The 60,948-nt window shown below is 43.9% G+C and overlaps 1 protein-coding gene across 1 annotated transcript; it reads left to right on the plus strand.

Moving 5' to 3' along the window:
- The first annotated feature begins 35,644 nt into the window (after positions 1-35,644).
- LOC133619823 (alpha-1A adrenergic receptor-like) lies at positions 35,645-54,275 on the plus strand. Its single transcript, XM_061981087.2, has 2 exons — positions 35,645-36,542; positions 53,869-54,275. The coding sequence occupies exons 1-2, from the start codon at positions 35,645-35,647 to the stop codon at positions 54,273-54,275; spliced, it is 1,305 nt and encodes a 434-aa protein (XP_061837071.2).
- The last annotated feature ends 6,673 nt before the right edge of the window (positions 54,276-60,948 follow it).

Consider the following 60,948-nt stretch of genomic DNA (forward strand, 5'->3'; position numbering starts at 1 on the left):
ATATGTATATATGTATGTATGTGTGTATATATGTATATATGTGTATGTATATATGTTTATAATATTTATCTATGTATATGTGTATAAATGTGTATATGTACATCTATATGTTTTATCATATACATACACATACATATACATAAATACATGTATGTATGTATATGTATGTGTGTATATATGTATGTGTAAAAATGTGTATGTATGTATATATATTTATAATATGTATACATGTATACATTTACGTATATGTATATGTGTATGTACTGTATATGTATGTGTGTATGTGTTTATATGTATATACATGTGTATGTATGTATATTTATTTATAATGTGTGTATATATATATATATATATGTATATATATATATATGTATGTATATTTATTTATAATATGTGTGTATATATATATATTTTTTTATTTTATTTTTTTTTCATCAGCAGCTTTTCCATATTTTTTATGGATGATTATTGACGTTTAGATTTTATATATATATGTATATATATATATATATATATATATATATATATATATATATATATATATATATATATATATATATATATATATATATATTCCGTCACATGTGCATGCGTGTGTGTGTGTGTGTGTGTGTATATATGTGTTTATATGTATATACATGTGTATGTATGTATATTTATTTATAATATGTGTGTATATATATATATGTGTATATATATATATTTTTATTTTTATTTTATTTTTTTTAATTATTATTATTATTATTTTTATTTTTTTATTTTTTTTATTCTATTTTATTTATTTTTTTTTATTTTTTATTTTTTTCATCAGCAGCTTTTCCATATTTTTTATGGATGATTATTGACGTTTAGATTTTATATATATATATATATATATATATATATATATATATATATATATATATATATATATATATATATATATATATTCCGTCACATGTGCATGCGTGCGTGTGTGTGTGTGCGTGTGTGTGTGTGTGCGTGTGTGTGTGTGTGTGTGTGTGTGTATGTGTTTATATGTATATACATGTGTATGTATGTATATTTATTTATAATATGTGTGTATATATATATATGTGTATATATATATATATATATATATTTTTTTTTAATTATTATTATTATTATTTTTATTTTTTTATTTTTTTTATTCTATTTTATTTATTTATTTATTTATTTATTTTTTTTCATCAGCAGCTTTTCCATATTTTTTATGGATGATTATTGACGTTTAGATTTTATATATATATATATATATATATATATATTCCGTCACATGTGCATGCGTGCGTGTGTGTGTGTGTGTGTGTGTGTGTGTGTGTGTGTGTGTGTGTGTGTGTGTGTGTGTGTGTACCCTTTCTCCTCAGGCAGAAGACTAGTATATGTATATATGCATGTATGTAGATATATATATATGCATGTATGTAAATATATATATATATATATATATAATGTATATTTATAATATGTATCCATCCATCCATTTTCTACCGCTTGTCCCTTTTGGGGTCACGGGGGTGCTGGATTCAGGCGGAAGGCGGGGTACAACCTGGACATGTTAGCATGTTACATAACATATGACACATTTTCGTTTCTCATTAAAACATGTCCGAAAAGTAGTAGGTAGAAGCAAAGCTATTAATTTTACCCTATTTTCCCAGGAAATGTCCCATATTTTCAAATGCAAACGTTGACAGGTACGATATATATGCATGAACTGAGCTTCATCATTTGATACAGTTCTACCATTACATCGTACCTAATGATGATGAATTATCTGGAGATTAGGATTTTTAATAACAACTGGAAACTCTCCCAGCCAATAAGGTGGAAACGTCCCCCGAGTAGTGTGGGTAGGGGTTGAATATGATTACAGTGCAGCAAGCCACAAAGAGAAGATGGCATAAGATAAGACAACTAAATGATAAACAAGATGTTTATGCCGTGTGGTGCACAAAGAGATAAGAGCTGCACAATATCATGAGAGCCAACACAAGAGTATTATCAAGATATATAAATATTTATAATTACCCTTGTGTATCTATGCCCATATTGTAATGACATGTCATCACCCACTAATGAAACTGAGTCATATTCCAAAATATGATTTGTGAGCTTATGGTGACCTTTTCAAATGTCCTTGAGGCAGTAAAATAGGACGCGTCTTAAACTTAATTTCTCTTTTCATTGCAATGTCCATAAAAATGGCTTCTTTTCATTGACTGTTTCAATCAGGCTCACATGAATGCAGAAAGTATAAGTGACAAAAGGGGCGGTACCTCTGGATTGGCAGACCGGGGTGGTGGTTCCGCTCTTTAAAAAGGGGAACCGGAGGGTGTGTTCTAACTATCGTGGGATCACACTCCTCAGCCTTCTCGGTAAGGTCTATTCAGGTGTACTGGAGAGGAGGCTACGCCGGATAGTCGAACCTCGGATTCAGGAGGAACAGTGTGGTTTTCGTCCTACACTCTTAGAAATAAGGGTTCTAAAAGGGTTCTTCAACAAGGGCTGAGGTTCTAACTGGAACCATTTGCTTCTGAAAAACCCTTTCCCGAAGAAAGGGTTTTTCAAGGGTTCTTGGTAACGCTAATGGTTGCAGTAAGAACCATTTTGATCCAGAGAACCCTTTAAAACCCCTTTTCTGAATAATTGGTTTTAAAAGGGTTCTCACTAACACTAAGGGTTCCAGTAAGAACTATTTTGATCCAGAGAACCGTTTTTGGAAGAAAGAGTTCTTCAGGGATTGTTGAAAGCATGGGTAAGATCCTGTGTCACCAGGGACATACTTCCTGATAACATTTGCCAATAATGGTGCCTATCTTTAAATAAATGTTTTTCTCATTAAAATGTTTTGAATGTTTGTTCAATGTCAACATGATAAATGACCACAATATAATATGAACTAAACTGATCTGTAGAATACAATATGGTTCTTTATAGAACCCTCAGAAGACAAGACGGATATCGGTGAAAACCTTTGAAAAGGGATGTTTTTAGAACCCCCTGTGTCAGGTCTAGATGAAACCCTTGAAACATGAAAGAGTTCTTTGTGGAACTCCCGTGTGGGTTCTAGATGAAACCCTTGAAACATGAAAGGGTTCTTAGTGGAACTCCCTGCATGGGTTCTAGATGAAACCCTTGACAAACGAAAGGTTCTTAGTGGAACTCCCTGTGTGGGTTCTAGATGAAACCCTTGAAATACGAAAGGGTTCTTAGTGGAACTCCCTGCGTGGGTTCTAGATGAAAGTCTTGAAATACAAAAGGGTTCTTAGTGGAACTCCCTGTGTGGGTTCTAGATGAAACCCTTGAAATATGAAAGAGTTCTTAGTGGAACTCCCTGCGTGGGTTCTAGATGAAACCCTTGAAATACAAAAGGGTTCTTAGTGGAACTCCCTGTGTGGGTTCTAGATGAAACCCTTGAAACATGAAAAGGTTCTTAGTGGAACTCCCTGCATGGGTTCTAGATGAAACCCTTGACAAACGAAAGGGTTCTTAGTGGAACTCCCTGTGTGGGTTCTAGATGAAACCCTTGACAAACGAAAGGGTTCTTAGTGGAACTCCCTGCGTGGGTTCTAGATGAAAGTCTTGAAATACAAAAGGGTTCTTAGTGGAACTCCCTGTGTGGGTTCTAGATGAAACCCTTGAAATACGAAAGGGTTCTTAGTGGAACTCCCTGCGTGGGTTCTAGATGAAACCCTTGAAATACAAAAGGGTTCTTAGTGGAACTCCCTGTGTGGGTTCTAGATGAAACCCTTGAAACATGAAAGGGTTCTTAGTGGAACTCCCTGCATGGGTTCTAGATGAAACCCTTGACAAACGAAAGGGTTCTTAGTGGAACTCCCTGTGTGGGTTCTAGATGAAACCCTTGAAATACGAAAGGGTTCTTAGTGGAACTCCCTGTGTGGGTTCTAAATGAAACCCTTGAAATACGAAAGGGTTCTTAGTGGAACTCCCTGTGTGGGTTCTAGATGAAACCCTTGAAATACGAAAGGGTTCTTAGTGGAACTCCCTGCGTGGGTTCTAGATGAAAGTCTTGAAATACAAAAGGGTTCTTAGTGGAACTCCCTGTGTGGGTTCTAGATGAAACCCTTGAAATACGAAAGGGTTCTTAGTGGAACTCCCTGTGTGGGTTCTAAATGAAACCCTTGAAATACGAAAGGGTTCTTAGTGGAACTCCCTGTGTGGGTTCTAGATGAAACCCTTGAAACATGAAAAGGTTCTTAGTGGAACTCCCTGCATGGGTTCTAGATGAAACCCTTGACAAACAAAAGGGTTCTTAGTGGAACTCCCTGTGTGGGTTCTGGATGAAACCCTTGACAAACGAAAGGGTTCTTAGTGGAACTCCCTGCGTGGGTTCTAGATGAAAGTCTTGAAATACAAAAGGGTTCTTAGTGGAACTCCCTGTGTGGGTTCTAGATGAAACCCTTGAAATATGAAAGAGTTCTTAGTGGAACTCCCTGCGTGGGTTCTAGATGAAACCCTTGAAATACAAAAGGGTTCTTAGTGGAACTCCCTGTGTGGGTTCTAGATGAAACCCTTGAAACATGAAAGGGTTCTTAGTGGAACTCCCTGCGTGGGTTCTTTGTAGAACCTCTCATGGGGGGTTCTGGGTGGAACCTTACACACACAGTTCTAGGTAGAACCCTCCAAAAGGGTTCCAGGTGGAACCTTTATAAAAAGGTTCTACCTGGAGCCAAAAAGGGTTCTCCTATGAGGACGAGCCGAAGAACCTTATATGGTTCTACTTAGCACTTTTATTTCTAAGAGTGTAGTCGTGGAACTGTGGACCAGCTCTATACTCTCGGCAGGGTCCTTGAGGGTGCATGGGAGTTTGCCCAACCAGTCTACATGTGCTTTGTGGACTTGGAGAAGGCATTCGACCGTGTCCCTCGGGAAGTCCTGTGGGGAGTGCTCAGAGAGTATGGGGTTTCGGACTGTCTGATTGTGGCGGTCCGCTCCCTGTATGATCAGTGTCAGAGCTTGGTTCGCATTGCCGGCAGTAAGTCGGACACGTTTCCGGTGAGGGTTGGACTCCGCCAAGGCTGCCCTTTGTCACCGATTCTGTTCATAACTTTTATGGACAGAATTTCTAGGCGCAGTCAAGGCGTTGAGGAGATCCGGTTTGGTGGCTGCAGGATTAGGTCTCTGCTTTTTGCAGATGATGTGGTCCTGATGGCTTCATCTGGCCAGGATCTTCAGCTCTCGCTGGGTCGGTTCGCAGCTGAGTGTGAAGCGACTGGGATGAGAATCAGCACCTCCAAGTCCGAGTCCATGGTTCTCGCCCGGAAAAGGGTGGAGTGCCATCTCCGGGTTGGGGAGGAGATCTTGCCCCAAGTGGAGGAGTTCAAGTACCTCGGAGTCTTGTTCACGAGTGAGGGAAGAGTGGATCGTGAGATCGACAGTCGGATCGGTGCGGCGTCTTCAGTAATGCGGACGCTGTATCGATCCGTTGTGGTGAAGAAGGAGCTGAGCCGGAACGCAAAGCTCTCAATTTACCGTTCGATCTACGTTCCCATCCTCACCTATGGTCATGAGCTTTGGGTTATGACCGAAAGGACAAGATCACGGGTACAAGCGGCCGAAGTGAGCTTCCTCCGCCAGGTGGCGGGGCTCTCCCTTAGAGATAGGGTGAGAAGCTCTGCCATCCGGGGGGAGCTCAAAGTAAAGCCGCTGCTCCTCCACATGGAAAAGAGCCAGATGAGGTGGTTCGGGCATCTGGTCAGGATGCCACCCGAACGCCTCCCTAGGGAGGTGTTTAGGGCACGTCTGACCGGTAGGAGGCCACGGGGAAGACCCAGGACACGTTGGGAAGACTATGTCTCCCGGCTGGCCTGGGAACGCCTCGGGATCCTCCGGGAGGAGCTGGACGAAGTGGCTGGGGAGAGGGAAGTCTGGGCTTCACTGCTTAGGCTGCTGCCCCCGCGACCCGACCTCGGATAAGCGGAAGAAGATGGATGGATGGATGGATGGATGCAGTCAGACCAAATACAAAAACATAGGACGACGATACATGCTTGTGACGGTTGATTGTGTTTATTATGATACCATAGATCCAGCAAAAGTAAAAACAATTTTCAACAAAATGTGTTCATGCGGTGGAGTGCCAAGATGCTCATTTATGGATCACGGCGGCGTTCATGTTTAAGATTTAATATCATTTTGCAGTCCTCTGCCAAACTTAAAAAGCCCTAATTTGGACCAGCACCAAATTTTGCATACATAACCACGTCTTCCATATTGTACTTGAATTGTCAGGATTCATGCATTTAAGGACAATATTACACAAAAATGTTCACCTTCTTATCATAATTGTCTTAATCCTGCAAACACACAATAGTGCAAAAAAAAAAAATCTAAATTCCAATTATATGTATGGATGGAAATATATATGTACCGTATTTTTCGGACCATAGGGCGCACCGGATTAAAAGGCGCACTGCCGATGAGCGGGTCTAGTCAGGTCTATTTTCATACAAAAGGCGCACCGGATTATAAAGCGCATTAAAGGAGTCATATTATGATTTTTTTTTCGAAATGTAAACTACTTCCTTGTGGTCTACATAACATGTAATGGTGGTTATTTGGTCTAAATGTTGCATAGATGATGTTTTACACATCATCATACTCGCCAACCCTCCCGGATTTTCCGGGAGACTCCCGAAATCCAGCGCCTCTCCCGAAAACCTCCCGGCGACAAATTTTCTCCCGAAAATCTCCCGAAATTCAGGCGGAGCTGGAAGCCACGCCCCCCTCCAGCTCCATGCGGACCTGAGTGACGTCAGGTGCGCAACACCACGTAAATCGTTGGCCAACCAAAAAGTAACCCCAGTACGCTATAGCCAACATTCCCCAGGAGATGGCAACAGACAAACATAGATCACTCTATTACATTCCTCCCCTTTTAGAAATGTATAGAAGTTACTCAAAATAAATAAACAACCCAACCAAAAAAATGCAGCAGCTCAATTAAAAAACTGTATTTAAGCCACATTCTTTTCTTTTTTTTTTAGTACTGAACTCTTAAACCTCATTTGTAAAAAAAAAATAACAGGCTTATTATACAAACAGTATTTGTACACCTTTAACACAGATTTTTATACTGTCTTCAGAGATTCCGTTTTTTTGGTGGTACTCGAAACCTTTCTGGGTACCTGCTAAAGGGTGTTCAGCATGGTTAGAAAAATAGTGACAGAGAATAGAACAAGGATGGACAATTCAACCCTTAACTCAACAATGAGTAGATGAGTGTTATGCGTGTGTATATGTGTAAATAAATGAACACTGAAATTCAAGTATTTCTTTTATTTTTATATATATATATATATATATATATATATATATATATATATATATATATATATATATATATATATATATATATATATATATAATAAAATAAAAATATATATATAGCTAGAATTCACTGAAAGTCAAGTATTTCTTATATATATATATATATATATATATATATATATATATATATATATATATATATATATATATATATATATATATATATATATATATATATATATATAGCTAGAATTCACTGAAAGTCAAGTATTTCTTTTATATATATATATATATATATATATATATATATATATATGAAATACTTGACTTGGTGAATTCTAGCTGTAAATATACTCCTCCCCTCTATATATATATATATATATATATATATATATATATATATATATATATATATATATATATATATATATATATATATATATATAATAAAATAAATATATATATAGCTAGAATTCACTGAAAGTCAAGTATTTCTTATATATATATATATATATATATATATATATATATATATATATATATATATATATATATATATATATATATATATGAAATGAATTCTAGCTGTAAATATACTCCTCCCCTCTTAGCCCCCCCCCCCCAACCACGCCCCCCCCCCCACCTCCCGAAATCGGAGGTCTCAAGGTTGGCAAGTATGCACATCATCTTCAAGTCCCTTTCTGACAGTCGCTTCGTGGGCGGTCTTATTTACGTGGCTCACCTTCGACAGCGTCTTCTTCCCTGTCATCTTTGTTGTAGCGGTGTAGTGTGCAAGGACGGGAGTGGAAGAAGTGTCAAAAGATGGAGCTAACTGTTTTAATGACATTCACACTTTACTTCAATCAATAACGGAGCAGAATCTCCTCATCCGTGGCTCACTAGTGCAACAACAACGCCCGAAATGTGTCCTGTGAAAAACCGTCCGACCGGAACTCTCTAATAACTAAAGTTCCTCGGGTGAATAATGTAAACTCACTACACCGGTATGTTTTAGCGCTTTCATGGCGAGTTTACTGACAGATATAAGTAAGAACTTTACACTACTTTATATTAGAAATGACAACAGTGGAGGATGAATGTCACATAACAAGAAGATTGAGAAAAAGAAGAAGCTTATCGACTATGGCGTTGGCACGGACTACAATGGCAGACCTGTGCACATTTCCAGGACTTATACAGATCCCAAAAACAGATCAGCAGGTACCAGAAGGTAAGAAAAGTTGGTTTTGCATAATATTGCCAGATATGTCTGCTGATGGGTGCCATTTTGCAGTCCTTATACACACACCATAGTAATACTTAGGTAGCCGTAATAGGTCGACAATCCATCAAGTGGTGTGGCTTCAAAGTCACACTAAAACACTTTGACAGATTTTTGATGTTCTTTATTTTCAATGGAACATTTAAAGTTTTGGTGTTGTTTACTAGCGTCATATTGCAGTCTACACGTATCTCTTATGTGTGACTGCCATCTACTGGTCACACTTATCAAAACACCAAGTAGCAAATAAAATTGCTTCAATGTCGGTAAGCACAACCAGAATTACTCCGCACATTAGGTGCAATGGGTTATTTATAAGGCACACCGTGGATTTTTGAGAAAATGAAAGGATTTTAAGTGCGCCTTATATTGTGGGCGTGGTTGGAGGCGTGGCTAAGAGGGGAGGAGTATATTTACAGCTAGAATTCACCAAGTCAAGTATTTCATATATATATATATATATATATATATATATATATATATATATAATAAAATAAATATATAAATAGCTAGAATTCACTGAAAGTCAAGTATTTCATATATATATATATATATATATATATATATATATATATTTATATATATAAGAAATACTTGACTTTCAGTGAATTCTAGCTATATATATATTTATTTTATTATATATATATATATATATATATAATATGTATATATATATATATATATATATATATATATATATATATATATATATATATATATATATATATATATATATATATATATATATATAAATAAAAGAAATAGTTGAATTTCAGTGTTCATTTATTTACACACACATAACACTCATCTACTCATTGTTGAGTCCATCCTTGTTCTATTCTCTGTCACTATTTTTCTAACCATGCTAAACACCCTTTCGCAGGTACCCAGAAAGGTTTCGAGTACCACCAAAAAAACGGAATCTCTGAAGACAGTATAAAAATCTGTGTTAAAGGTGTACAAATACTGTTGGTATAATAAGCATGTTATTGTTTACAAATGAGGGTTAAGAGTTCAGTACTAAAAAAATAAAAAAATAAAAATGTGGCTTAAGTACAGTTTTTTAATTGAGTTGCTGCATTTTTTGGTTTGGTTGTTTATTTATTTTGAGTAACTTCTACATTTCTAAAAGGGGAGGAATGTAATAGAGTGATCTATGTTTGTCTGTTGCCATCTCCTGGTGAATGTTGGCTGTAGCGTACTGGGGTTACTTTTTGGTTGGCCAACGATTTACGTGGTGTTGCGCACCTGACGTCAAGTGTGTGAGTCTGTTCTGAAGTCTACAGTAAAGAGACGTACTTCATCACCTCGCCTGGTTATTGCCTCCAACTCAATATATTACAACAACATTGCTGTTTACGGCAGACGAACTGCTTTACGGTAGACTAAAACATGACTGCTGTTGTTGTGTGTTGTTGCCGCGCTGGGAGGACGTTAATGAAACTGCCTAACAATAAACCCACATAAGAAACCAAGAACTCGCCCTCCATCATTCTACAGTTATAACGTGTTTGGGTAGGCACGCTGTTTATATTGTGGGAAAGCGGACGTGAAAACAGGCTGTTGACACGTCACTCAGGTCCGCATGGAGCTGGAGGGGGCGTGGCTTCCAGCTGCGCCTGAATTTCGGGAGAGTTTCGGGAGAAAATTTGTCCCGGGAGGTTTTCGGGAGAGGCGCTGAATTTCGGGAGTCTCCCGGAAAATCCGGGAGGGTTGGCAAGTACGATAAATGTATACACATATACATATTATAAATATATATTATACATACATACATATACACACACATACATATACATATAGATGTATATAAACATATACACATACATATTTACATACATACATACATATATACATATACTTAGTCTTCTGCCTGAGGAGAGAGAGTACACGCACACACACACACACACATATATATATATATATATATATATATATATATATATATATATATATATATATATCAGTGACGTGCGGTGAGGTTGATGGCTGGTGAGGCACTGACTTCATCACAGTCAGATTTACAAACATATGAACCCTAAAGAGTATCTTATTCACCATTTGATTGGCAGCAGTTAACGGGTTATGTTTAAAAGCTCATACCAGCATTCTTCCCTGCTTGGCACTCAGCATCAAGGCTTGGAATTGGGGGTTAAATCGCCAAAAATGATTCCCAGGCGCGGCGCCGCTGCTGCCCACTGCTCCCCTCACCTCCCAGGGGGTGATCAAGGGGATGGGTCAAATGCAGAGGACACATTTCACCACACCTAGTGTGTGTGTGTGTGTGACAATCATTGGTACTTTAACTTAACTTTAACTTTACACATACAAACTGTAGCACACAAAAAAAGCAAATTTAATTAAAAAAACGTTATTATGGTCTTACCTTTACTTATAAGTACGGGAAGAGTGGTGTTCGTGTTGGAGGAGTTGTGAATGAATGAAATATGAAATCCGTGCTGCAGTCTGCAGGTGTACCTAATGTTGTGTCCCTGCAGTCGTTCACGGCTCCTCCAACGCGAGCATTGTTGTTTTTGCACTTTTTGGCTTCTTGTTAAGTGACTTTTTTTTGGGTGGATTCGGTCTTGCACGTGGAGGGTTTGGGTGTGGGCTTTGGTTGGTGTGGCGCTCCCGTCGGGGGTTGCATTCTGCGGCGGGGGTGCATTAACCGGCACCAGGAGGCAGGATTACTGCGAGCCTCACACAGTGCGTCTTCGCAGCAGTTTTATGATTGCTCAGCACAAGAAATACGTTACACACATACAGTTGTTGACAAAATACACTGTACATTATATACCTCAGCTAACTAAACTATGGAAATGTATAATATAGTTCGTATAGCAATACGGTCTCACTGCACAGCAGGCCAGCAGTTAGCCGAGTCATTGCACAATCCATGTTGAGGCACTGAGTGACGTGCCTCAACTGGCTGCTGATCACCGCACCGTCTCTGCTCAGTATTTGAACGGCAAATGTGAAAATTATGCGATTTTGAATAAAAATAATCTAAAACTGGTGAAGTTAAATGGAAAATAACTTTATAGTATAATCACTGGATACATTTAACAATTTAATTATTTTTATTTTTTTAACTTTTTTTTTCTTTCCATGATGGCAGGTATATATATATATATATATATATATATATATATATATATATATATATATATATATATATATGTATATATATATATATATACATATGTTAGGTTTATTTGGTGTGACAAAAACTAGTTTGAAGTGCTGATAATGGATACTATAGGAGCTTCTATTATTGTTTACAGTCACAGCAGCTATTTTTAAAAGTCAGCTCGGGAATAGTGAGGACTTCCCGAGAAGGAAATCTGAATCATGTGACATAAGAGATTTATCGCAGCCCCACTCCGCATCACCCGGTGTCACCTGCAGAGAAAACACAGCACCGCCAGGTTTTACTGGCGTGATTTAATTTGAAAGACTCCGAGCCCTTTCTACTGGAGCACTTTTTTTAAATTAATTCAGGAATAAAAGACTCCCCACCAAATATGTTTTGACACACTTTATTTCTTGAGCGAGTTCCTCCCCACACTGCTCCTCAAGCAGCACCCGGGCAACACGTCTCCTCTAACACGACAAATAATAACCATGTTTGCAAAGTTGTTCGGTGCAAAAGTACCGACAACATGACGGCGCTAGTGGTTCCACGTTTCCTACACAAAATAGAAAAACAACTCAAAGCCTCATTCAACTGTTTACAGAAGATTGTCATGTTTAATGCAAGGAGAGAGGGCACACCTGTCAACAATTGCATATTTTTCCAAGTAAAATGGGAAAATAGGATTTTTTCCATTTTCATCACAAAAACGCTCTTATATCAGTAGAAGAACCCCAAAAAAGCCACCTGGTCACACTCAAATCAGAGCTCGAACCCACACCCCGTTTAATTATTAACTATTTTAATTATGGTAGTGTTGTATACTTGATGGTCGGGACAGCGATTGTGTGATGGTTGAATAGCCAAGAAGACGCCAACGTGGAATCGTCGAATAAAAAGCTTTATTTGTTTCAGCGAGAATCAGACAGGAACTGCAGTTTCCAGGAGAAAGAGTATGGGCCTGATTACTCTTCTGCTGTCTTCTTTGACAACTGTCCTTAAAGGATAAGCGGAAGAAGATGGATAGATGGATCCAGTTACAATGAGGTAACTGTCCATCCATCTTCTTCCACTTATCCGAGGTTGGGTTGCGGGGGCAGCAGCCTAAGTAGGGAAGCCCAGACTTCCCTCTCCCCAGCCACTTTGTCCAGCTCCTCCCTGGGGAGCTCGAGGCGTTCCCAGGCCAGCCGGGAGACATAGTCTTCCCAACGTGTCCTGGGTCTTCCCCGTGGCCTCCTGCCGGTCGGACGTGCCCGAAACACCTCCCTTGGGAGGCGTTTGGGTGGCATCCTGACCAGATGCCCGAACTACCTCATCTGGCTCCTCTCCATGTGGAGGAGCAGCGGCTTTACTTTGAGCTCCCCCCGGATGACAGAGCTTCTCACCCTATCTCTAAGGGAGAGCCCTGCCACCCGGCGGAGGAAGCTCATTTGGGCCGCTAGTACCCGTGATCTTGTCCTTTCGGTCATAACCCAAAGCTCATGACCATAGGTGAGGATGGGAACGTAGATCGACCGGTAAATTGAGAGCTTTGCCTTCCGGCTCAGCTCCTTCTTCACCACAACGGATCGATACAGCGTCCGCATTACTGAAGACGCCGCACCGATCCGCCTGTCGATCTCACCATCCACTCTTCCCTCACTTATGAACAAGACTCTGAGGTACTTGAACTCCTCCACTTGGGGCAGGGTCTCCTCCCCAACCCGGAGATGGCACTCCACCCTTTTCCGGGCGAGAACCATGGACTCGGACTTGGAGGTGCTGATTCTCATCCCAGTCGCTTCACACTCGGTTGCGAACCGATCCAGTGAGAGCTGAAGATCCTGGCCAGATGAAGCCATCAGGACCACATCATCTGCAAAAAGCAGAGACCTAATCCTGCAGCCTCCAAACCGGATCCCCTCAACGCCTTGACTGCGCCTAGAAATTCTGTCCATAAAAGTTGTGAACAGAATGGGTGACAAAGGTCAGCCTTGGCGGAGTCCAACCCTCACTGGAAACGTGTCCGACTTACTGCCGGCAATGCGGACCAAGCTCTGACACTGATCATACAGGGAGCGGACCGCCACAATCAGACAGTCCGTGACTCCATACTCTCTGAGGACTTCCCGGGGTACACGGTCGAATGCCTTCTCCAAGTCCACAAAGCACATGTAGACTGGTTGGGCAAACTCCCATGCACCCTCAAGGACCCTGCCCAGAGTATAGAGCTGGTCCACAGTTCCACGACCAGGACGAAAACCACACTGTTCCTCCTGAATCCGAGGTTCGACTATCCGGCGTAGCCTCCTCTCCAGTACACCTGAATAGACCTTACTGGGAAGGCAAGTTGATGCCGTGGTACTTTTTTCATAGATTTCAAACAAAGGTGGAAAAGAGAAATTCCCTTTTTAAAGGGGAACATTATCACAATTTCAGAAGGGTTAAAACCATTAAAAATCAGTTCCCAGTGGCTTATTATATTTTTCGAAGTTTTTTTCAAAATTTTACCCATCACGCAATATCCCTAAAAAAAAGCTTCAAAGTGCCTGATTTTAACCATCGTTATAAACACCCGTACATTTTCCTGTGACGTCACATAGTGAAGCCAACACAAACAAACATGGCGGAAAGAACAGCAAGCTATAGCGACATTAGCTCGGATTCAGACTCGGATTTCAGCGGCTTAAGCGATTCAACAGATCACGCATGTATTGAAACGGATGGTTGTAGTGTGGAGGCAGGTAGCGAAAACGAAATTGAAGAAGAAACTGAAGCTATTGAGCCATATCGGTTTGAACCGTATGCGAGCGAAACCGACGAAAACGACACGACAGCCAGCGACACGGGAGAAAGCGAGGATGAATTCGGCGATCGCCTTCCAACCAACGATTGGTATGTGTTTGTTTGGCATTAAAGGAAACTAACAACTATGAACTAGGTTTACAGCATATGAAATACATTTGGCAACAACATGCGCTTTGAGAGTGCAGACAGCCCAATTTTCATCAATTAATATATTCTGTAGACATACCCTCATCCGCTCTCTTTTCCTGAAAGCTGATCTGTCCAGTTTTGGAGTTGATGTCAGCAGGCCAGGGAAGCTAGGGTCGATAGGGGGTTTAGCTCGCTCGTCTGCGGGAACAAACTGCCGCCATTGCTTGCCGTGCTACCGAGGTCCTTTGTCCCTGAATCGCTCACACACTCCGGCAGATTCAATGGGGGTCTGGCGGCAGATTTCTTTGACTTTATGGTTGGAAATGCATCTGCTTTGAGTGTCGCAGGATATCCACACATTCTTGCCATCTCTGTCGTAGCATAGCTTTCGTCGGTAAAGTGTGCGGAACAAACGTCCAATTTCTTGCCACTTTGGCATCTTTGGGCCACTGGTGCAACTTGAATCCGTCCCTGTTCGTGTTGTTACACCCTCCGACAACACACCGACGAGGCATGATGTCTCCAAGGTACGGAAAACAGTCGAAAAAAACGGAAAATAACAGAGCCGATTTGACTCGGTGTTTGAGAAAATGCTTCCCGATGAGAGCGAATATTAGAAAGGCGTTTAATTCGCCAAAATTCACCCATTTAGAGTTCGGAAATCGGTTAAAAAAATGTATGGTCTTTTTTCTGCAACATCAAGGTATATATTGACGCTTACATAGGTCTGGTGATAATGTTCCCCTTTAAAGGCTGCAAATATCCGTTTTCTGTCACGTCTACACACCGTGAAATGTCATTATTCCAAATATCCCTGAATGTAGATTCTCTGCTAAAACGATACCAAATATCTGTTCCCGCTCTCATGCTGTCACGTTCAAACACTGAGGACATCTATTAAACAAGACAAAAGGCAAGGAATCAAACAGAGACAGAATTCAATTTGGACTCAATATTGAGGAGAGACATGGCCACTGCACTTCTCTGCACAGTCCTGCACCACGCTCTGACGAAGAAGATTTTCGTCTCCTCTTTATTACAATATTCAATGTTCACGCGCCAACACATGTCTCAGCAGGAATGGGGAGTACCGTATTTTCCGCACCATAAGGCGCCCTGGGTTATAAGCCGCGCCTTCAATGAACGGCATATTTCAAAACTTTGTCCACCTATAAGCCGCCCCGTGTTATAAGCCGCATCTAACTGCGCTAAAGGGAATGTCAAAAAAACAGTCAGATAGGTCAGTCAAACTTTAATAATATATTAAAAACCAGCGTGATGTGGGCGCGCATGGAGTCGTATATCAACATGGACGGAGCTGCGTGAAAAAAGCCACCCGGCCTCTTCGCGTAAACTTCCCTTAACCACTCGCTCATCTTTTCTTCATCCATCCATCCCTTCGAGTTAGCTTTTATGATGACGCCGGCTGGAAAGGTCTCTTTTGGCAAGGTCTTCCTTTTGAATATCACCATGGGTGGAAGTTTCTGGCCATTAGCATGGCAAGCTAGAACCACAGTGAAGGATGACTTCTCATTCCCTGTGGTGCGAATATTCACCGTACGTGCTCCCGTTGTATCCACAGTGCGGTTCACAGGAATATCAAAAGTCAGTGGAACCTCGTCCATGTTGATAATGTTCTCTGGCCGGATCTTTTTTTCAGCTATCTTGTTTTTACAATATGCACGGAAAGTAGCCAGCTTTTCTTGAAAGTCTTTAGGCAGTTGCTGTGAAATAGTAGTCCGTGTGCGAATGGAGAGATTGCGTCTTTTTACCTTGAAAAAAAATTTTTACCTTGAAAAAAAAATTTTACCTTGAAAATTTTTTTGTACCTTGAAAATCATTTTTTACCTTGAAAAAAAAATTTTACCTTGAAAAAAAACATTTTACCTTGAAACTTTTTTTGTACCTTGAAAATCATTTTTTACCTTGAAAAAAAATTTTTACCTTGAAAAAAAAATTTTACCTTGAAAATTTTTTTGTACCTTGAAAATCATTTTTTACCTTGAAAAAAAAATGTTACCTTGAAAATTTTTTTGGACCTTGAAAATCATTTTTTACCTTGAAAAAAAAATTTTACCTTGAAAATTTTTTTGTACTTTGAAAATCATTTTTTACCTTGAAAAAAAAATTTTACCTTGAAAAAAAAAATTTTACCTTGAAAATTTTTTTGTACCTTGAAAATCATTTTTTACCTTGAAAAAAAAATTTTACCTTGAAAAAAAAATTTTACCTTGAAAATTTTTTTGTACCTTGAAAATAATTTTTTTACCATTTACACAACGTGACAACTTCACTGCTTTTGGGTTTGTATTTTGTAGCCAGCTATCCGCTGCAAACAGCACCTTTAAGTAATATTGTGTGGAGTTTTTTTGGCATTTTCTTCATACGATCATTTTCAAAAAATTGAATAGTAGCCAGCTTTTCTTGAAAGTCTTTAGGCAGTTGCTGTGAAATAGTAGTCCGTGTGCGGATGGAGAGATTGCGTCTTTTCATGAACCGGAAACCTGTCGCTTAGTAGGAGCCATTTTGTGGTCTTTACAGATGTAAACACACAAAGGAAATGAAACGTAATATCCGCGCGCTTCTTCTTCTTCTACGGGGGCGGGTGGTTGCTTACAGTAGAAGAAGAAGCGCTTCCTCTTCTATGGGGGCGGGTGCTTACCTTGGCGGTTGCTTGGCGTAGAAGAAGAAGCACTTCCTCTTCTACGGGGAAAAAAGATGGCGGCTGTTTACCGTAGTTGCGAGACCTAAACTTTATGAAAATGAATCTTAATATTAATCCATATATAAAGCGCACCGGGTTATAAGCCGCACTGTCAGCTTTTGAGTAAATTTGTGGTTTTTAGGTGCGGCTAATAGTGCGGAAAATACGGTGTGTAAAACAGTCATTGTTTTCGGTCGCTTCGAAGACCAAGAAGTGGGATTTCTCGGGCTTGGGCTCTTCCTGGATCCAGCTGGGGGCAGGTGTTGGAGGACAACGGATAACCCCTCCCGTCTCCTGACCACAGTTGCTTCAAAAGGGGCAGCGGGTCGTAAATAGCGTTGACTTCAAAGAGAGTTCGTTTAACACTTCAAAGAGAGTTCGTTGAGCAGATCCTGCCATCTGTCCGTGTTGAAATCACAGTGGAGTTTTACGAGCCTTCTTCCTCTTGTTAGGCCTCGAAAGACAGCATTGATAATACAACGTTTCTTTTGTGATAACTTATAAGCAATTATTCCAACACATGTCTTCTCCCACTGGCTATGAAGATTGGACATCCCAGCATGGGGTGTTTACGTGGGTGGGTTTAGTGGGACGTTCAGTGAGCACAAGCCTGTGATCCTGCACAAACATGTGGCAAGCATGACTCTACTCTTTATCGCGACCCGTCTCTCATTGGTCCTGCCTCACCGCCGTTTATCTGGCCGGGTGACATGGCAGATCTCTGGACACGTACAGGGGGAGGGGGGCGCCGAGTGGGGACTATCGGTGGGCCGAGTGTAATATACTGACCTCCTCCGAGGTTCAATTCTAAAGCTGTCATCTTCTGTGGGAGATAATGCGCCGCCTGGCAGACATAAGACTGTCAGAGCAGCAATCACACTCTGCAGCCTCGTGTCTGCTCTGGAAATAAATGATCCGGTCCTCTCATCCGTCTTTATATCGCCCGCATGGTGGGCGGGGGTCCAACTAGGCCACTTGTTGTACCCACCTGATGCATCATCTACAAAACCCAAAACCAGTGAAGTTGTCACGTTGTGTAAATGGTAAATAAAAACAGAATACAATGATTTGCAAATCCTTTTCAACTTATATTCAATTGAATAGACTGCAAAGACAAGATATTTCATGTTCCAACTAAACATAGAATTTAATGGCAGCAACACATTGCAAAAAAGGGCATGTTCACCACTGTGTTACATGGCCTTTCCTTTTAACAACACTCAGTAAACGTTTGGGAACTGAGGAGACACAGAATTCTTTCCCATTCTTGCTTGATGTACAGCTTAAGTCGTTCAACAGTCCGGGGGTCTCCGTTGTGGCTTCATAATGTGCCACACATTTTCAAATGGGAGACAGGTCTGGACTGCAGGCAGGCCAGTCTAGTACCCGCACTCTTTTACTACGAAGCCACGCTGTTGAAGTTAAAGTTAAAGTTAAAGTACCAATGATTGTCACACACACACTAGGTGTGGCGAAATTATTCTCTGCATTTGACCCATCACCCTTGATCACCCCCTGGGAGGTGAGGGGAGCAGTGGGCAGCAGCGGTGGCCGCGCCCGGGAATCATTTTTGGTGATTTAACCCTCAATTCCAACCCTTGATGCTGAGTGCCAAGCAGGGAGGTAATGGGTCCCATTTTTATAGTCTTTGGTATGACTCGGCCTGGGTTTGAACTCACAACCTACCGATCTCAGGGCGGACACTCTAACAACTAGGCCACTGAGTAGGAAACACGTGGCTTGGCATTGTCTCGCTGAAATAAGCAGGGGCGTCCATGATAACGTTGCTTGGATGGCAACATATGTTGCTCCAAAAACTTGTATGTACCTTTCAGCATTAATGGCGCCTTCACAGATGTGTAAGTTACCCATGTCTTGGGCACTAATACACCCCCATACCATCACACATGCGCCTATAACAATCCGGATGGTTCTTTTCCTCTTTGGTCCGAAGGACACCACGTCCACAGTTTCCAAAAACAATTTAAAATGTGGACTTGTCAGACCACAGAACACTTTTCCACTTTGCATCAGTCCATCTTAGATGAGCTCGGGTGTTGTTGATAAATGGCTCTCACTTTGCATAGTAGAGTTTTAACTTGCACTTCATTTTCAATGGGAGACAGGTCTGGACTGCAGGCAGGCCAGTCTACTACCCGCACTCTTTTACTACGAAGCCACACTGTTGAAACACATGGCTTGGCATTGTCTCGCTGAAATAAGCAGGGGCGTCCATGATAACGTTGCTTGGATGGCAACATATGTTGCTCCAAAAACTTGTATGTACCTTTCAGCATTAATGGTGCCTTCACAGATGTGTAAGTTACCCATGTCTTGGGCACTAATACACCCCCATACCATCACACATGCTGGCTTTTACACTTTGCGCCTAGAACAATCCGGATGGTTCTTTTCCTCTTTGGTCCGGAGGACACGACGTTCACAGTTTCCAAATGTGGACTAGTCAGACCACAGAACACTTTTCCACTTTGCATCAGTCCATCTTAGATGAGCTCGGGTGTTGTTGATAAATGGCTCTCACTTTGCATAGTAGAGTTTTAACTTGCACTTCATTTTCAATGGGAGACAGGTCTGGACTACAGGCAGGATCAGTCTAGTACCCGCACTCTTTTACTACGAAGCCACGCTGTTGAAACACGTGGCTTGGCATTGTCTCGCTGAAATAAGCAGGGGCGTCCATGATAACGTTGCTTGGATGTCAACATATGTTGCTCCAAAACCTTTCAGCATTAATGGTGCCTTCACAGATGTGTAAGTTACCCATGTCTTGGGCACTAATACACCCCCATACCATCACACATGCTGGCTTTTACACTTTGCGCCTAGAACAATCCGGATGGTTCTTTTCCTCTTTGGTCCGGAGGACACCACGTCCACAGTTTCCAAAAAAAACAATTTTGAAATGTGGACTAGTCAGACCACAGAACACTTTTCCACTTTGCATCAGTCCATCTTAGATGAGCTCGGGTGTTGTTGATAAATGGCTCTCACTTTGCATAGTAGAGTTTTAACTTGCACTTCATTTTCAATGGGAGACAGGTCTGGACTACAGGCGGGCCAGTCTAGTACCCGCACTCTTTTACTACGAAGCCACGCTGTTGAAACACGTGGCTTGGCATTTTCTTGCTGAAATAAGCAGGGGCGTCCATGATAACGTTGCTTGGATGTCAACATATGTTGCTCCAAAACCTGTATGTACCTTTCAGCATTAATGGTGCCCTCACAGATGTGTAAGTTACCCATGTCTTGGGCACTAATACACCCCCATACCATCACACATGCTGGCTTTTACACTTTGCGCCTAGAACAATCCGGATGGTTCTTTTCCTCTTTGGTCCGGAGGACACCACGTCCACAGTTTCCAAAAACAATTTTGAAATGTGGACTAGTCAGACCACAGAACACTTTTCCACTTTGCATCAGTCCATCTTAGATGAGCTCGGGTGTTGTTGATAAATGGCTCTCACTTTGCATAGTAGAGTTTTAACTTGCACTTCATTTTCAATGGGAGACAGGTCTGGACTACAGGCAGGCCAGTCTAGTGCCCGCACTCTTTTACTACGAAGCCACACTGTTGAAACACGTGGCTTGGCATTGTCTAGCTGAAATAAGCAGGGGCGTCCATGATAACGTTGCTTGGATGTCAACATATGTTGCTCCAAAACCTTTCAGCATTAATGGTGCCTTCACAGATGTGTAAGTTACCCATGTCTTGGGCACTAATACACCCCCATACCATCACACATGCTGGCTTTTACACTTTGCGCCTAGAACAATCCGGATGGTTCTTTTCCTCTTTGGTCCGGAGGACACCACGTCCACAGTTTCCAAAAACAATTTTGAAATGTGGACTAGTCAGACCACAGAACACTTTTCCACTTTGCATCAGTCCATCTTAGATGAGCTCGGGTGTTGTTGATAAATGGCTCTCACTTTGCATAGTAGAGTTTTAACTTGCACTTCATTTTCAATGGGAGACAGGTCTGGACTACAGGCAGGATCAGTCTAGTACCCGCACTCTTTTACTACGAAGCCACGCTGTTGAAACACGTGGCTTGGCATTGTCTCGCTGAAATAAGCAGGGGCGTCCATGATAACGTTGCTTGGATGTCAACATATGTTGCTCCAAAACCTTTCAGCATTAATGGTGCCTTCACAGATGTGTAAGTTACCCATGTCTTGGGCACTAATACACCCCCATACCATCACACATGCTGGCTTTTACACTTTGTGCCTATAACAATCCGGATGGTTCTTTTCCTCTTTGGTCCGAAGGACACGACGTCCACAGTTTCCAAAAACAATTTTGAAATGTGGACTAGTCAGACCACAGAACACTTTTCCACTTTCCACGAGTCCATCTTAGATGAGCTCGGGTGTTGTTGATAAATGGCTCTCACTTTGCATAGTAGAGTTTTAACTTGCACTTCATTTTCAATGGGAGACAGGTCTGGACTACAGGCAGGCCAGTCTAGTACCCGCACTCTTTTACTACGAAGCCACGCTGTTGAAACACGTGGCTTGGCATTGTCTAGCTGAAATAAGCAGGGGCGTCCATGATAACGTTGCTTGGATGTCAACATAAGTTGCTCCAAAACTTGTATGTGCCTTTCAGCATTAATGGTGCCTTCACAGATGTGTAAGTTACCCATGTCTTGGGCACTAATACACCCCCATACCATCACACATGCTGGCTTTTACACTTTGCGCCTAGAACAATCCGGATGGTTCTTTTCCTCTTTGGTCCGGAGGACACCACGTCCACAGTTTCCAAAAACAATTTTGAAATGTGGACTCGTCAGACCACAGAACACTTTTCCACTTTGCATCAGTCCATCTTAGATGAGCTCGGGTGTTGTTGATAAATGGCTCTCACTTTGCATAGTAGAGTTTTAACTTGCACTTCATTTTCAATGGGAGACAGGTCTGGACTACAGGCAGGCCAGTCTAGTACCCGCACTCTTTTACTATGAAGCCAGGCTGTTGTAACACGTGGCTTGGCATTGTCTTGCTGAAATAAGCAGGGGCGTCCATGATAACGTTGCTTGGATGTCAACATATGTTGCTCCAAAACTTGTATGTACCTTTCAGCATTAATGGCGCCTTCACAGATGTGTAAGTTACCCATGTCTTGGGCACTAATACACCCCCATACCATCACACATGCGCCTATAACAATCCGGATGGTTCTTTTCCTCTTTGGTCCGGAGGACACGACGTTCACAGTTTCCAAAAACAATTTTGAAATGTGGACTAGTCAGACCACAGAACACTTTTCCACTTTGTATCAGTCCATCTTCGATGAGCTCGGGTGTTGTTGATAAATGGCTCTCACTTTGCATAGTAGAGTTTTAACTTGCACTTCATTTTCAATGGGAGACAGGTCTGGACTACAGGCAGGCCAGTCTAGTACCCGCACTCTTTTACTACGAAGCCACGCTGTTGAAACACGTGACTTGGCATTGTCTCGCTGAAATAAGCAGGGGCGTCCATGATAACGTTGCTTGGATGTCAACATAAGTTGCTCCAAAACCTTTCAGCATTAATGGTGCCCTCACAGATGTGTAAGTTACCCATGTCTTGGGCACTAATACACCCCCATACCATCACACATGCTGCCTTTTACACTTTGCGCCTAGAACAATCCATGTGGTTCTTTTCCTCTTTGGTCCGAAGGACACCACGTCCACAGTTTCCAAAAACAATTTTGAAATGTGGACTAGTCAGACCACAGAACACTTTTCCACTTTCCACGAGTCCATCTTAGATGAGCTCGGGTGTTGTTGATAAATGGCTCTCACTTTGCATAGTAGAGTTTTAACTTGCACTTCATTTTCAATGGGAGACAGGTCTGGACTACAGGCAGGATCAGTCTAGTACCCGCACTCTTTTACTACGAAGCCACGCTGTTGAAACACGTGGCTTGGCATTGTCTCGCTGAAATAAGCAGGGGCGTCCATGATAACGTTGCTTGGATGTCAACATATGTTGCTCCAAAACATTTCAGCATTAATGGTGCCTTCACAGATGTGTAAGTTACCCATGTCTTGGGCACTAATACACCCCCATACCATCACACATGCGCCTATAACAATCCGGATGGTTCTTTTCCTCTTTGGTCCGGAGGACACCACGTCCACAGTTTCCAAAAACAATTTTGAAATGTGGACTAGTCAGACCACAGAACACTTTTCCACTTTGCATCAGTCCATCTTAGATGAGCTCGGGTGTTGTTGATAAATGGCTCTCACTTTGCATAGTAGAGTTTTAACTTGCATTTCATTTTCTTTTTTTTTTTTTTTTTTTTTTTTTTTTTTTTTTTTTTTTTTTTTATGTCCTGTCCAGCTTCTCAGGCAAATCATATAGTTGATGTAGATGCCCATGTCGGCTGTTCAGATTTACTTTACAAAAGAGAAGTGTAGGATACTTCTCTTGTTGCCTTATTTGTATTTGACTTTATTAAATGTATTTATATTATCATTTAGTGCAGCCGGGCCGGAGCAGGAGGGGATAGAAAGAGAAAAAAAAAGAAGACAGAGGGGGAAATTGTGGGGACAAGAGGGGGATTAGACAGAGAGACAAAAACAACAACAGCAAACAACAACAACAACAACAATAGAGCAACATCAGCAAATATGACATGTACAAATATGATGGTAAAAGTAATAGCAAATAAGCAGTTAGCGAAAAATAAAAAATAATACAGAAATGACAATGAGCATTATTACACTACAAATGGATCAATACAAATACCAATAGAAATAGCGCTATTGATAATGAACAATACCAATAATTTACCTTTATTATCAACAATACAGTTGTTTAAATGCAACAATACATATACGTAATGATAACTTGAGATACGAAAGAATGCAGAAAAATGGAGGGGGAGAAAGAGAAGCAACCTACATTAACCTTGTAGATTGTTATAGTCACAATAGGTTAAGCTTTGTCAGTGTGCCATGTGTTACACCCAGTTTACCCTAGGGCAACAACGTTAATATATGTTTGATGAAACGTGATTATGTGCATGAGTGTAAGTATGCATATGTACTTGTATATGTACAGAATGTGTATATGTGTTTGTACAATGAATGTATATGTACAGAATGTGTATATGTGTTTGTACAGTGAATGTATATGTACAGTATGTGTATGTGTATGTTTGTATATTGAATGTGCGTGTGGATGTACGAACATTAGGTAGGTAAATATGTACTGTATTTGTGTATGTATGTGGGAGCGTAGGTACCTATGTACGTATGTGAGCATACGTGAATTTGCATGTACAATACATTCGACTCCCAGAGTGCGTGGGAGCCAGAGCACGGCCCCATCACCCCCGAGAGCCCAACCCACAAACAGGAGGCGTGGTGCCCAGGGAACCAGGGACCACCGCCCCCACGCAGCCAAGCCGGCCAGCGACAGGAACCCCAGAGCCCGACCCACCGTACCGCCCACAAGGGCCAGCAGCAGGCCGCAGACAGACGCACCCGGCGGAGGACAGGGCACGAGAAAAGCAGGGGACAGCCAGACCCCAAGCCAGCGAGAGACCACACCCCACACGGGCAGAAAGGCGAGACGCCCCGCCCGAAGGACCCAGAGACTCCCCGCAACCGGACGGGAAGACCGCCCCCGCCCCACCGGCAACCGGGCCCCCACGAGCCCACCCCCCACCCCCGGAGAGCGCGGCGAGGCCAGCCCCCGGCCACCCCACCCAAACCGGCCGCCGCAGGACCACCAAGGCACAGGGCCACGGGAACCACCCACCCCACCCGCAGGGACCCCAACGATGGAGATGGAACAACCAGCAACCGCCCCGCCGAGCCCCCCCCCTGAGGGAGGGGAAAAATTAAAAAATAATATTAATAAAATATATTTTAAAAATAAATAAATAAATTAATTAATTAATTAATTAATTTAAAAAAAAAAGAATTAAAAGAAGATCACAGACATGCTGACAAACAAGGTCACTACCCCAGCAACTGGCCGACTCGCAGCACCTCGGAATACCTTGCAGCACCAAGCTACCACAATAGACGCAGGGACTAGGCCCAACAGGCCCCAACCAAGACGGGCACCCGGAAGGGATGGACAGCGGGACCCAGGAGCTCCAGACACGCAGTTCGGATGCAGTAGCCTGAGGCGTCGACCCCCGTCTGACAGGCAGGCCCAGAGCGTACCCCCAGAAATATACATACATACATACATACACACATACACACATACACGTATACATACCCACACATACACATATATACATATACATACACATATGTACACATACACATATATAAACATACATACATACACACACATATACATACATATACACAGTTCGTCAGCCCCGACAGCCATCACGCGCGCGCGCTGCCACCAGTCACAACATCAGCCACACCCCTGCACCAGACCCAGCAGCCACGGGCGCCCACACCACAAACAAACGGCAGCAGAAACAGCAGCCGCAATAACCCCAGACAGCCAGCACCAGCCAATCAAATTAAAGCGATCAAAGAAAAACTGCGACCAGCAACCACACGCCACCAGGGCCACGGAGACCAGCCGGCGCCAGCCCGCCGGTCAGCCCGAACGCCAACACGCAAACAAGAGACACCAACAACCCCCCCAACCAAAAGGCCCCCCACCCCAACCCAAACCCGCACAAACACACCACCGCCCAAACAACCGGGACACAGCATCCAGACCAGACACGGGGGCTGCGCCGCCACCACACCAAGTCACCAACAGAGACCCCACAGCGCAAGGTCGGGCCACACGGGCACGGACCCCATCCAACAGGAAGTGAGACCCGCGCGACGCCACACACAAATAAATAATAAGATTAAAAAAAAATGAAATAAAATAAAAATAAAAAAATAAAATAAAAAATAAAATTTAAAAAATAAAATAAAATAAAAATGAGTAATAATAAAAATAAAAATAATAAATACATTAAAAATTAAAAATATATATATAACAATAATAAATGAATAAAAGCCTGGCAGGCCACCAGACCGCAGTCCCCGCCGGCCGACGAGGCAATGAGGGGTGCGCCGAACCCCAAACCCCCCATGCATGTGTACAAGGCCCCCAGAGTGTCTACTGTGTAGTTAAAATTAGGAGGTCAGCCGTTACAGCCGACCTCCAGTCCCTATTGATGTGTGTACTGTAGCGTGAGTGAGATATGTATGCTTGTGGGAACTAATAATGCGATTAAAATTGGGGGACATCAAGGTCATGGTGGGTCCCAACCAAACCAAGCCCCCCAAATCCTAAGTGTCTAATATGCAGCTAAGATTGAGGGATGGACGAGCAGGGGACAAGAAAGGAGGACTGGAGCCCCATTGGAGGCATCCTCAACCCCCCGCCATGCCTCCCCGCAGGACAATCCCCAAAGTCCTATATATGTGTGACTGTGTGCGCTATAAGTAGGAGGAGTAGAGGGCCCGGACATCCCCCCAGTCCATGCGGCCGACAACCAGGAACTACGGCCAGGAGGCCGCCACCCCCCGCCACAGCCCGTGACCCACACCAGACCACTTTGACGTGACGCCACGCGAGCCCCTCCCCCCGCCAAACAAAGCCAGCCCCCGCCCGCCCCAACCCAACCCTGCAGAGCCCATACCGGCAACCAAACGCAGAGAAACCGCACAGCCCCCACGCCCAATGCAAACACCGCATCCCGGCCATCCACACAGCAACGTGCCCATACGAGTCCCGGCCAGGGGAAGGAGCCCCCCAACGGGGGAAGAAGCCAATGCATCCCGTCCGCCTGCCAGCCCCCAAACCAGCCGGCAAGCCAACGCCAGCCATCCCCACAACCCCACAAGCGCACAGACACCAGCCACAGTCCCCCAACCACTCCAACCCAACACAGCGATGCCAACCGCTGGTATCACCGCAGCAACCATCACCACCACCGCCCGTCCGCAGCGTAAACACCCGCGGCCGCCGAAACCAAAACAAAAAAGCGACCGACCCCGTAAACCACAACAACGCACACCCCCGGCTACCACCGAGGCCACCAACCCACCTACCCCAACTCATCCACAGCCAGGCCAATTGAGCCACCGGACATCCACACCCATGCACACACCTACACATTCATATACACATACATACACACATACATATATGCATATACATATACATACACATACACACATTTCCACACGTATGCATATACATATAAACATACACATCCACACATATATACACATTAATACACCCACACACATATACATAAGCCCACATATACACAAACACATACATACACAACACACACAAAAAATAAATAAATAAATAAAATAAAATTAAAAAAAAAAAAAAATAAAAAAAAAAAAAAAAATAAAAAAAAAAATAAAAATAAAAAAAAATTTAAAATTAAAAAAAAATAAACCCTTTAAATAAAATAAAATAAATAAAAATAAACAAGAGGCCTGGTCGCCAACAGTGCCCAACGCCACCAAACCCCGCAGCCCCTCCCGCACGTCCAGGCCCCCCCCGCCCACCACCCACCAGGCATCCCATCCGGCAAAAAGCCATAAGGGCCCGGCCCTGCGTCCACAGCCGGCATGCCACGGCACCTCAGCAGACCCGGCGCCGCGATCAGCAATACACACCGGGGCAGCGACACATACATATGTACCTACATACATACACACAGATTTCACCATACATATATACAAACGTACACACACCCACATACACGCGTACCCATATATAATTTAACAGAATAAGTTAAATATATTAAATAGATTAAAAATTTTAAAAAAAATAAATAAATAATAATAATAATAATAATAATAATAATAATAATATATATATATATATATATATATATATACATACATACACACATTTCATTTTCAATGGGAGACAGGTCTGGACTACAGGCAGGCCAGTCTAGTACCCGCACTCTTTTACTACGAAGCCACGCTGTTGAAACACGTGGCTTGGCATTGTCTTGCTGAAATAAGCAGGGGCGTCCATGATAACGTTGCTTGGATGTCAACATATGTTGCTCCAAAAACTTGTATGTACCTTTCAGCATTAATGGTGCCTTCACAGATGTGTAAGTTACCCATGTCTTGGGCACTAATACACCCCCATACCATCACACATGCGCCTATAACAATCCGGATGGTTCTTTTCCTCTTTGGTCCGGAGGACACGACGTCCACAGTTTCCAAAAACAATTTTGAAATGTGGACTCGTCAGACCACAGAACACTTTTCCACTTTGCATCAGTCCATCTTAGATGAGCTCGGGTGTTGTTGATAAATGGCTCTCACTTTCATACTTGCCAACCCTCCCGAATTTTCCGGGAGACTCCCGAAATTCAGCGCCTCTCCCGAAAAACCTCCCGGGACAAATATTCTCCCGAAAATCTCCCGATTTTCAGCCGGAAGCTGGAAGCCACGCCCCCTCCAGCTCCATGCGGACCTGAGTGAGGACAGCCTTTTTTCATGACGGGAGGACAACAGGGTGACAAGAACTAAATCATCCAGACTAGAGATAAATTGTATTATTATGTTTATTTTACCTAAAATAAAAAATAAAATAAAAAAAACTAAATAAATTTGTACTATATTTTGCTAAAAACATCAAAATTAATTGTATTTTTATTTGTATTTTTTCCTGACTCCTTATTACATTCAGCCATAGAATTATACATTAAAATAAAAATATTTCAAATAATTGATTTTAAATTATCATAATAAATTCATTTAAAATGACCATATTTAATTATTAAAATAATTGCTTGTTTATCAACAACTTTAGCATTTTATTCATTACATTTTGAAACTCTCAGAAGCCAAGTTATGTTATATTCCTTAATATTTATTTATGCAAGTTTGAAGTATCAATTATCTAAACACAGTTTTGTTTGTATATTTTCAGGATGTAGATATATATATATATATATATATATATATATATATATATATATATATATATAATATGTATGAAATACTTGACTTGGTGACTAGCTGTCAATATACTCCTCCTCTCTTAACCACACCCCCAACCACGCCCCCATCCCCACCTCCCGAAATCGGAGGTCTCAAGGTTGGCAAGTATGCTCACTTTGCATAGTAGAGTTTTAACTTGCACTTTACAGATGTAGCGACCAACTGTAGTTACTGACAGTGGTTTTCTGAAGTGTTCCTGAGCACATGTGGTGATATCCTTTACACACCGATGTCGATTTTTGATGTAGTACCGCCTGAGGTATCGAAGGTCACGGGCATTGCCGCTTACGTGCAGTGATTTCTCCAGATTCTCTGAACCTTTTGATGATATTACGGACAGTAGATGGTGAAATCCCTAAATTCCTTGCAATAGCTGGTTGAGAAATGTTGTTCTTAAACTGTTGGACAGTTTCCTCACACATTTGTTGACAAAGTGGTGACCCTCGCCCCGTCCTTGTTTGTGGATGACTGAGCATTTCACGGAAGCTGCTTTTATACCCAATCATGGCACCCACCTGTTCCCAATTAGCCTGTTCACCTGTGGGATGTTCCAAATAAGTGTTTGATGAGAATTCCTCAACTTTCTCAGTCTTTTTTGCCACTTGTGCCAGCTTTTTTGAAACATGTTGCAGGCATCAAATTCCAAATATTTGCAAAAAACAACAAAGTTTACCAGTATCTTGTGTTTGCAGTCTATTCAATTGAATATAGGTTGAAAACCCTAACCCTAATCTTAACCCTAACCCTAACCCTAACCCTAAAAAAATGTTAATTGTTAAAATTGTTTAAAAAAATTAAAAACATTTAAAATTGTTTTAAATTGTTTTAAAAATTTTAAAAAATGAAAAAAAATGAAAAAAAATTTAAAAAAATTAAAAAAAATTAAAAAAAATTAAAAAAAATTAAAAAAAATTAAAAAAAATTAAAAAAAATTAAAAAAAAATTTAAATTTTTTTTTAAAAAAAATTAAAAAAAATTAAAAAAAATTAAAAAAAATTAAAAAAAATTAAAAAAAATTAAAAAAAATTAAAAAAAATTAACAAATTAAAAAAAATAAAAAAAATAAAAAAATTTAAAAACATTTTTTAAAGATTAAAAAAATTTGAAAATCATATTTTACCTTGAAAAAAAAAATTTACCTTGAAAATTTTTTTGTACCTTGAAAAGTATTTTTTACCTTGAAAAAAAATTTTTACCTTGAAAAAAAAATTTTACCTTGAAAATTTTTTTGTACCTTGAAAATCATTTTTTTCCTTGAAAAAAAAATTTTACCTTGAAAAAAAAATGTTACCTTGAAAATTTTTTTGTACCTTGAAAATCATTTTTTACCTTGAAAAAAAAATTTTACCTTGAAAATTTTTTTGTACCTTGAAAATTTTTTTGTACCTTGAAAATCATTTTTTACCTTGAAAAAAAAATTTTACCTTTAAAATTTTTTTGTACCTTGAAAATCATTTTTTACCTTGAAAAAAAAATTTTACCTTGAAAATTTTTTTGTACCTTGAAAATCATTTTTTACCTTGAAAAAAAAATGTTACCTTGAAAATTTTTTTGTACCTTGAAAATCATTTTTTACCTTGAAAAAAAAGTTACCTTGAAAAAAAAATTTGACCTTGAAAATTTTTTTGTACCTTGAAAATCATTTTTTACCTTGAAAAAAAAATTTTACCTTGAAAAAAAAATTTTACCTTGAAAATTTTTTTGTACCTTGAAAATCATTTTTTACCTTGAAAAAAATTTTTACCTTGAAAAAAAAATTTTACCTTGAAAAATTTTTTGTACCTTGAAAATCATTTTTTACCTTGAAAAAAATTTTTTACCTTGAAAAAAAAATTTTACCTTGAAAATTTTTTTGTACCTTGAAAATCATTTTTTACCTTGAAAAAAAATTTTTACCTTGAAAAAAAAATTTTACCTTGAAAATTTTTTTGTACCTTGAAAATCATTTTTTTCCTTGAAAAAAAATTTTACCTTGAAAAAAAAATGTTACCTTGAAAATTTTTTTGTACCTTGAAAATCATTTTTTACCTTGAAAAAAAATTTTACCTTGAAAAAAAAAATTTTACCTTGAAAATTTTTTTGTACCTTGAAAATAATTTTTTACCATTTACACGTGACAACTTCACTGCTTTTGGGTTTGTATTTTGTAGCCACCTACCCGCTGCAAACGGCACCTTTAAGTAATATTGTGTGGAGTTTTTTTTGGCATTTTCTTCATACGATCATTTTCAAAAAATAAAATAAAATAATCAGTTATTGTTGCAGCTGCAAAATGACATATGCATATATATAAATGCTTATATCTTGAATTAATCGTTCATAGTAATTACGAATTGAGTGCTATTTTATTGACCAATCACGCAACACAATGGCAGAAACTGCACAGTGAGGATTCATGTGGCCAGCAAGTCATGAAAAAGTCATTTTAAACCTCTGTAGCCGTTATTCTAAATGCCATCACGGCTAAACACACGCCGACTGTTATTCTAATTTATTTTCCATCTCTTAATAAAAAATCTGCTCATATTGAAAATAATTGAATTTATGACTGCTTCAGCCAAAAGTCATTCTGCAGCGGGCGCACCCAGCAGTTATTAAATGGGCCATGATATGAACATTATTTCATAGCTACAGTACTCTGCCGTCTGACGAGAAGAGCAGAGAACCATGCAAATCATTAAAAATGTGTGCTTAATATTAAAAATACAACCAGAATACAGACAACGAGAGGCTTAATATGTTGAGTTGTGATCATTCAATAACAGACTATGGTGTACAATTTGTTGTACAGTACATATAATACAGGCCAAAAGTTTGGACTCACCTACTCATTCAATGCGTTTTCTTTATTTTCATGACTATTTACATTGTAGATTATCACATTAAAACTATGAATGAACACATGTGGAGTTATGTACTTAACAAAAAAAGGGGAAATAACTAAAAACATGTTTTATATTCTAGTTTCTTCAACATTTTTGATTACTGCTTTGCACACTCCTGGCATTCTCTTGATGAGCTTCAAGCACAGCTGTGAAATGAAAACCATTCCAGGTGACTACCTCTTGGAGCTCATCCAGAGAATGCCAAGAGTGCACATTATTGCACTACAATGACAACTATATCTGTCAGGTTCAAACACTGATGACATCTATTAAACAAGACAAGAAGCAAGAAATTAAACACAGACAGAATTCAATTTGGCTCAATGAGGAGAAACGCGTACACCTGTACCCTTGCACAGTGTTCCACGCTCTGACGAAAGATTGTACGCCTCCTCTTTTATTTGGACTTTCCCTGATTACATGGCAACAGCTGTTTCTAAGGGGCGGGGGTCGTAAACAGCCATCGCCTTTGATTACAAAAGAGTTCAAAGAAAAGGTCGTAAAGAACAGGCCTACGAGACAGGAGGATGACAGAGTGTAGGTACACAGAACATCAGAGGGTCAAATGTGCGAGAAAATGAGAGCAGACAGTGTTGACAAACAATGTTGCAACCTTGTGTGGGAACCGCAGGTGCAGAAACACAAAAGAAGAATCCCTGTGGGATGCAGAAACTGGCAGAGAAACTTTCCGTGCAACGTTCATATTGTTGTTACTCAGCCAGCGTTTGTGGGTCTGATGGACCCGTTGCATTTTGTGGCTTTTAATGCCTCACAATCAAACCCTTTTATGTTAAAATACTGAGCAGATGTTTATTGGGATAAGGTAAACACCTGTTCAGTATTTTAACATAAAAGTGTTTGATTGTGAGGCATTTAAAGCCACAAAATGCAACGGGTCCATCAGACCCACAAACGCTGGCTGAGTAACAACAATATGAACATTACACAAGGGTTAATCCTTGTGTAATGCCTATTATTACCATTTTGCGGGCCATATCAGGTTTAAACACTGATGACATCTATTAAACAAGACAAGAGGCAAAGAATTAAACAGAGACAGAATTCAATTTGGACTCAATTGAGGAGAAACGCCGGGACACTGTACTCTTGTACAATCTCCAGCACTTAAATGGGTTGTACTTGTATAGCGCTTTTCTACCTTCAAGGTACTCAAAGCGCTTTGACACTATTTCCACATTCACCCATTCACACACACATTCACACACTGATGGCGGGAGCTGCCATGCAAGGCGCTAACCAGCAGCCATCAGGAGCAAGGGGTGAAGTGTCTTGCCCAAGGACACAACGGACGTGACTAGGATGGTAGAAGGTGGGGATTGAACCCCAGTACCCAGCAACCCTCCGATTGCTGGCACGGCCACTCTACCAACTTCGCCACGCCGTCCCACTTCTGCCAAAAGATTGCACTCCTCCTACTTTATTTGACTTTCTCCTACCACATGACCACCGCTGCTTCCAGAGGGAAGCGGGTGGTAAACAGCGTTGCCTTTGGTTACCCAACAGTTCAAAAGGAGAGGTCGTAAAATAGTTCAAAAAGACGTTCGTAAAATAGTTCAAAAAGAGTTCCGTAAAATTGTTCAAAAAGAGTTCCGTAAAATACTTCAAAAAGAGTTTGTAAAATACTTCAAAAAGAGGTCGTCTGGAAATTGGGCGGATCCTTGGTTCTCTCCGCTTTGAAGTCCTTGGGTTAGAACAATATATTTCTGTTGATTACCATACACGAGAGAAAACAGAAAACCCTTCATGTGGCTTTCCCCCTCACGCAGTGGAGTTTTACGAGCCTTCTTCTTGGTAGGTTTCAAAGACAGCTTTTTTTTCTTCTTGCCTGGAACTCATTTCAACACAAAGTTTTTTGTGATAACATACAAACAATTATTCTAACAATGTGGCGTGCCAGATCTGGCACCCGGGCCTTGAGTTTGACACCCGTGGCCTGCAAGTATGTGCGGGAGTTAGAGATGCGCGGTTTGCGGGCAAAACCGCGGAGTCCGCGGATTATCCGCGGATCGGGCGGATGAAATTTAAAAAAATTAGATTTTATCCGCGGGTCGGGTCGGGCGGTTGAAAAAAATAAAAAATAGATTTTGAATAGATTCAGGCGGGTGGCAGTTAAACCAATTGGGAAATATATATACATAGTTAAATGTTGTTACCCACATACGAAAAACGAGCAGGCACCTGCAGCATATGCCACAACAGAAGAAAAAAAAAAGAAGAGATGGACACTTTTACGGAGCGGAGAAGGGACGCCTCGCCGGGGTCCGGGACCGAGTCCCCTTCCCCCGAGAGGGCCCCACCGGGAGCCGTAGCTGAGGCGATCCGCGAGAAGGGCCCGACGCACGTCCAGGGTCACCACCGCACCGACACCCCGCCTCGTCCGCCTTCGCCGCGGCCGGCGTCACGCGCAGCAGGTAAGCAGCTTACCTGCCCGCCACCCCCCGTGGCCGGGGGCTCGTAACAGGGGTCACTCCGCGCGCTCCGCCCGCGCAGCTTACCTGCCCGCCACCCCTGTTGCCGGGGGCGCGTAACAGGGTTCACTCCGCGCGCAGTGCGCTCACGAAAGGGGTGGGGCTCACCCTGGTTGATATAGACAGCAGGACGGTGGCCATGTAAGTCGGAACCCGCTAAGGAGTGTGTAACAACCCACCTGCCGAATCAACTAGCCCTGAAAATGGATGGCGCTGGAGCCTCGGGTCCATACCCGGCCGTCGCCGGCAGCGAGACGCGCTTGGAGGTGCGCTCAGCGCGGCTCCCATATGATTGCGCACTGGTGTGCGTCTGGGCCGTGACAGCGTGGCACGCGAATGTCTGTGCTGCATTGGATCAGTCTCCTTTCTTTAACAGGCAAAAGCTTTATAACCTCACTAATGCCTTGCATCGTCTATATTAGATATATAACAACGGGCGGGTGCGGGCGGATGCGGTTCTGGTCAAATGTTACATCGGGTGGATGGCGGATGGTTGACGAATTTCTGATGCGGTTGCAAATGAAATAATTGCCTATCCGCGCATCTCTAGCAGGAGTCAAAGCATGGCCCCTCTTTCATTTGTTTTGAGCTATTTGTCATTTCAGTGTTAACGTAACGACAACACAGGCGCAAGAAAGAGTTGCTCGGTGTAATTGATCTATTCTGTTCTGTCGTTTGAACAGGTCTCTTGACTTTGACGTCTGTCACCACGGATGAACACAAGACGCAAATTCCACCAGCGATTGCCTCGTAACGTATGATTTTATTTGGTCGTCTGCAAGGATGATGACGAGCCGTGGCTGAGTTTGATGTGACTTTCTGTAAACCTGGCTGTGATGACACCTGGTGCATGCGTGAGTTAATTCGAGGGACGAGAGGAAGCAGGTAGTCGCAGCTGCCTGAAGAATGAAGAACTGTGACCAGATCGTCAAAAGCTGGGGAGAGCATGAATATTTTGCTTTCAGAAGAGTCCTGTCCCAACTGCAGCTCCACCGTCCATCCAAAGGTGGACGTTGTCAAATTAGTGCTCCTGGGAACGGTGCTTGTGGTGTTTTTAGTATTCGGGGTGCTCGGCAACATCCTGGTCATCTTATCGGTGCTGTGCCATCACCACTGGCGCTCCGTCACCCACTACTTCATCGCCAACCTTGCTGCGGCCGACCTACTGCTCAGCTCGGCCGTGGTGCCTTTCTCCGCCACCTCCGAAGCCCTGGGCCGGTGGATGTTCGGCCGGTCCTTCTGCAGCGTCTGGGCGGCCCTGGATGTCCTCTGCTGCACCGCCTCCATCCTCAGTCTGTGTGTGATCTCCATTGACCGCTACCTGGCCGTCAGCTACCCTCTGCGCTACCCAGCAATCGCTACCGGCCGACGAGGCCTGGCCGCGGTGGCCGCTCTCTGGGGAGTCTCGGCGGCCATATCCGTGGGCCCCCTGTTCGGCTGGAAGGAGCCCGACCCTGAAGACGAGACGGTGTGCCGGATCACGGAGGAGCCCGGCTATGCCTTGTTCTCTGCATTAGGATCTTTCTACATCCCGCTGGCCGTCATCTTGTCCATGTACTGCCGCGTGTACGCTGTGGCAAAGAGAGAGACGCGAACCCTCAAGAGAGGAAGTGACGGAGCGGGGTTCGAAGCCGAGGGGGTGACGCTGAGGGTGCACCGAGGGAACGCCGCTGGGACAGGCAAGCACGAAGAGGACAACAGCACTGGGAGGTCCAAACACATCACCAACACCCTGTCCAAGATGCTCAAACTGCCAAAAGAGGAGAAAGCAGCCAAGACCCTTGGCGTTGTCGTTGGGTGCTTCATTCTGTGCTGGCTACCATTTTTCCTGGTCTTACCAATTGGTAAGCAGTGCTCTTCAAATTACTTTTAAAAAGTATATAATTACCGTGGATCTCCGAGTCCATGGTTCTCTCCCGGAAAAGGGTGGAGTGCCATCTCCGGGTTGGGGAGGAGATCTTGCCCCAAGTGGAGGAGTTCAAGTACCTCGGAGTCTTGTTCACGAGTGGGGGGAGAGTGGATCGTGAGATCGACAGGCGGATCGGTGCGGCGTCTTCAGTAATGCGGACGCTGTATCGATCCGTTGTGGTGAAGAAGGAGCTGAGCCGGAAGGCAAAGCTCTCGATTTACCGGTCGATCTACGTTCCCATCCTCACCTATGGTCATGAGCTTTGGGTTATGACCGAAAGGACAAGATCACGGGTACAAGCGGCCCAAATGAGTTTCCTCCGCCGAGTGGCGGGGCTCTCCCTTAGAGATAGGGTGAGAAGCTCTGTCATTCGGGGGGAGCTCAAAGTAAAGCCGCTGCTCCTCCACATCGAGAGGAGCCAGATGAGGTGGTTCGGGCATCTGGTCAGGATGCCACCCGAACGCCTCCCTAGGAAGGTGTTTCGGGCACGTCCGACCGGTAGGAGGCCACGGGGAAGACCCAGGACACGCTGGGAAGACTATCTCTCCCGGCTAGCCTGGGAACGCCTCGGGATCCCCCGGGAGGAGCTGGACGAAGTGGCTGGGGAGAGGGAAGTCTGGGCTTCCCTGCTTAAGCTGCTGCCCCCGCGACCCGACCTCGGATAAGCGGAAGAAGATGGATGGATGGATGGATGGATAATTACCGTGTTTTTCGGACCAGATTATAAGGCGCACTGCCGATGAGCAGGACTATTTTAGGTCTATTTTCATACAAAAAGCGCACCGAATTATTGTCAGGTTCAAACACCGATGACTTCTATTAAACAGACAAGAAGCAAGGAATTAAACAGAGACAGGATTACATTTAGCTCAATGAGGTGAGCGCGTAGACCTGTACCCTTGCACAGTGTCCTTCCACCCTCTGACAAGAGAATTCTACGCCTCCTCTTTTATTTGGACTTTCCCTGATTACATGGCATCAGCTGTTTCTAAAGGGAGGGGGGTCATAAACAGCTGTTGCCTTCGGTCACAAAACATCCATCCATCCGTCCATTTTCTACCGCTTATTCCCTTTCGGGGTCGCGGGGGGCGCTGGAGCCTATCTCAGCTACAATCGGGCGGAAGGCGGCGTACACCCTGGACAAGTCGCCACCTCATCGCAGGGCCAACACAGATAGACAGACAACATTCACACTCACATTCACACACTAGAGCCAATTTAGTGTTGCCAATCAACCTATCCCCAGGTGCATGTGTCAGGTCCTGCTTCCTCTCCGCTTTGTAGATCTTCCTGTGGATTACAACAGATCAAAGAAACCGACACCTTCATGTCGCTTCCCATCCTACACAGTGGAGTTTTACAAGCCTTTTGCTTGGTAAGATCAAAGACAGCTTTTGTCTGCTCGCCGGGAACTTATGGGAACACAAAGTTTTGTGACAATTTAGATACAATTATTCTGACAATTATAAGGCGCATTAATGTACAAGACTTCCTTGTGGTCTACATAACATGTAATGGTGGTTCTTTGGTCAAAATGTTGCATAGATGATGTTTTACACATCATCTTCAAGTCGCTTTCTGACAGTCGCTTCAGGATGCGCCGTTTTGTGGGCGGGTCTTATTTACGTGGCTCACCTTCGACAGCGTCTTCTCCCCGTCATCTTTGTTGTAGCGGTGTAGCGTGCAAGGACGGGAGTGGAAAAAGTGTCAAAAGATGGAGCAGCATCTCCTCATCCGTGGCTCACTAGCGCAACAACAACACCCGAAATGTGTCCCGTGAAAAAAACGTCCGACCGGAGCTCTCTAATAACTAAAGTTACTTGGGTGAATAATGTAAACTCACTACACCGGTATGTTTTAGCGCTTTCATGACGAGTTTACTGACAGATATAAGTAAGAACTTTACACTACTTTATATTAGAAATGGCAACAGCAGAGAATGAATGTCCCATAACAAGAAGATAGAGAAAAAGAAGCTTATTGACTATGGCATCAGCACGGACAACAATGGCGAACTTGCGCAAATTTTCAGGACTTATGCAGATCTCAAATACAGATCAGCAGGTACCAGAAGGTAAGAAAAGTTGCCTTTGCATAATATTGTGAAACAAACAAACAATGAAACAAAACGCCAGATAATATGTCTGCTAATGGGTGCCATTTTACGGTCCTTATATACACACCATAGTAATACTCGTATCTCTGACTACGGTAGCCGTAATGGGCCGACAATCCATCAAGCGGTGCGGCTTCAAAGTCGTACTAAAACATTTTGACAGATTTTTGAGTGCCGTGTGTAATGTTCTTTATTTTCAATGGAACATTTAAAGTTTTGGTGTTTTTTACTGGCGTCATATTGCAGTCTTCTTATGTGTGACTGTCATCTACCGGTCACACTTATCATTACACCCTTGTACAAAATAAAATTGCTTCGAGGTCGGCAAGCACAACCAGAATTATTCCGTACATTAGGCGCACCGGGTTATAGGGCGCACTGTCAAATTTTGAGATGAAATGAAAGGATTTTAAGTGCGCCTTATAGTCCGAACAACACGGTAAATATATTTCAAGTCTGACATACGCTTTACATTAATTGGATATATTTAAAGTCTTCTTAGTTGTTGATCTATGATTAGGGGTATTGGTGTTTTCCCAAATACCGTACATTGTTCGTAACCCGCAGCTAGTTTAGTTTAGCTTAGCTATTGCTAACATCCTGCTGAACGCTACATTTGAAACAGAATAAAACATGCTTTGGTACTGTTGCGTCAGACCAGTTCTTCCCCCAAGGGAATCTAAGTTACTGGTCAATCCCAAGTTCTTTCGATGACATATATGCTGAGTAAGAAGGACCATCAGGACAGAATTGGAATATTTTCAAGTTTATACCAAAGCTTTAGGAGATCAACTTAACCAATACATTCATATCGGGTGGTCTAGTTGATCTGGCATTCAAAGGGAAAAACCAACTTCTTTTCACACAAAGAAAACCCCCATCTCCCCCTCGCACCACTGATAAGGAACCAGTGGGTGTTATATTTCACATTCCTGATGGTTTAAGACACTAAACAGACAATCTGAAGACAAAGAGAGACTGGTAGAATACACAAAGGAAAAGTACTAGATCCTCAAACATGGCTATTAGAGATGCGCGGTTTGCGGGCACAACCGCGGAGTCCGCGGATTATCCGCGGATCGGGCGGATGAAATCAAAAAAAATTAGATTTTATCCGCAGGTCGGGTCGGGTCGGGTGGTTGAAATAAAAAAAAATTAGATTTTAAATAGATTCAGGCGGGTGGCAGTTAAACCAATTTGGAAATATATATACATAGTTAAATGTTGTTACCCACATACGAAAAACGAGCAGGCACCTGCAGCATATGCCACAACAGAAGAAGAAGAAAAAAAGAGATGGACACTTTTACGGAGCGGAGAAGGGACGCCTCGCCGGGGTCCGGGACCGAGGCCCCTTCCCCCGAGAGGGCCCCACCGGGAGCCGTAGCTGAGGCGATCCGCGAGAAGGCACCGACACCCCGCCTCGTCCGCCTTCGCCGCGGCCGGCGTCACGCGCAGCAGGTAAGCAGCTTACCTGCCCGCCACCCCCGTGGCCGGGGGCTCGTAACAGGGGTCACTCCGCGCGCTCCGCCCGCGCAGCTTACCTGCCCGCCACCCCTGTTGCCGGGGGCGCGTAACAGGGGTCACTCCGCGCGCAGTGCGCTCACGAAAGGGGTGGGGCTCACCCTGGTTGATATAGACAGCAGCTAGGACGGTGGCCATGGAAGTCGGAACCCGCTAAGGAGTGTGTATCAACCCACCTGCCGAATCAACTTGCCCTGAAAATGGATGGCGCTGGAGCGTCGGGCACATACCCGGCCGTTGCCAGCAGCGAGATGCGCTTGGAGGTGCGCTCAGCGCAGCTCCCATATGATTGCGCACTGGTGTGCGTCTGAGTCGTGACAGCGTGGCACGCGAATGTCTGTGCTGCATTGGATCAGTCTCCTTTCTTTAACAGGCAAAAGCTTTATAACCTCACTAATGCCTTGCATCGTCTATATTAGATATATAACAACGGGCGGGTGCGGGCGGATGCGGTTCTGATCAAATGTTAGATCGGGTGGATTGCGGATGGTTGACGACTTTCTGATGCGGTTGCGGATGAAATAATTGCCTATCCGCGCATCTCTAATGGCTATGTAAAAAGAAAGAACTCTTAAACATATATGCATCCTTCCACAGTACAAACTTACCAGTGTGAAAATGCAGTGAACACACCAACATGTACCGGGTGATGGCGTTAAAAGTCATGTTTGACGGTCTCACGGCTTATTTCCAGGCTATTCCCCGTCTCTTTGTTTGCTTAATAACTTGACTTCCTTCGGCTTTGCTTTCAGGCTAGAAATGACCGAATTTCACCGAATAATTCTTGAAGTGATGAGAACAAGCATCGCATGTTCGCAGCATGTTTTGCACTTGTTAAAGAAAACAACAAAACTGAATCATAATCTTGTATTCAGCCATGTAAATAAGCTATTCAGACCCACAATGCAATGCGTTTCCACACCACACTCTCAAGCCCTATTGCATTGTGTCTATACTTTCATTTGAATTTTCCATGTTATCATTGAGATGAATCTGATAAGCCCGCTGTTGGCTGCTTTGATTTCCGCAGCACTTTTATAACCATGTCATCAGTTATGTTCAAAGCTCCAGAGAGAGTTCATTATAAAATGTTTGCTGTGTCACTCCTGCATTGAATTAGCAATCACAAATAGGACAAAGTGTCTCGCTGAATAATTTGGAGTACAACTGTCAGGTTCAAACACTGATGACATCTATTAAACAGACAAGAAGCAAGGAATCATGCAGAGACAGATTTCAATTTTGCTCAATGAGGAGAGACGTATTGGGCTGTACACTTAGTTACAGGTCCAACCGACGCTCTAAGGTACAGTCCCACGTGCTCCTCTATTTATTTGGTTTAAATTGAATTATAAAAATGTAGCTATATTTTGCTAATATAAAATTGTAAGAGGGGCGGTACCTCTGGATTGGCAGACCGGGGTGGTGGTTCCTCTCTTTAAGAAGGGGAACCGGAGGGTGTGTTCCAACTATCGTGGGATCACACTCCTCAGCCTTCCTGGTAAGGTCTATTCAGGTGTACTGGAGAGGAGGCTACGCCGGATAGTCGAACCTCGGATTCAGGAGGAACAGTGTGGTTTTCGTCCCGGTCGTGGAACTGTGGACCAGCTCTATACTCTCGGCAGGGTCCTTGAGGGTGCATGGGAGTTTGCCCAACCAGTCTACATGTGCTTTGTGGACTTGGAGAAGGCATTCGACCGTGTACCCCGGGAAGTCCTGTGGGGAGTGCTCAGAGAGTATGGGGTAACGGACTGTCTTATTGTGGCAGTTCGCTCCCTGTATAATCAGTGTCAGAGCTTGGTCCGCATTGCCGGCAGTAAGTCGGACACGTTTCCAGTGAGGGTTGGACTCCGCCAAGGCTGCCCTTTGTCACCGATTCTGTTCATAACCTTTATGGACAGAATTTCTAGGCGCAGTCAGTACGTTGAAGGGATCTGGTTTGGTGGCTGCAGGATTAGGTCACTGCTACTTGCAGATGATGTGGTCCTGATGGCTTCCTCCGGCCAAGATCTTCAGCTCTCACTGGATCGGTTCGCAGCCGAGTGTGAAGCGACTGGGATGGGAATCAGCACCTCCAAGTCCGAGTCCATGGTTCTCTCCCGGAAAAGGGTGGAGTGCCATCTCCGGGTTGGGGAGGAGATCTTGCCCCAAGTGGAGGAGTTCAAGTACCTCGGAGTCTTGTTCACGAGTGAGGGAAGAGTGGATCGTGAGATCGACAGGCGGATCGGTGCGGCGTCTTCAGTAATGCGGACGCTGTATCGATCCGTTGTGGTGAAGAAGGAGCTGAGCCGGAAGGCAAAGCTCTCGATTTACCGGTCGATCTACGTTCCCATCCTCACCTATGGTCATGAGCTTTGGGTCATGACCGAAAGGACAAGATCACGGGTACAAGCGGCCGAAATGAGTTTCCTCCGACAAATGGCGGGGCTCTATCTTAGAGATAGGGTGAGAAGCTCTGTCATTCGGGGGGAGCTCAAAGTAAAGCCGCTGCTCCTCCACATCGAGAGGAGCCAGATGAGGTGGTTCGGGCATCTGGTCAGGATGCCACCCGAACGCCTCCCTAGGAAGGTGTTTCGGGCACGTCCGACCGGTAGGAGGCCACGGGGAAGACCCAGGACACGCTAGGAAGACTATCTCTCCCGGCTGGCCTGGGAACGCCTCGGGATCCCCCGGGAGGAGCTGGACGAAGTGGCTGGGGAGAGGGAAGTCTGGGCTTCCCTGCTTAAGCTGCTGCCCCCGCGACCCGACCTCGGATAAGCGGAAGAAGATGGTTGGATGGATGGATGAAATTGTAATAGCCAAGGTGTTGATTACTGTTTTAGTCACTTCCAGTGGAACAACAGTTTACTAATAAATCAAAACAGACAATCAGAGTGTTTGCTGTGGGGTCCAACTCAGATGAAGCAGCCACTGCAGATTCTGGTTGCAGCAGAGCATTAAGGTTTATTGTTCCATTACATATAAATTGTAAACATTAAATGTTATTTTTCATGGAAAAACTGAAGCTGAACTAACCTGTTCTTGGACAAAATCTAAACGGGCTTCTTAGCACAGTAGCTTTAGGTGGTAAGCGCCAATTTTCCACACAATTTTTTTTAAACCTTTCAAAAGTCAGTATAAATGGTCTTAAATTCTAAAACTAAACTCTAAATAGTATTTTTTTACTTTGTTGTTGTCAGCTATTATGGTGTGTTTTAATTTATGCTGCTATGAAAACAAGGAACAATAAGAAATCTTTGAAGGTCTAACTTTTAAATGTTTACAAGACCACATTAAACACATCATGATAACGTAACCAACCTTTGTCAGACGCTCATAATTAGTCATTATGAGCGTCTGACAAAGGCCATTGTTACTCAGTAATTATTAGTAATAATGTTAAAAATGAGTCAGTAATTATTATTTTACTGAATAGAACTTGAATGTGTCATAATACAGAGGAGTCGTCCTACTGTTTTAGTGGCCATGAATGCATCACTGGAGAGAGAGCGGCTGCTGTCAATACAACATATCATTTCTTTGTTTTGGTGTGATTACGGCAGAAAGTGACCACTTTTGTTCCATTGCAGTTTTGTTGCTGATGTTGTTTTGGTGCAACAGTACCGTATTTTCCGCACTATTAGCCGCACCTAAAAACCACAAATTTACTCAAAAGCTGACAGTGCGGCTTATAACCCGGTGCGCTTTATATATGGATTAATATTAAGATTCATTTTCATAAAGTTTCGGTCTCGCAACTACGGTAAACAGCCGCCATCTTTTTTCCCCGTAGAAGAGGAAGTGCTTCTTCTTCTACGCAAGCAACCGCCAAGGTAAGCACCCGCCCCCATAGAACAGGAAGCGCTTCTTCTTCTACTGTAAGCAACCACCCGCCCCCGTAGAAGAAGAAGAAGCGCGCGGATATTACGTTTCATTTCCTTTGTGTGTTTACATCTGTAAAGACCACAAAATGGCTCCTACTAAGCGACAGGTTTCCGGTTCATGAAAAGACGCAATCTCTCCATCCGCACACGGACTACTATTTCACAGCAACTGCCTAAAGACTTTCAAGAAAAGCTGGCTACTTTCCGTGCATATTGTAAAAACAAGATAGCTGAAAAAAAGATCCGGCCAGAGAACATTATCAACATGGACGAGGTTCCACTGACTTTTGATATTCCTGTGAACCGCACTGTGGATACAACGGGAGCACGTACGGTGAATATTCGCACCACAGGGAATGAGAAGTCATCCTTCACTGTGGTTCTAGCTTGCCATGCTAATGGCCAGAAACTTCCACCCATGGTGATATTCAAAAGGAAGACCTTGCCAAAAGAGACCTTTCCAGCCGGCGTCATCATAAAAGCTAACTCGAAGGGATGGATGGATGAAGAAAAGATGAGCGGGTGGTTAAGGTAAGTTTACGCGAAGAGGCCGGGTGGCTTTTTTCACGCAGCTCCGTCCATGTTGATATACGACTCCATGCGCGCCCACATCACGCTGGTTTTTAATATATTATTAAAGTTTGACTGACCTATCTGACTGTTTTTTTGACATTCCTTTAGCGCAGTTAGATGCGGCTTATAACACGGGGCGGCTTATAGGTGGACAAAGTTTTGAAATATGCCGTTCATTGAAGGCGCGGCTTATAACCCAGGGCGGCTTATGGTGCGGAAAATACGGTAATCAGTTTTGCTCAATAAAATGAGCAAAATGTTGCTGCAGACCTCTTTCTCCTCCTTAAAAACACAAGCATAGGGCATTTTTTCTTCTAGAAAGGCGAAAAGGCACCTGGTAAACGAGACGAGAGAGTAACATCCCAGCAATAGGTGTCTAAATTATTGCCTAGGTTAATAAATAGACGTCCCCACGAATATTCATATGAATATGAAGCGACGCCGAGAAGGACAAGCGGTAGAAAATGGATGAATATGAGGTATTATATGCATTGGCGAAAAAGGTAACTTAGTGTCCTTGCCTCAATCTTGTTTACGTTGTTAAAATCAAATGTTGTGTGGGGAGTTATACCATGTACCATTTTCTTATATGATTGTGAACTAGCATGTATTTGTATTTGGTCACAAAATCATTTAGAGTATTAGTCTATTAAGGAAATTGTGCCGAGTGTGAAATTTGGTGGAGGAGGAATTATGGTGTGGAGGTGGTTTTTCAGGAGTTGGGCTTGGCCCCTTAGTTCCAGTGAAAGGAACTTTGAATGCTCAACATGACTGTGCACCAGTGCACAAAGCAAGGTCCATAAAGACATGGATGACAGAATCTGGTGTGGATGAACTTGACTGGCCTGCACAGAGTCCTGACCTGAACCCGATAGAACACCTTTGGGATGAATTAGAACGGAGACTGAAGAGCCAGGCCTTCTCCACCAACATCAGTGTGTGACCTCACCAACGCGGTTTTGGAAGAATGGTGGAAAATTCCTATAAACACACTCCGCAACCTTGTGGACAGCCTTCCCAGAAGAGTTGAAACTGTAATAGCTGCAAAAGGTCATATTGAACCCTATGGGTTAGGAATGGGATGGCACTTCAAGTTCATATGTGAGTCAAGGCAGGTGGCCAAATACTTTCGGCAATATAGTGTAGCTTCGGGTGTAGATGTCTATCACAGCTCGTCCAGAGAGTTGTGACTCTTGTCCCCAAGATTTTAGGAGAGATAATAAAAACATTAGCAAATTCCAGTAGGAAGCCCCCACAGGTAGGAGTAGAGGATAAGAATCGGAGGTCACCCGACTCAAACTGATCAGAGGAAAGAGGTCAGGGAAAGATTGACTGGCCAAACCACAAACTGGGCTTTGTCCAGACTGGCCGGCTCCAAGGCTAGCGTTACGAAGAGTGGGGGTCTTCGTGTAAGGGGTATTTAGTATGGATGTCCGATAATATCGGCCGATAAATGCAATATCGAAAATTATCGGTATCAAAAAGTAAAATTTATGCAGCTGTGTACATGGACTTAGGGAAAAGTACAGAGCGCCAATAAACCTTAAAGGCACTGCCTTTGCGTGCCGCCCCAGTCACATAATATCTACGGATTTTCACATACACAAGTGAATGCAAGCATACTTGGTCAGCAGCCATACAGGTCACGCTGAGGGTGGCCGTATAAACAACTTTAACACTGTTACAAATATGCACCACACTGTGAACCCACACCAAACAAGAATGACAAACACATTTCGGGAGAACATCCGCACCGTAACACAACATAAACACCATCCATCCATCCATTTACTACGGCTTATTCCCTTCGGGGTCAACAGAACAAATACCCAGAACCCCTTGCAGCACTAACTCTTCCGGGACGCTACAATATACACCCCCCACTAACACCTAAAAACCCCGCCCCTCCCCGCAAACTCGCCCACCTCAACCTCCTCATGCTCTCTCAGGGAGAGCATGTCCCAAATTCCAAGCTGCTGTTTTAAGGCATGTTAAAAAAAAAATAATGCACTTTGTGACTTCAATAATAAATATGGCATTTTTTTCCATAACTTGAGTTGATTTATTTTGGAAAACCTTGTTACATTGTTTAATGCATCCAGCGGGGCATCACAACAACATTAAGCATAATAATGTGTTAATTCCGAGGTTCGGAAGGAGGAACAGTGTGGTTTTCGTCCTGGTCGTGGAACTGTGGACCAGCTCTATACTCTCGGCAGGGTCCTTGAGGGTGCATGGGAGTTTGCCCAACCAGTCTACATGTGTTTTGTGGACTTGGAGAAGGCATTCGACCGTGTCCCTCGGGAAGTCCTGTGGGGAGTGCTCAGAGAGTATGGGGTATCGGACTGTCTGATTGTGGCGGTCCGCTCCCTGTATGATCAGTGTCAGAGCTTGGTCCGCATTGCCGGCAGTAAGTCGGACACGTTTCCAGTGAGGGTTGGACTCCGCCAAGGCTGCCCTTTGTCACCCATTCTGTTCATAACTTTTATGGACAGAATTTCTAGGCGCAGTCAAGGCGTTGAGGGGATCTGGTTTGGTGGCTGCAGGATTAGGTCTCTGCTTTTTGCAGATGATGTGGTCCTGATGGCTTCATCTGGCCAGGATCTTCAGCTCTCACTGGATCGGTTCGCAGCCGAGTGTGAAGCGACTGGGATGAGAATCAGCACCTCCAAGTCCGAGTCCATGGTTCTCGCCCGGAAAAGGGTGGAGTGCCATCTCCGGGTTGGGGAGGAGATCTTGCCCCAAGTGGAGGAGTTCAAGTACCTCGGAGTCTTGTTCACGAGTAAGGGAAAAGTGGATCGTGAGATCGACAGGCGGATCGGTGCGGCGTCTTCAGTAATGCGGACGCTGTATCGATCCGTTGTGGTGAAGAAGGAGCTGAGCCGGAAGGCAAAGCTCTCAATTTACCGGTCGATCTACGTTCCCATCCTCACCTATGGTCATGAGCTTTGGGTAATGACCGAAAGGACAAGATCACGGGTACAAGCGGCCCAAATGAGTTTCCTCCGCCGGGTGGCGGGGCTCTCCCTTAGAGATAGGGTGAGAAGCTCTGCCATCCGGGAGGAGCTCAAAGTAAAGCCGCTGCTCCTCCACATCGAGAGGAGCCAGATGAGGTGGTTCGGGCATCTGGTCAGGATGCCACCCGAACGCCTCCCTAGAGAGGTGTTTAGGGCACGTCCGACCAGTAGGAGGCCGCGGGGAAGACCCAGGACACGTTGGGAAGACTATGTCTCCCGGCTGGCCTGGGAACGCCTCGGGGTCCCACAGGAAGAGCTGGACAAAGTGGCTGGGGAGAGGGAAGTCTGGGCTTCCCTGCTTAGGCTGCTGCCCCCGCGACCCAACCTCGGATAAGCGGAAGAAGATGGATGGATGGATGGAATGTGTTAATTCCACGACTGTATATATCGGTATCGCTTGATATCGGAATCGGTAATTAAGAGTTGGACAATATCGGAATATCAGATATCGGCAAAAAAGCCATTATGGGACAGTGGTCCGAGAGTACAGCAGAAGAGTAATCAGGCCCATACTCTTTCTCCTGGAAGAGTTCCAGTCTGAGGCTGGCTGAAACAAATTAAGCTTTTTGTTCGACGATTCCTTGTTGGCGTCTCATCACCCGTCACACGACCAACAAATATACAACGATTGGCAAAGCCCGAACACCCACTTCTGTGTAAAGTATCCACAGCCTGAAGAAATGTACAAACATCCGCCATGAAGTTGGCGTGAGGCAGCGCACATTTCCACGTCAAAGTCAGTCTTGATACATCTCATCTTCGCCAGGTTTTTGTGAGCAACCAAGGCTAATACATGAGGTGCAGGTACAGCAGTGGCAAAAGCTGTTGCTGCCAGATACTTTTGCGTACCAATTGCTCATAACATCAGTCAGCGTGTCAACACTTTACCTCTGGAGTTTCCAAGAAGACACATTTAGAAATTCAATCACAAGCAGCCAACTAACCACATCAGGCAGCATGATGGTGCGGGGTAGGCTTCTACTGCGAGACGGAATTGAGTGAGCTGCTCTGCTATGAAAGCCATTACAGATAACAAGCATGAGGCTTAATAGGCTGTAATGCTCACAGGCATCCTCAGTCACCGGGTCGCCTCTCAAGGCAGCCATGTCATCACAGGGGAAAAAACACTTCTGCATTTCAGTCCAGACAGACCTTCACGGCTCATAGCGACGCACTCCTTGCCAGCTTCGAGGCTAAGATAGCTCGGTTTCTCCAGGGTGACAGTTTGAAAAAACTGCTGAAGTTTGGGTTTAGATAGATAGATAGATAGATAGATAGATAGATAGTAGAGATGCGCGGTTTGCGGGCACAACCGCGGAGTCCGCGGATTATCCGCGGATCGGGCGGATGAAATAAAAAAAAATTAGATTTTAAATAGATTCAGGCGGGTGGCAGTTAAACCAATTCGTAAATATATATACATAGTTAAATGTTGTTACCCACATAAGAAAAACGAGCAGGCACCTGCTGCATATGCCACAACAGAAGAAAAAAAAGAAAAAGAGATGGACACTTTTACGGAGCGGAGAAGGGACGCCTCGCCGGGGTCCGGGACCGAGGCCCCTTCCCCCGAGAGGGCCCCACCGGGAGCCGTAGCTGAGGCGATCCGCGAGAAGGGCCCGACGCACGTCTAGGGTCACCACCGCGCCCACCGCACCGACACCCCGCCTCGCCCGCCTTCCCCGCGGCCGCCGTCACGCGCAGCAGGTAAGCAGTTTACCTGCCCGCCACCCCCGTGGCCGGGGGCTCGTAACAGGGGTCATTCCGCGCGCTCCGCCCGCGCAGCTTACCTGCCCGCCACCCCTGTTGCCGGGGGCACGTAACAGGGGTCACTCCGCGCGCAGTGCGCTCACGAAAGGGGTGGGGCTCACCCTGGTTGATATAGACAGCAGGACGGTGGCCATGGAAGTCGGAACCCGCTAAGGAGTGTGTAACAACCCACCTGCCGAATCAACTACCCCTGAAAATGGATGGCGCTGGAGCGTCGGGCCCATACCCGGCCGTCGCCGGCAGCGAGACGCGCTTGGAGGTGCGCTCAGCGCGGCTCCCATATGATTGCGCACTGGTGTGCGTCTGGGTCGTGACAGCGTGGCACGCGAATGTCTGTGCTGCATTGGATCAGTCTCCTTTCTTTAACAGGCAAAAGCTTTATAACCTCACTAATGCCTTGCATCATCTATATTAGATATATAACAACGGGCGGGTGCGGTTCTGATCAAATGTTACATCGGGTGGATGGCGGATGGTTGACGACTTTCTGATGCGGTTGCGGATGAAATAATTGCCTATCCGCGCATCTCTAATAGATAGATAGATAGATAGATAGATAGATAGATAGATAGTGTCGGAGGCAGATATTTACATATATCCGTATATAAGTGTTACTTCTTTATTTTCATAATCATATTACAAAACAGCTAGTGTTTTTCTTCCAAATTGTGGTTTTTTTGGTTGTCTGCAAATACTGTGTACTAACCTTGACTTTGGAATGTGGAGAGGAGAGATACTCCTTCTTTTATCTCTTCTTATGTCCAGGTGCGGAGGACAATGGGCATGTGTTTGGGCTGGAAAGACAAGACAGTGAGGGTGGGAGGGAGAGAGACTTTATAGAATAGAAGGTTTCCATTTTTGAGGGCAGACCATCTTAGCTGAGCGATTGAATGTTCTATGCTGGACTGGTCTCAATATATTTACAAAGCTTTGCAAATATATTACAAAATACCTATTCTGTCTCTGGGCTTCACGGTGGCAGAGGGGTTAGTGCATCTGCCTCACAATACGAAGGTCCTGAGTAGTCTTGGGTTCAATCCCGGGCTCGGGATCTTTCTGTGTGGAGTTTGCATGTTCTCCCCGTGACTGCGTGGGTTCCCTCCGGGTACTCCGGCTTCCTCCCACCTCCAAAGACATGCACCTGGGGATAAGTTGATTGGCAACACTAAAATTGGCCCTAGTGTGTGGATGTGAGTGTGAATGTTGTCTGTCTATCTGTGTTGGCCCTGCGATGAGGTGGCGACTTGTCCAGGGTGTACCCCGCCTTCCGCCCGATTGTAGCTGAGATAGGCTCCAGCGCCCCCCGCGACCCCAAAGGGAATAAGCGGTAGAAAATGGATGGATGGATGGATATTCTGTCTCTGATGGTTCTTTTACTCAGCTTTAAGTGTCGTAAAGAGCTTGGGAGCGACGACCAGAAACTTGAATTCCCTGGGAGGAACAACTGGTCCAAACGCAACAATAGATATAGATAGGTCCTTATTGTCATTGCACAAGAACAACGAAACTTTGTTTTCAGCACAAACCCGTTCAAGATTGGATAAACAAACAGTGTACAGGGTTACAGAACAGGAACGCCAATGGGTCGCCACAAGGCGCCCCGTAAAAGATGGGAAAAAGGTAAAAGGCTGGGGAAGGATGAGTAAAAAAATACAATCTAGACCGGGCTCCTAAGGGGGCCCAGTCTGGAGTGGGGAAAAACCTCCATAGCAAAGCACATATACATATTATAACGTACATCTCGAGATATCTAGCAACAGAGGGAAGGGAGTGCGGGGTCATGGTGGTGGGCCGCAGCTCTCAGGCGCTGCCCATCCTTTCATCACCCCTATGGGATTTGCGTCGAGGGCGTTGGATTGGTGGAGGTGGGGTGTGTATGTGTGGCGTATATTTTTGTGGATGCATGTTTGTGTGTAAGCCTGCAGTGTGTCTCTGTTCCGCGGCCTTGATGTTTGTGCAGTCGCTAGTCCAAAGTCAACAACAACAGGTGTGTGTCCATGAGAGACAAGAAGGGAGTTTGTTGTGTCTTCACTGCACTGTCCTTCAGGAGAGTCTCGAAGCCAGGGGAAAAAATCCAAGTTAGAACGTTTTGCAAGCGAGTGAAAATAAAATTAGCTTTTCACTCTAAATTGTCTATGACCATTTAGAGTGTTTTTGTGAATTTGGTGTTCCTGAAACCACAGGGTGTGTTTTATTGTTGGTTTGTGCTGAAGCCACCTGCCTGTCATTGCAGATGCTAGCTGGCAGCTCTCGCATGACGCGACTGATCGCTAAATGGGTACAACTCGGGGCGAAAAACTAAATGTTGTCATGTGAATATTTCTGCTCAGGGTGGGAATTCATCAGCACTTTTCAGCAATTGTGCATCTGATATGATATACTCGTCGGCGATCACTGGAAACAAAAATAATTGTCCTCCTGTTGGTGGGTTTGCCTTCAGGGGAACGCCTGTGCGTGGAATCTTTTAAAGTGGGGAGACTGGTGCACAGACAGCCACCAGAGTGTGATTGGCAAAGAGAAGGCCAGGGTCCAATGGTATGGAGACCAAGACAATTGGGGGCTCATCTTTGCTGCAGCCTTCTTCCGCCTTTGTGACCGTTGTGGAGCTTCTATGCAACCATCATCCGCCCACTCCGCCGTTGAGGTATTTTTCGACGAGGATGATATGATATACAGTCGTGGTCAAAAGTTTACATCATGTCATGGCTGTCTTGAGTTTGCAATCGTTTCTACAACTCTTATGTTTTTGTGATAGAGTGATTGGAGCACATACTTGTTGGTCACTAAAAACATTCATGAAGTTTGGTTCTTTTATGAATTTATTATGGGTCTACTGAAAATTTGAGGGTCAAAAGTATACATACAGCAATGTTAATATTTGCTTACATGTCCCTTGGCAAGTTTACCTGCAATAAGGCGCTTTTGGTAGCCATCCACAAGCTTCTGCTTGAATTTTAGACCACTCCTCTTGACAAAATTGGTGCAGTTCAGCTGAATTTGTTGGTTTTCTGACATGGACTTGTTTCTTCAGCATTGTCCACGGGTTTAAGTCAAGACTTTGGGAAGGCCATTCTAAAACCTTCATTCTAGCCTGATTTAGCCATTGTTTTCATCTGACCAGAAGGTCTTATCTTTGCCCATGTGATGTCAGATGAAACAAAAATTTAAGCTGTTTGGCCACAATACCCAACAACATGTTTGGAGGAGAAAAGGTGAGGCCTTTAATCCCAGGAACACTATACCTACCATCAAGCATGGTGGTGGTAGTATTATGCTCTGGGCCTGATTTGCCGCCAATGGAACTGGTGCTTTACAGAGAGTAAATGGGACAATGAAAGAGGAGGATTACCTCCAAATTCTTCAGGACAAGCTAAAATCATCAGCCCGTAGGTTGGGTCTTGGGCTCAGTTGGGTGTTCCAACAGGACAAGGACTTGTTTCTTCAGCATTGTCCACACGTTTAAAGTCAGGACTTTGGGAAGGCCATTCTAAAACCTTCATTCTAGCCTGATTTAGCCATTCCTTTACCACTTTTGACTTGTGTTTGGGGTCATTGTCCTGTTGGAACACCCAACTGCGCCCAAGACCCAACCACCGAGTAGATGATAGGGCGTCTACCATGGATCTCCACCTCACTCTCTTCTGCGCGATGGTCTTCGCTTCTTGCCAGGAGATCCCCATCTTGGTCAGTTCATCCAGTTGAATTTTGGTCTCCCTGGCTTCCTCTTGCCTTGAGGGTTGTAGTCCAGGGCTTGTCTTGCGAAGTTTCTCGGATCCTTACTAAGTGTATGGCCGATCCATCCCCACTTTCTGCTTTTGATTTCATTTTGAATTTGCTCTTGGTTCATGCGTCTCCACAGGTCTACGTTTGATATCTTGTTGGGCCACCGAATCCTCAGTATGTACCTGAGGATCACGGGACACATTTTTCCGGCGTTGTTGTTGCACTAGTGAGCCACGGATGAGGAGATGCTGCTCCGTTATCGATTGAAGTAAAGTCTGAATGTCATTAAAACAGTTAGCTCCATCTTTTGACACTTCTTCCACTCCCGTCCTTGCACGCTACACTGCTACAACAAAGATGACGGGGGAGAAGACGCTGTCGAAGGTGAGCCACGTAAATAAGACCGCCCACAAAACGGCGCATCCTGAAGCGACTGTCAGAAGATCTGTAAAACATCATCTACGCAACATTTTGACCAAAGAACAACCATTACATGTTATGTAGACCACAAGGAAGCTTTTACATTTAGAAAGAAATCATAATATGATCCCTTTAATGCGCCTTATGGTCCGGAAAATACGGCAATTTGATTATCGGTCTTTGCCAGCTATGTCAAACTGAGGGTTAAGTATTGACGACCACTCATATGTTGATTTATGTTTGCCTGTGTTCTAGGATCAATCTTCCCATCCTGCAAGCCTCCTGAGACCGTCTTCAAAATAACCTTCTGGCTGGGCTACTTCAACAGCTGCATTAACCCCGTCATCTACCCGTGCTTCAGCCAGGAGTTCAAGAAGGCCTTTCGCCACGTGCTCCACGGCCGCTGTCTGGGAAGTGTCCAACACCAAGGACCTCAGCCAGCGTCTAATACCGCTGACTCGTCAGCCGTGCGTGGTGTTGTTTCGAGGGGATGCTGTGGGACGTTATCTTTGTCCTCTGCGAAGGACGACGCCAGTCCCACAAGCCAGAGGAAGAGTCTACTGAGGTCTTGGTGTTTCTCAGCTAGTCCAAGTCCGGTACCAAAGAACTGCTCGGCTAAGGTTTTACGCATTTCTCTTAATGTTACTGGTGAAGCCGTTTGACTGCAGTCTTTTAGTATTTTAAATCGCTTGTACAGTCGTGGTCAAAAGTTGACATACACTTGTACAGAACATAATGTCATGGCTGTCTTGAGTTTCCAATACTTTCTACAACTCTTATTTTTTTTGTGGTAGACTGATTGGAGCACATACTTGTTTGACCCATCACCCTTGATCACCCGCTGGGAGGTGGCCGTGCCCGGGAATAATTTTTGGTGATTTAACCCCCAATTCCAACCCTTCATGCTGAGTGCCAAGCAGGGAGGTAATGGGTCCCATTTCTATAGTCTTTGGTATGACTCGTCCGGGGTTTGAACTCACAACCTACCGATCTCAGGGCGGACACTCTAACCACTAGGCCACGACGAGGTTTTCGCAGCTTACTGCGGGGTTCGTTCATGACCCAACAAAACCTACGTGACTGTTGCATACAGCAAACAGTCACGTAAGTTTTGTTGGTTCATGCCACAGCTAGTAGGTTTTCCTTGCCATAGTCTATGCTAAGTATTTGCAATCAGCACGTTGTGCCTTCGCCTTGTGTTCCGTTTTGTTGTACTACTTTTATTTTTGAGAATTAAATCATGTTCTTACCTGCACGCATTGTCCGGAATGGTACGTCTAAATTCAGTCAGCTGCGAAAACCTCGTCCTGACAGAATGACGCCTTGGAGCAGGAAGGGTTGCTAGCCTTGGAGCAGGAACTAGCCTTGGAGCAGAGACAGGTGGCGGAGAGGATGGCATCTTCAGGTCCACCTGGGCTGAGGTTAGCCGTGATCTTGGGGGAAGTGGCCTAGCTGGAGGTTGTGGCTTGACACGCCGAAAGAACTGGTGGTGGTGGCCGGGCCGGAGGCTGCTGCCTGGCTGGGCGCAGCTGAACCACTCCACTAGCACAGCTCCCCGGCACTATCCCCATGGAAACTAAAACAAACCCAGAGGTGTACAAACAGGAACGTGGCGAAGTTGGTAGAGTGGCCGTGCCAGCAATCGGAGGGTTGCTGGTTACTGGGGTTCAATCCCTACCTTCTACCTTCCTAGTCACGTCCGTTGTGTCCTTGGGCAAGACACTTAACCCCTTGCTCCTGATGGCTGCTGGTTAGCGCCTTGCGTGGCAGCTCCCGCCATCAGTGTGTGAATGTGTGTGTGAATGGATGAATGTGGAAATAGTGTCAAAGCGCTTTGAGTACCTTGAAGGTAGAAAAGCGCTATACAAGTATAACCCATTTATCATTTAACTAAGGGAGTCCAAAACTAACAGAACATAACAAAAACATGATCCGGACCACGGATCATGATACCCTTGGCGGTAGCCATCCACAAGCTTCTGGAAAGCTTCTGCTTGAATTTTTGACCACTCCTTTTGACAAAATTGGTGCAGTTCAGCTAAATGTGTTGGTTTTCTGACATGGACTTGTTTCTTCAGCATTGTCCACACGTTTAAGTCAGGACTTTGGGGAGGCCATTCTAAAACCTTCATTCTAACCTGATTTAGCCATTCCTTTACCACTTTTGATGTGTGTTTGAGGTCATTGTCCTGTTGGAACACCCAACTGCGCCCAAGACCCAACCTCCGGGCTGATGATTTTAGCTTGTCCTGAAGAATTTGGAGGTAATCCTCCTTTTTCATTGTCCCATTTACTCTCTGTAAAGCACCAGTTCCATTGGCAGCAAAACAGGCCCAGAGCATAATACTACCACCACCATGCTTGACGGTGGGAATGGTGTTCCTGGGATTAAAGGCCTCACCTTTTCTCCTCCAAACATATTGCTTTTTTTTTGTTTCATCTGACATCACATGGACAAAGATAAGACCTTCTGGAAGAAAGTTCTGTGGTGAGATGAAACAAAAATTTAGCTGTTTGGCCACAATACCCAGCAATATGTTTGGAGGAGAAAAGGTGAGGCCTTTAATCCCAGGAACACCATGCTCTTATCACAAACAAATAAGAGTTGTAGAAATGATTGGAAACTCAAGACAGCCATGACATGATGTTCTTTACAAGTGTATGTCAACTTTTGACCAGGACTGTACAAGTCAGGACACAACAGAACTTCCCCTCGGACTCAGACTTTACTGCTTAAACTGTTCAAGCAAACAGGCGGGCTGGACTGGATTCTGGCCTACAGTACATCATTAAATATGATTGATGACATGTAACTCTGTCCGCCTCCACACAAACAGAAGAAAATAATACCTGATTGATTTTCCAACTGATCCTTGTAAAGGGTCTGCACTGTTGATTGACAACTGCAATGACACGGAGAAAACAATGCGTCAAATGTTATTGGAATAAAAATCCACCAAGACAAAAAATATTGTACTCTTTTTCTGTGTAGCATTATTCTGCTTTTTTTCCAGAGCAAAAAAAAAAAGGATTTGAACATATAATAGCTTTTCATTGACGAGTAAACTACGCCCGTGGTGTGATTGATTCATGTTTTTCTTTCACGAGCAAGACCCGAAAAGTGCAATCGGCATTCAGGCTTCATTTCTGGAGAGAAAACTTGAAAAAAAAACACACAAATATGGATCTCAGAAAATGTAATTAACGGTATTGATATTTTCAGTCCTTCGGCGAGTACTTGACTTTCAACGTGAAAACTCTCAAATGCACTTTGAATATGACTAAAATTATTATAACATAATAATAATAACATATACATAATGTAATAATGATAATATTTACAGTACACAATAGCTATGACTGCTTGGTGTGGATTTAATATTGCATTGCACAAGCTCATTAGTTGTAGTTCTGTTGTTGTATTCACGCATATATATATATATATATATATATATATATATATATATATATATATGTGTGTGTATATGTGTGTGTATGTATAAATATATATATATGCGTGTATGTATATATTTATATATATATATATACTATATATATATACACTATATATATATATATAATATATATATATATAGTGTGTATATATATATATATATATATATATATATATATATATATTAGAGATGCGCGGTTTGCGAGCACAACCGCGGAGTCCGCGGATTGTCCGCGGATCGGGCGGATGAAAAAAAAAAAAAAAAAGATTTTATCCGCGGGTCGGGTCGGGTCGGGTGGTTGAAATAAAAAAAAATTAGATTTTAAATAGATTCAGGCGGGTGGCAGTTAAACCAATTGGGAAATATATATACATAGTTAAATGTTGTTACCCACATACGAAAAACGAGCAGGCACCTGCAGCATATGCCACAACAGAAGAAAAAAAAGAAAAAGAGATGGACACTTTTACGGAGCGGAGAAGGGACGCCTCGCCGGGGTCCGGGACCGAGGCCCCTTCCCCCGAGAGGGCCCCACCGGGAGCCGTAGCTGAGGCGATCCGCGAGAAGGGCCCGACGCACGTCCAGGGTCACCACCGCGCCCACCGCACCGACACCCCGCCTCGTCCGCCTTCGCCGCGGCCGGCGTCACGCGCAGCAGGTAAGCACCTTACCTGCCCGCCACCCCCGTGGCCGGGGGCTCGTAACAGGGGTCACTCCGCGCGCTCCGCCCGCGCAGCTTACCTGCCCGCCACCCCTGTTGCCGGGGGCTCGTAACAGGGGTCACTCCGCGCGCAGTGCGCTCACGAAAGGGGTGGGGCTCACCCTGGTTGATATAGACAGCAGGACGGTGGCCATGGAAGTCGGAACCCGCTAAGGAGTGTGTAACAACCCACCTGCCGAATCAACTAGCCCTGAAAATGGATGGCGCTGGAGCGTCGGGACCATACCCGGCCGTCGCCGGCAGCGAGACGCGCTTGGCGGTGCGCTCAGCGCGGCTCCCATATGATTGCGCACTGGTGTGCGTCTGGGTCGTGACAGCGTGGCACGCGAATGTCTGTGCTGCATTGGATCAGTCTCCTTTCTTTAACAGGCAAAAGCTTTATAACCTCACTAATGCCTTGCATCGTCTATATTAGATATATAACAACGGGCGGGTGCGGTTCTGATCAAATGTTACATCGGGTGGATGGCGGATGGTTGACGACTTTCTGATGCGGTTGCGGATGAAATAATTGCCTATCCGCGCATCTCTAATATATATATATATATATATATATAACCCCAAACCGGTGAAGTTGTCACGTTGTGTAAATGGTAAATAAAAACAGAATACAATGATTTGCAAATCCTTTTCAACTTATATTCAATTGAATAGACTGCAAAGACAAGATGCTTAATGTTCAAACTGGTAAACTATGTAATTTTTTGCAAATATTAGCTCATTTGGAATTTGATGCCTGCAACATGTTTCAGAGAAGCTGGCACAAGTGGCAAAAAAGACTGAGAAAGTTGAGGAATGCTCATCAAACGCTTATTTGGAACGTCCCACAGGTGAACGGGCTAATTGGGAACAGGTGGGTGACATGATTGGGTATAAAAGCAGCTTCCATGAACTGCTCAGTCATTCACAAACAAGGATGGGGCGAGAGTCACCACTTTGTCAACAAATACGTGAGCAAATTGTCCAACAGTTTAAGAACAACATTTCTCAACGAACTATTGCAAAGAATTTAGGGATTTCAACATCTACCGTCTGTAATATTATCAGAAGGTTCAGAGAATCTGGAGAAATCACTGCACGTAAGCAGCTAAGCCCGTGACCTTCAATCCCTCAGGCGGTACTGCATCAAAAAGCGACATCAGTGTGTAAAGGATATCACCACATGGTCTCAGGAACACTTCAGAAAACCACCGTCAGTAACTACAGTTGGTCACTACATCTGTAAGTGCAAGTTAAATCTCTACTATGCAAAGCCAAAGCCATTTATCAACAACACCCAGAAATGCCGCCAGCTTCGCTGGGCCTGAGCTCATCTAAGATGGACTGATGCAAAGTGGAAAAGTGTTCTGCGGTCTGACGAGTCCACATTTCAAATTGTTATTGGAAACTGTGGACGTCGTGTCCTCCGGACCAAAGAGGAAAAGAACATTCCAGATTGTTAAAGGCGCTAAGTGTAAAAGCCAGCATGTGTGATGGTATGGGGGTGTATTAGTGCCCAAGACATGGGTAACTTACACATCTGTGAAGGCACCATTAATGCTGAAAGGTACATACAGGTTTTGGAGCAACATACTGTATGTTGCCATCCATGCAACGTTATCATGGACGCCCCTTCTTATTTCAGCAAGACAATGCCATGCCACGTGTTACAACAGCGTGGCTTCATAGTAAAAGAGTGCGGGTACTAGACTGGCTTGCTTGTAGTCCAGACCTGTCTCCCATTGAAAATGTGTGGCGTATTATGAAGCCTAAAATACCACAACGGAGACCCCCGGACTGTTGAACAACTTAAGCTGTACATCAAGCAACAATGGGAAAGAATTCCGCTTAAAAAATGTGTCTCCTCAGTTCCCAAACGTTTACTGAGTGTTGTTAAAAGGACAGGCCATGTAACACAGTGGTAAAAAATGCCCCTGTGACAACTTTTTTGCAAACTTGTGGGAACAGTTTGGAGCGGGCCCCCTTCCTCTTCCAACATGACTGTGCACCAGTGCACAAAGCAAGGTCCATAAAGACATGGATGACAGAGTCTGGTGTGGATGAACTTGACTGGCCTGCACAGAGTCCTGACCTGAACCGGATAGAACACCTTTGGGATGAATTAGAGCCAGGCCTTCTCCACCAACATCAGTGTGTGACCTCACCAATGCGCTTTTGGAAGAATGGTCGAAAATTCCTTTAAACACACTCCGCAACCTTGTGGACAGCCTTCCCAGAAGAGTTGAAGCTGTAATAGCTGCAAAAGGTGGACCGACATCATATCAGGAATGGGATGGCACTTCAAGTGCATATGTGAGTCAAGGCAGGTGGCCAAATACTTTCGGCAATATAGTGTAGCTTCGGGTGCAGATGTTTATCACAGCTCGTCCAGAGAGTGGTGACCCTTGTCGCCAGGACAATTGGAATTATAAAGGACTGCAGGTTTTGATTTTAAGAGAGATAATAAAAACATTAGCAAATTCCAGTAGGAAGCCCCCACAGGTAGGAGTAGAGGATAAGAATCGGAGGTCAGCCGACTCAAACTGATCAGAGGAAAGAGGTCAGGGAAAGATTGACTGCCCAAACCACAAAGCAAGGTCCATAAAGACATGGATGACAGAGTCGGGTGTGGATGAACTTGACTGGCCTGCACAGAGTCCTGACCTGAACCGGATAGAACATCTTTGGGATGAATTAGAGCCAGGCCTTCTCCACCAACATCAGTGTGTGACCTGGAAGAATGGTGGAAAATTCCTCTAAACACACTCCGTGTCATGTCTGTGTGATCATGTTTTGTTTTAGTAATGTTCGGTTTAAATTTTGGACTTTTTGTGCACTTTTGTTTTGTTTTGTCACCATAGCAACCATTCGTTTCACCTGTCACGTCACGCACCTGTTCCACGTTTGGACTCATTGTGCACTCTTGTCACCATAGCAACCATTAGTTTTCACCTGTCACGTCACGCACCTGTTTCACGTTTCGAGTCACGCACCTGCTTTCACTAATCATGTCCATAGTATTTAAGTTCATTCATTTTCTGTTGTTCGTTCTGACGACATCCCCGCATTTATGCTCCTGCACTCTCTCCACACCCTGATGACCCTTGCTACTCTTTTTTTCATGCCGGTTCCATGCCAAGTAAGTTTTTGTTTGTTAAGCCACAGTTAGTGTTTTGTTTA

This window comes from Nerophis lumbriciformis, linkage group LG20 (assembly GCF_033978685.3).
Source record: "Nerophis lumbriciformis linkage group LG20, RoL_Nlum_v2.1, whole genome shotgun sequence".
NCBI lineage: Eukaryota > Metazoa > Chordata > Actinopteri > Syngnathiformes > Syngnathidae > Nerophis > Nerophis lumbriciformis.

Coding starts and splice junctions, on each gene's coding strand:
- LOC133619823 (XM_061981087.2), top strand. CDS start 35,645: ATGAATATTTTGCTTTCAGAAGAGTCCTGTCCCAACTGCAGCTCCACC. Junction 36,543..53,868: donor TTTCCTGGTCTTACCAATTG/GTAAGCAGTGCT, acceptor CCTGTGTTCTAG/GATCAATCTTCCCATCCTGC.